The sequence below is a fragment of the Typopeltis vanoorti genome, chromosome 24 (assembly GCF_054136105.1).
Source record: "Typopeltis vanoorti isolate ZY-2024b chromosome 24, IOZ_Tvanoo_1.0, whole genome shotgun sequence".
Lineage (NCBI taxonomy): Eukaryota > Metazoa > Arthropoda > Arachnida > Uropygi > Thelyphonidae > Typopeltis > Typopeltis vanoorti.
In genome coordinates, this window is record NC_143572.1 from 44223328 (window position 1) to 44295416 (window position 72089).

The 72089-nt window shown below is 39.1% G+C and overlaps 1 protein-coding gene across 1 annotated transcript; it reads right to left on the reverse strand.

Annotated features, from left to right (window-relative positions):
• Positions 1-35142: 35142 nt before the first annotated feature.
• LOC150093141 (frizzled-1-like) lies at positions 35143-35690 on the reverse strand. The gene is made up of 2 exons (XM_090414161.1): positions 35240-35690; positions 35143-35147 (listed from the first exon to the last, which is right to left on the reverse strand). The coding sequence occupies exons 1-2, from the start codon at positions 35688-35690 to the stop codon at positions 35143-35145; spliced, it is 456 nt and encodes a 151-aa protein (XP_090270287.1).
• Between the last annotated feature and the right edge of the window lie 36399 nt (positions 35691-72089).

Below are 72089 nucleotides of genomic sequence, written 5' to 3' on the forward strand. Positions count from 1 at the left end.
CCCCTCAACCAAAAATCTAGGGCTCACAGGAATAGTAGTACCCACTAACTCAGCTGGGAAACTAACACTTTATGCAGCTTACAACCCTCCATCAAAGAATCTACTACATTCAGATCTAGATGCCGTTGTTAAATTGTGAATGAAACTATGTTGTGTAATTTAATTTTTTTCATTCACATTTAACATTGCTTATTATGTATTAATCATGATTTCTATAAAAATTATTTATTATTCCTTAATTTGGGATTACTATTTAAATATTTATTCTAAACTTAACCTACTATTAATTTATTAAGCAATAATAGGTGCAGAATTTATAATAACTAAAATATATATATGATGTAATGAAAAGTGTTATTATGATTAATTGTATACGTAATGAAAAAGCTGATTAAGTAGCTCAAATATTCTGTTTATTCTTATTTGTGAAAATTTAACTTTATGTAATCACTCATGTAGTAGTAGAGCATTGTATTACATTAGCGAAATGTTTGCGTTCATTTGTTGTCATGGAGACGCATGAAATAAACAAGCACGAGTCGAAGAGAGCGTGACCTTGGGACTGAAAGGAGAAGAAAAATAAAATAGAAGATTTTTAATTAGAGAGAGGAGAGGAAGTTTTTGCGGAGCGGGAAGGAAGGTAGGATACAAGCAAAAGAAGTGGAAGAAAATTATAAGTTCTCTAGGGCAGAAATTCATGAGAATAGTGCTTAGAAGTGAGCCAGAACATAGTGAATCATATACTTAGCTGCAAGTGAAGTCAGCTGTGTTGTAAAGGAAAATTAATGCCGTAACCGGATAAATAAAGAACTGGACATTCAATGAAAAAGTCTGATTAGTTCCAGTTAGTCTAGGATTACGTCTTAATTCTATGTTGCCCTGAGAAGAATTATATTGAGATTAACTAGTTTGAGAAAAGTAAACAAGGAGAATTATCAGTGCCTTATTGATGTGTTTTTTTTAGAGTAGTGAATCGCGATTAACAGTAGTTCACTTAAATCGTTGGAGAATTTTTATTAATGTGTTCCTCTAACGTAAATAAGTTAATTCATAAGTGTGCTCACAATTAATTGATGTATTGAAGATTGTATCTGGTAAGAGTAGTCATACTTGTTTGTTTATTCTAACATTAACATATCTTCGAAGTTCAAGGTCCGAAATAAGATTGCTTGGAATATTGTCTACCTTGATTAGTGCTTCCTGTGAATTTAAACATTAAGTACTGCTGATAGATATGTGGAGACTGATTAAATAAGAAGTTTCGTTTTATTAACTTGAGTTAAGAAAGCTTGTGATTTTGAAATTGTGAATTGTATGTGAAAGTTTAGAACATTAAATTGGCATGAGCGACTTAGCAAGATGTACTAAGTTGATTGTTTGTTTCATTTTAAAGCAGAATTCTTGTATTTGTTATATATATCATATATTAAATGTTTTATTTTGTTAATCTAAATATTGTGTTTGCCTGAATTCCTTTTTATTGCACCGTTCATAAATATTCGAATCTTGCAGGAACCCCGAGTGAAATAGAAATAATTCGGCCTAAATAAATGAGAAGACTGCTAACTTAATTAAGAATTGATCCTACTATTTTATATAGACTAATCTAAAAATAGGGTGGCGCAGTATAATTATAAATTTCCCTACTTTTGGATCGGTGATCAATTTGCAATTAGTTGTTATATTGATAAAAGTGACTTGAACCAAGATGGCGGATTTAGAACATAACATGAAAATAGAACGTCACGACACCGTCCTAGGCAATAAAGATCAAGTCATCATTGCCGGTGATCTAAACGCGAAACACCCGGCATGGAACAGTAAAGCCACAAACAGAAACGGCTACACACGCTTCAGCTACTCCAGTTCAAATTATGCAGTGGTGGCAGGCCCTGCAGAACCAACACATCATAGTACGTATGGCACAGCCGACATACCTGACATTGCTATATTACAAAATATTAAGCTACAGTATAGCCTAGACTCTTTAAACGAGCTGACATCTGATCACAACCCAATCCTGCTCCAGCTGGCAAAGCAAGAACAACTGCTGCCTCCTCCCCACTCCTTTATCTCATGGAAAAAACTAACAGAAGTACTATCGGAACACATTTGACCTGTCCATCACATCATATCCATAAAAGAAATTGAAAATGCTGTCAAAAGCCTGACTCAGCAAATCAACACAGCCATAAAGGTTATCACCTCTACCAAACCACTCTTAAGCCAAACCGACTACCCGAAGACATCATGGATTTAGTTAGGGACACAAACAAAGCAAGGAAAAGGTACCACAACACCCGTGCACCTCATGACAAAAAGATCCTCAACAAACTGAACAATGAAGTTAGAGAAGCACTTAAAGCCCACAGGAACGATGGGAAGTCAAACTAGCCTCTATATCACACGGCGAACACTCCATCTGGAACATATTAAGAAATCTCAGAAACAAAAACAAATCTCTTCCCCCACTCAAGTCAGACATGGGACTAATATATACGGACGCAGAAAAAGCTGAAGATATAGCAAAGATCCTAGAAAAAAACAGTGTAGCCTTACATACGATAACTTGGACTTCAAGCATGTCTATAAAATCCACCTCCAAACACCTCCCAGCGGAAATCTATGAAGTTCTAAAGAAGCTGAAGAATAAAAAACCCCTGGTCTATATGGCATATCAAATAGAATAATTAAACTGCTGCCCCGAAGAGCTGTCGTATATCTCACCACCATAATCAACGCCATGTTCCGATTTAACTATTTCCCCAGCTATTGGAAAATCGCAGATGTGGTCCCAGTGCATAAACCAGGTAAAGATCCACTCCTGCTGGAAAGCTATCGACCCATCAGCCTAATCTCAAACTTAGGCAAAATTGCCGAAAAATTCATTCTATCTAAACTCCAAGTCTCAGTAAACGAGTTAAATATCATTCCTATGGAACAATTTGGCTTTAGACAACATCACAGTACTACTCAACAAATTCATAGGATAATTGAGTACATCACCACCGGTTACAATTGGCACCAGCACACTTGAGCAGTCTTCCTTGACATAGCGAAAGCTTTTGACAAAATATGGCACTTGGGATTACTACACAAACTCATTTCCGCAGGCATACCATCAAGTATCGTCCACCTAATTAAATCTTACCTCCAGGACAGACACATACAAGTCAAAATAAATGGTACAGTTTCAGGTCAGCGACGGATCTCTGCGGGAGTTCCTCAAGGTTCCCTACTGGCTCCGATCTTATTCTCAATATATATGGCAGACATCCCACACAACCCAATGTCATCCATCTTAGCACTTTATGCGGATGACACAGCAGTACTTGCCAGATCTCTATGACCTCATCTTGTCACTAAAAAAACTGCAAGAAAACCTGCTACAACTAGAACATACATTGGCTCTCCAAATGGAGATTACAAGTGAATCCCCAAAAGAGTGTAGCGATACTTTTCACCAGAAGAATGGCAACTCCCATGGGGACCTTTATCTTTTCAACACCAAAATCCCCTGGCAAACAGAAACAAAATATCGTGGAGTAATTCTGGACAAAAGATTAACGTTCAACCCCCACACCAAAGCCTTATGTACGAAGGCATCTAAAACCATTGCACAACTTTACCCTCTAATAAATAGAAAAAGTAGACTGAATACCAGAATCAAAGTGCTCCTCTACCTGCTGATGATCCGCCCCATGATGACATATGCATCTCCAGCCTGGAGCCACATATCTAACACCAACATCCTCAGGCTGCACAGAGTGCAAAATAGGTGTTTACGCATGATATTGGATGCACCGTGGTTTGTAAGGAACGTGCAACTGCATAGAGATACAAACATCCCTTACATCTACTCCTTCCGACTAACTACAGCGGAAAAATTCTTCTCAAAGATCTCTACACACCCAACGATCTAATTAAATAGGCAGCAAACTATGAAGAAACTGACGTCTTCAAATACAAGAGGCCAAAAGCCATCCTAAATACTTGCAACAATGAATAATTTCCGTGCCCCCCCCCCCCCAGGGCGAGCTCTCTGCTCATAAATCTTTCCTTCAATTCATCCTCCCTATCAGACAACGGGGAATAAAAGCATCTTGCTTCACCCTTCTGGCCAATGATATTATGTTGTTAGGTTAGGTTACAGATACGAAAGAGATTCTTTCTAGAAACTCTTTCGTATATTAACAGCTCCATATTAACAGCTCTCTGTAATATTTAAAAAATTTAAACCAAATTCTCTCATGATAACAGCATGGAATGCTAATGGCTTAACAAATAAAATTCTCGAGCTGCAAGAATTCGCAAAAAGATACACCCCAGACATAATCTTGATCAGTGAATCCCACCTCAGACCATCAAACAACCCAAAACTAAGAGGTTATATTTTATATAGGACAGGCAGACTTAACTCTAGTAGAGGCGGAACAGCTATTTTTGTTAAAACTTATTTAAGCCACAACTCACTGACCAATCCTCAAACTCTAAACCTTGAGGTGACAGGTGTGGAGGTGCACACTAATAACGCAGGCAAACTCAAAATCTACGCAGCGTACAATCCTCCCAGCATTCCACTATTGACAGCAGACTTAGACTCCATCCTCGGCTCCACGGATTCCATAATTATAGCAGGAGACCTAAACTCCAAATATACGGCCTGGTTCAGTTCGTCAATCAACTCCAAAGGCCGTACCCTATTCAAATACACGTTGCTCAACTCATCAATAGTAGCTGGGCCCACAGCTCATCAGGAAGTTCTGATGTATTAGACATAGTTATCCTCAGAAACATCAAATATCAATACCAGCTGGAGACATTAGAAGAGCTTAACTCGGATCATAATCCCATCCTGCTCAGGTTAGTACTTCAAGATCAGCTCTCTCTCCCCATCATTCTTTCTTACCATGGGACAAGCTCTCTAAGGTTCTCCCAGTCCACATCGGTCCATCCCCTGTCATTCGTAAAAAAGAAGAAATAGACCAAGCCGTAAGCAATTTGACTAGGCAAATCAACACAGCAATAGCACCAGTCACTCAAACCACTGTCTCCCACGCTCCCAACTGGATTCCAGAAGAGATAATGGACCTGATTAGGGCCAAAAATAAAGCCAGAAAGCGATATCACAACACCAGAGCCCCGCAGCATAAAACAACCTTAAACAACCCGAACACACAGGTTCGAGAAGCCCTCCAGATGCACAGGAATTCCAAATGGGAATCCAACCCCCCCCCCTTATGTGCACATTACACTTTCTTCATTACACGATGGGATACCAGTAGAAAATAAGAATTTTGTTAGGGCACATTTGCTTATAAGAATTAAAAACCGAACAAAAACAGACGAAGATATTTCACGGGTACACTTTTATAACCTCGTACCGTAATGATGCAATGAAGGGAGATCGATCTTCATGTTTTCTATTAATTTATCGTCTTCTCTTTAATTTTGATTTCCTGCGTATTAGCAAAAGCAGAATCTCAAGTATTTGAGCGCTAACTTAAGTCCAGATTCCTCATATGCTTAGGAGTTTGTTAGAAAGGGAGACACATCGAAATCTTTGTGATCAATAAATATTATGAAACTCTCTCTCTCTCTCTCTCTCTCTCTCTCTCTCTCTCTCTCTCTCTCTCTCTCTCTCTCTCTAACCTCACTTTCCTTGTCTGCTTCAGCTGTGATTCAAAGCAATCCAAACAAAGCCATCTCTGGTGGTAAAAGAGCGAATCCGTGTGAGTAGCAGCAAGTGCAGCACCCTCTTAAAGATGGGCGGCCGCGTGTTTTACTCACGACATAATTCAGTTGACTTACAGTTGACACACTGCATCTTCCGTGCTAATCTCTTGTACTTTACGCTCCAATTTTTATTTTGAAAAAAAATAAATCTGAAAAAAAATAATAAAAGTGCTTCAATGAGGAAGGAGGTCATCCATCGACCAAATCGCTGTCTTCTGCGCAATATCAAGAATGTTGGAGGCGCTTTAGTTGCACAACCGGCTAACATGTCAGCGGGGTTCTCTGGTTATTGGAGCACGGAATAAAAATTAGCCTTTTAAGTTTAAAATGAATGAACGTTTTTAAATATTGCTTTCAGCGTACAAAGATAGATGTGATGCCGTCTGGAGATTTGTGTATTAACTAAGACAGTATTTCTCAATACGGTCAGCAGGCAGACTTAAATTAAATAAATAAATATATTTTTTAATTACCAAACAAATTAAAATTGAATAAGTAAAAATTATTGAAATCAAATGGAGACGTAAAAACAACAACAAATAGCTTCAGAATATTCAAAGGTGGGGGCAATAAAACGATATTGTTGTTCACTTCACCCCTCTTTTATTACTGGTCATTCTGGCACTACAATAATTTGTAGCAGCAGAGTGGCGAATAAAAAGAGGGGTGAAGTGAACAACAATACAGTTTTATAGCTTCCGCCTTCCTCTGCAGTTTTGTCAGATTTGAAGGAAACACGTGTTATCCACATTACAACCAATTGCTTATTGTTTATTGAGTTTTATTACTGAAGGTTTTCCTCCTTCAACCAAGGCTCAGTATATCTTCAGAGGTGCTAAATGATACTTGGACAAAGTGTGTCGTGAGTTAACCCCAGTATTTATATATTTTTCGGAAACGTTTTTAAATAATGGAAAAGTGGCTTAGAACTAGGACTTTGAAAAGAAGAGCAAATGAAACAGGTGATGCTAACCCTAATTGTGATACAAGTGTTGCAACGGCGAGTAAATCTGATACTATTAAAGTAGAAGAAACAAGCAGTTCAAAAGAAAAATACAGTAGGAAATATGACAGTTCATATTTGGAATTTGGGTTTACTTGGTGTGGAGATGAAAGCGAACAGAAACCTCAGTGTGTTTTGGGTTATGAAGTGTTGTCGAACGAGTGCATGAAACCTGTGAAACTCCGATATTTAGAAAAAACACTGTAATATGTAAATTAGGAAATTGGGGAAAAAAAAGCCAATTTCAGCGAAGCTTAGCGACATTAAATAACGGAAAAGATGTAGTTCCGACCATGGGTTCGATTCATAGCATGGCACGGAAGCATCTATCTCTTAAGTTTGCGAACAGCGAGGAAAACCTCATTCTATTGGGGAAAATTTACTACTTCCAGCTATAAAAGATGTAGTAAAAACTATGTTTGGCAACAAGTTACTAAAAGATTTTGATTTGATTCCTCTTTCAAATGACACTGTCGGTTGCAGAATTAATGATATGGCAGGGGACGTAGAATCTCAGTTAATCGAAAGAGTTAAGAAGAGTCCTTATTATACGTTACATATAGACGAGACTACTGATGTTACAGATGATGCGCAGTTAATATGCTACGTAAGATGTGCGCCTGATAACAACATTCACGACGATATTCTGTTTTGTAGAACTTTGTCATCCCGAACAACTGGAGAAGAAATATTTCGCACTCTCAATAATTACATAATACACAAAGGGATCCTCCAGTGGGAAAATGTATGGGCTTTTGTTCGGATGGAGCTCGCGCTTTACAGGCAGGCATAGTTGGAGGTTGTTTCTCTGATCAAGTAAGTGACTCCGGATATGAATCGGGTATATTGTTTGATATATTCTATACATATTTTTCGTTATAGATAAAAAAAACAGTTAATTGAGCTTTCAAGTGACATAGGGAAAGGCTGGCCTCCAAAGGAATGCCACCAGAATTTAAAACTGTGCTATACAACACTAAGGCTAGTTAATTTTATTAAGGCTCGACCGCTAAATAATAGGTTATTTTCAATATTCTGCGATGAAATGGACAGTGAATATATACAACTTTTGCTTCATTCTGAAATTCGCTGGATTTCCAGGGGCAAATACTAACAAGCTTATTTCAATTAAGGCACGAAGTTTTATTGTTTGTAAATGAACGTAATTCTGATTTTGCATCACCTCTTGTTGACGAAGCAAGGTTATCAACACTATCCAATCTTTCAGACATTTGTTTCGAAATGAAATGAACTAAATCTCTCCCTTCAGGGAAATTCTTCAACTGTTCTTGGTACCTACGACAAAATAAAGGCATTTGAGAGAAAAAAACAACCAGTGTTTTGCATTAGTTATGTAAAAGAGAGACAATTTGCACATTTTCCAACATTCGAATCCTTTTTAGTGGAAAATAATCTTTTTGTTGATTGAGTTTCTGGAAAGGGTTTGTGACCACCTCAAAACTCTGAAACAGAATTTTGAAACATATTTTCTGAATAACTTTTATAAGAATTTCTGTGGGTTCGAGATCTATTTCTGAGCTTATGGTCACGAGAACGACCTTTTTATGGAAAAAAGAGCAGCTAATTGAGCTTTCAAGTGAAACTGGGCTTAATATCGTATTATTTATTTGGACTACAGTTTCCGATTATTCTCGTTACTGGTTTTGGAATTAATCCATTTCCAAAATCGGACAAAATCGGGGATGAAACCAAAATTACTCAAAGTGACGTCACGGTGACGTTCAGCTCTGCTGGCGAGAAGGATAGCTGTACGTATCCCGTTTAGCGAAGTTCCATATCTCGTACGGTCGCTTGTGGGAATATGCAGCCGAGCACACCGAATCCGTCGCATGCAGACAACAACATCCGTACGGTCATGGATTGTACAACAACACACATCACAACGTAACGAATGCAAGCAGCACACAGGACAGATATAAATAAAACCACCACACGATTAATGAATCTGCCAGATTTACGATGACTGCTGTTGTGCCTCTGGATAAAACAGGACGGATATGATTAAAACCACCTTCATAACACGATTAGTACAAAACATGCGTACGGTATATACGGCATACGATCGCTGGCCGGGAAATACGTCTGACACGTGGATGGCACTTTGCGACTCACATCGTGTGTTGGACTGTTTATAGATATCGGGAAGGACCTCACATAACAGGAAGTCTTAAATTTTTTACTGGACATGGAAAACTCGTCAGGGAAATAAGGGGATTCATATCGGCCGGAAGTGTGTGGATGGGGGGGGGGAAGATTAATGGCTTTGGGATGTTCTGAGTGATTTCATTTCAAATCATTGGAATGCCAAAAGCTAATTTTTGGCGTTTTCCCTTGCTTCACTGTCGTAAATTTTCTACACGACTTGCACACTTTATTTGGAGCCCATGACTTGTCCTGATCTGCAAGTTTTACGCCAAAGCATGCAAAGTACACTTTCTTAACGAAATCAGTGATATTTTTCCTTTGACTGGGAACAGTAAAGCTGCCACAAATGTGGCAGAAGGAACCTACACTATTGACACAATTTCGAGTAGTAGTAGTGATGTATTTTCTTCACTGCCGACTAACATGCAATTAACAAGACAAAAAAAAACAGAGACTTTATTGAAACGTTATAAGCGCTCATTATACTTTCACGATCGATTAACGATTGACTGATTTCGATCGTTCTTTGTCCGCTATGACGCATATAGCATTCATTTGTTTTAGGCAGTTGTCATCGCCTACTTTTCATCACCTAAATGTATTAGGTCGGTTATCGGCCTCTCTCGCATTCAAAGCGCCAGTACGTGCCGTTGCAGGTTCTTACGCATTTATTCGTTTACTAACAAGCGAGAGCGGTGGGCGCTCCGATTCTGATCTGCGCACCGCTTTGAATAATAGGCTATATCTTCGGGAATTTTTCGAATTTCTTGATAAAAAGTTAGGAACAGATTTTTAAAAGTACATACTTTCAGAAAATAATATTAAAAAAAATCGATTTTTTTGATCCTCTAAATAGTACTGCCTCCTTAAAACTATCAAAAACTTACAAATTAGCAAAACGAAACTGCCATAGAGGAAAAACCTGACGTGATAGAGAAAAATGGGTTTGATATTTGAAATCAGCGCACCCGAATTAGTAAAAAACAAGTGTCAGTTCATAATCAGCAGGAAAAAAATTTTTTTTTTGTTGGCCAGTGTTATTATTTGATATACTTTATATCACATTGTCCATGATTGTTGCGTCATTGTTTGTGGATTATTACAGTTAAAATTTGATTACACGACACTGAATGGAGTTTAATTACTTTAAACCTTGAAGTCGAAACGCTTTTAGGCATCGGTATCTGATTGGTTAGTTTTATACGAGGTTCGAATTACAGTCGAAGTAGCTAAATAACTCGAACGTTTAACACCTCTTGGTTGGCGGATTCTTCAGGATGGTTTGCTTGCTTTCCGAATGAAAAGTCGATTTTCCAGGAAGTCGGAAAAACTGTTACTTTAGCAGGAGACCGGCTAACTCACCTTCTGTCGAAAAAGTCCACATTAAACGACTCGAACCCAGGTCTTCTGACAAAACAGCCCAAATGTCGCCCTAAAGTCCTGAACGCTAAATCCCCCCTCCCAGTAGATGCCCTTGAAAACATTTTGGAAAGTATCAATACCAGCAAACAATGATTTGCTTAAAGCATGGTGATACTTTTGTAAGAAAAATGTTTAATTCGTTTTCTTTTCTTCTGTCGTTAGCCAGTTGTGAGTTTGATATGACTTTGTCTTGATCTCGTCATACAGTATGTCAAGTGAAAATATAGAACTTAACACATTAATCCGTTGTAATTTCAAGTAGGTTTAATGTAAATGACAACATAAAAGATATCGAAAAAAAAAAGGTTGTTTTAATGCAATACTTTGTTGTTTGATTTGAAAACTGTAATCGATTATAAAGGAAATAAAAGGGATAATTTAAGTATATGAATTTAGAAGAAATTGCAGAAACTTTGCATCGGGGGGGGGATGAGAATATGTTACTTAAGGGAAAACTTTTAATTATCGGAGAAAAGTATGGATACATTTATTGGGTTTATTTTTATCTAACTCGTTCTATTAAGATGTGAAAGAAAAAAAAAAACGCAACCTCTATAATAACACCTACTAACTCGTTTCCAGGGGCGAATGTTGGTCTTAAAATTCACGCTTGCTCCTGTTATCATTCACGGAGTGAGAGGTGTGATTGAAGTCTGATTAGCGGAATAATGAATTACTGACCATTTAAAACTATATATTTAGAAATTTAATCATATAAATACAACATTTATTTTACGAATGATATTCTATCTTTTTCAATTTAGCTGACCTACTTAAAAAGTTGGTTGTAACTTAATTTTCCCAAGCAACACGCATACTTGTAAAGGCTGGCTGAAGCTCACTGGCTACAGCTACGTTGACTGCGTATGGCCTGTGTTTAAGACGTGAAGGGAGTGGAAATGGTTATGCGCGCACATGAAATCACAGTGCCGCAGCGAGGACCTGAAAACTACAACCGAGCAAGCCAAGGTAACTTTGACTAGACGAGCAAGCAATCAGCCTTCGATACACAACGCAAAGCTCAATTATTGCCGCGCAAGCTTAAGACCTCTTCTGTCTACAAAAATAAAAGCCCAAATGGAATGCTTATAAATGCATGAATTTATTAACAAATAAATATTACTTCTTTCTCAATTAATGAGCTTGCGCAGTAAGCATAGCAAACATGGAGCATTCGCCACTGCTCGTTTCACTCTACAAAAGTCAATAATGAAAGATTTTCCAACCAAGATCATTTTAACGAAATGTCACTAAGTCCTCTGAAGCACATTACAGCCATCTAGTGGACGTCTTTGAAAACAATCAAAAGAACATGCAGATAGATTATTATTATTTACACGAATGTTAGGAGTATCAGAAACAAACGGGTAGAGTTTGTTGCTTTAGTCAAAATATGTTGGGACTTCAGATTGTAGGCATTAGCCAGAACTGACTATCAGAATCAGACATACTGGTATCGAATGTAAAGGGGACAGTTTTTTTAGGAAGGTTAGACAGAATAGGGGAGAAGGGGGCGCGCTGCTAATGAAATCAGATGACTTAAATCCAGTTAGAGTTGAGACCTATGATTGTAGTAATACTACTGACAATATTTCATGTGGCAGTGAGTTTGAAGCCATCTGGCGTGAGGTGGAATCTAACAAGACAAATTACATAGTGGGGTGTTGTTACAAATTTGATGGATCGGTTGCTAGTGATGAAGAAATTCATCACCAAATAGAAAAGATGAGCATTAAAAGAGTAATCATAACGGGAGACTTTAATTATCCAAATATTGATTGGGTAGCGGTAGAATCTCATGAGAAGAATGAAATTGCATTTATTGAGTTGTTGCGGGACAACTTCCGTACGCAGCATGTGAAAGAAGGAACTCGAGGTCAAAGAGTGTTAGATTTGATTATAGTGTCAGAGGGCGTTTTAGTTAAAGACGTAACTCTTCTGCCTCCGGTTGGTGACAGTGATCATGCGGTGTTCACTTGGGAAGTGACTAAGTTTATGAATGTTCCATTCAGAAAGGGTTACATGCTGAAATACAAAGCAGGAAATTATGAACAGCTGAGGAGTATACCGAGTTCAGTGGAATGGGATTGGTTGCTGGATGGAAAGAATATCGACAGTGCATGGGAAGCATTTAAACTATACTTAAATGATGCGATATCAGAATGCGTCCCGAGAGTTGGAAGAATACATAGAGTAGGAGACAAATGGATGTGTAATCTTATTATGCAAGATATTCGTAAGAAAAGGACGATGTGGAAGGAATACCGTTTGCATAAGGATGACGTCCGTTATGAACGTTATAAGCATCAGGCCAGCCAGCAGAAACTCAGGTGTTTGAGGAGAAGGTATTGGAGCTGTTGCATAAAATGAAAAAGAATTCAGCAATACGGATTGACAGAATATCAGCACGGATGGTAAAAGAGTGTTCACCCGAACTATCTATTACTTTGATCAAACGACACAAATTGAGTCTCAGAACAGGGAAGATTCCACAGGAGTGGAAAGAATGTATTGTATTTCCCTTGCACAAGGGTGGTGCATAGACCTATCTATCCAACCATCAACCATGCAGTATCTCAGAAGTGGTGGTTAAGATTGTGAAAAAGGTGATTAGTGATCGCATTCAGAAATAGGTTGACAGAGAATATCCACTTTGCAATGAGCAAAATGGGTTTAATAAGGGACGGTCATGTTTGTAGCAACTTGCAAACATTCTATACCACTTGAATAGACAAGGAGAATGGATCCACCATGATACTTTTGAATTTTGCTAAGGCTTTTGACAGAATACAGCATGGAAGACTGTTGCATAAATTGAAGTAAATGTATTTGGGTTATAGAATATTAGCATGGATAAGAGTATGGCTGACTTAATCCAAAGCAGATTTAATAAGAACGAAATGCAATAAACTTGCCCCTGCTCAACTGGCAGAAAGCCTTCTACCCTTCCCTGTTGCCACCTCTCTTGCATCCTGATAACACAACCATAGTAACCTCACCCAAGGAAAAGCAGACCTATCGGCATCAGTATTCTCCACCAAATTCTGCCTAGACGACCTACGTAGTCCCTACTACCACAATCTGTCTATGCATTTCTCCTTTCGCAAAAGGATATTAGGAAAACCCTCATTAACCTTGATATTAATAAGGCTCTTGGTTCAAATGGTATTCCTCAGTTGTTCTCAAGAATTGTGCTCCACAACTGACATCTATCCCGTATCGCATATATAATTTATCATATTCTATTGGCATCTTCCCAACAGCATGGAAGCAAGCCCACATCCAGTCTATATCCAAAAACGGAGACAAAAGCCAACCATCTAACTATTAACTCATTCGTTCTCACCGTTGTAACTTCAAAAATAACGGAGAAGGTTATCAATAACCAGTTTCTTCATTACCTGAAGATTCATCAACTAATTAGCGATCACAATACCAATTCTTCCATTCTCGTTCTACAACTGACCTATTAGCTAATCTCACCCATCCTTGAACACAGGCCATGGAAAGATTTGTAGAAACTCATGTCATCGCTCTCGATATTTCAAAGGCATTTGGTCGTGCATGGCACTGAAGGCCTCCTTCGTCGTACGCTCTGTGTTTAGATTGTCGACTACTTCTCATCGTATTTCCTCATGAATGCTGGAGTCATTCGGGTTTCTGCGCTTTCTACACTCTTCCTCCTTTACATCAATGACCTCCTTTCTCTGACTTCACATTCTATTCACAGCTTTGTCGACCAAAGTATTCTTCATTCCTCTTCCTCATTCGATAAACCCTGCAGTACTCTAATGCTAGATACTTCCTGATCTTCCATGACTTTAATGCTGGCTTCTTCAGCATCCTGAAATGGTGCGAAGACAATTTAGTAGATTTCAATGCCATCTTTCTTATCAAGCCTGAATTATTACTCGCAAGAAAAATCCTACTCATTCCTTCTCATTTTCGATAATGTTCCAATTTCCTTTCAAGACCCACTTTCTCTTTTTAGTTTGACTGTCTCCTCCACTTTATCCTGCCAAAAATGCGTCCTTATCCTCTAAAACGCTTGGTGTTCTTTTCGATTCTAAACGTTACTTCTCTTCTTCTCCACTCCTAAGAGTCTGTAAGTCTCAGATCCATCCAACCTTGGAGTATTGTTCCCACATTTGAGGCGGAACACCAAAGACCTCTCTTAAGAATTCTTGATGATATTTAGAAGAGGTCAATCCACTTAATTGAAGACCCTTGCCTCAACTCCCTTCAATCACTTTATCATAGGCGTTCTATTTTTCACTGTTTCTATAGATACTTTCATGGGAATTACTCCTCTGAATTGGCTTTTATCATTCTTCCATTTTCTTCTAACCATGCAAGAACTAGAGCAGCCACTGGCCAGCATCCATACGCTGTCCACCCTCTGAATACACTGAACTAACTTCTCATCTGCTTCCTTTCTTCCATCCACCTCTTTGGAACTGTCGTCCCCAAACTGTTTTCCCGGTATTCAGAAAATTCACGGGAAACAATTCATTGAAAGACAATTTATCGAATAAACAATTAATCGAAAAACAGTTCATCGAACAGCAGTTAATCCAAGAAGCAATTAATCGAATGCCAATCCCTCGAAACAAAAGCAATTAATCGAATACACAATTACCGGAAAGGCATTTCATCGAGACTACAAATCATCGAATGAAACTTTCTCCGTAAAACGAATTATAAGACATGTGAAATGGATTTATCATACGTGTGTATTATTTATAGATACGTGTGTGTTGCTGGGAGACCATCTGTTTGAGGAAAGAAATCCGCGTTTGCAGGAATAAAACCCACCATCCCCATGGGAGACCGAGTAATTCGTCTTCAGCTGAAGAGCACTGAACAATTCTTCAGTTGAAGGTGAACCCGGACTTTCTTACTCAAACGCTTCGTTTATACCGACTGAACTGCGGGGGTTCCACACTCCGGTTCTAAGGGATGAATTTTACCCGATTCAGTATTTGAACCTTTCACAAAAGTTTGCGAAATTTGTCCATTTTGAAGTTCAGTTATATTCGGAGCTACGAAGGATCGACATGTCGACATTTTATATCGCAATAACTCTGACTTAGTGGAATGCGCGGAAACATCGGAATTTGTAAAACACAAGAAGTCTGTTTGGTTGAGTTTTAGTTTCAACAGGATCACCTTTAGTAGAAAATGTTGGTAAAGTTTAGAAATAATATTAATAATTCCGCTCAGGCTGGATGAAATTTTATAGTTAAGAAGATCTATATTAAAATGTGGTCATCGTTCTTGTGAAAAAAATAAGTAGAACGAACTATTTTGTCTACAGATAAATCGCTATCTGCACAACAAAGTTGCAGGTACGCTTACGGAAGGATGTTGTAAAAAACAACAAAATAATTATAATATTTCAATGGCCACCTACACCTTGGGGATATTCTTACCCAAGACTTCAAAACAGTGGTTTTCAAAAAACCCATTTTTCGATGAATTATGAAAGAATTCGTCGAAAAATTATCCGTGAATTGTTAGTTCGATCAATTGCATTTGCAACGAATTGTCCTTCGATGAATTGTTTATTTGGAGAACTGTCTTTCGATCAACAGTTGATGATCAAAAGTACAACTTCGCAGTCTTTAAGAAATATGAAGACGCTAGATTTCCTTCTTAATCACTTACTCACACGTGTCAATGTGATCCAACAGGTCTCGTGAACTATCATCATGTGTAGGCCATTATAGAAAATAACAGACTGAAAAATGAAGAACGACAATGCCATCAAAGAAAGAATGCTAATCATGCACATCGGGGATGCTGAAATGAGAATAGGTTTATATAACGGGACAGAACTTAATGATGACAGAAAAGCACAAAAGTACTTCTCTTACTTTCAATTTTCTCTAACTAGCTCTAAAAATATGTAAATCGGCAGGGGAACCAGCACACGTGATTAATGGTTCGTCAGCATTTAAACTACATATTTATTTATCAAATCGTACATGAATATTGCTTTATCGTCTGTCGATTACAATTGAAATATCGAATTGAGTTTAATTTATGACAGATTTAAAAGCCGTCTTTCAAGACGTGGCTTCAAAATCTGTTTATCCCATTAATAACTTCAATATCAGGTTCGAATTTTAGTGGAAATAACTAAATAAGACCGTGTATTGAATCCGCAGTAACTCTAAATAAAGCCGAGGTCCGACTTCTCCAGTTACCCATTTTCTTTCCACTCAATTCTCTCTCTCTCTCTTTCAACCTCTGATAAACAACCGTCTCTGTTTCTATTTTAACGTACCAATGCGATTTCCACACTACCAAAGATCTTCTAATTTTTCACAATTCAGTTACGAATATGAAGTATCTCAAGCCTTTGCTAGCGTTCGCGTTGCTCCACCCAACGACGGACGTTTTCTAGTTGGAGGTCAGGAAAATACAAATCTTGTAAAACAGTACATTTTATTTGTAGATTTTATTTCTTTCACATAAAATCCACAAAGTATTCTCTCTCAGATTAAAGTCAAATGCGTTTTCAAACTTGCAACGGTTTAATGCTCAGTATTAGGCAACCACCTTGCTGAAGGAGGCTTGAAAAGTTTCCTTAAGATAGCCACCCAACATACTAATGTATGACTAAGCTCTTACGCCGTGGGTGATCTACGCATTAAAAAAAAAAAAAAAAAAAAAAGGAAGTAAATCCGTGAAAGCGTGTGAAGCGGAAAGATTTCCATCCCGATGATTCCCCCTCGACCTCTCCACACGCAACGCAATAAATGAGATCGCATCCCAAACATGCTGCCCTTCTCCAACCCACCCGCGCAAGCACGTTCAGGCATAGTTTCGTGGAGTGTTTAGCCAACCCCACAAAACCCACACGTGACGGTTTACTCTGTCCCCGCAATGGGAATTTTCGGCTCAACACGCGTGCTTTCCGCTTCTTCTTTTCCACGTCGTACCTCCTGGAGCTGCTAAGGGCTCCAAATCACCACAAGTGGCGTTTTCTCAAAAAAAAAAAAAGTTCCAGCTGGAGTAACAGATGTAAATATTCCTGTCAAGTTTGTTTTAAATTAAAATTAACAAAAACCCATCACACAAGAGAGATCGCTGATTTCAATTGGATGACAGTTTGCTTTTGATTGATCCACTTTCAATATTTTGGATTTTTTAAATAACCGTAACCTTAGGAATAATATGCGCCAGGTCAGCTACTATATAACTCCTGATTGTAATTGTTCACAAAAAGATATATTTAAGAATAGCTTTGAAAGGCAAAATGTTGCATTTCACAGTGGAAATGTCAAATGCATTTCTTCTTCAAAACTCCGCTCACGAACGAACCTAATGATTTCAATTCGAACAAATAAAAATCCCCGAAATTATCAGCATTTAATTCAGGCCATCGTAAATGAGTAGCACTTAAAATGAAACCATCAGATCATTCTCGCAATATACTACACAGTTTATATATTTTGTACTTCTGATTCGTTATTGTGACGTCACACAGATTGTTGTTTATGGAACAACACAGATATCGAAGAGTTCAACAATGGCTATTGTCCCAAATCTCGGTATCCGCTTTTAATTAATTACGGTATTTCAGGTCACACCTGAAATACCGTAATGCTGTCATGCAGTGCTGCTATGACAGCACTGCATGATTCAGTTTACCTCATTATTAATCTCCTATCCACAGTTTTCCTTCAAATTAGTCTTGTGGGATGATATTTGTATTATTCACCTGAGTTTGTGCTCCTCCATGTGGGGCACGTGTTCGTGGTGGAGGGGACCTCCCAGTGATGGAACTGGCCCTTTTCATTCTTCCTCTTTTTCTTGGCTTTTCTTCCCGTATTCTTCGCTCTACTTCTCCTCAGTCTTTTTCACTATCCTTCTTTTTCACTGCTTGGGCATAGACGGGCGGTCCTGGACATGGCCCAGGCAGGAACAATCGGCTAGTGGGCTTGCCTGCAAGGGTCAACGGTGTTGCAGTAAGTCTCTCATCCCTTGGTCAGGGGTCGGGAACCTAGGCTTGCTGGAGTGCCTGTAAAGAGTCCGAGGTAGTGATGAGCTTCCACTCCTGAGCGCAGTTAATGTTTGCCAGGAAGTGGGCGTCCACGTGTGGCTTCATGGTGGGTGGGGAGCTCTGGCGCCGAACCAAAAACTTTTTGAACGTGAATCCTTCATCATCAAATGTTTCACGGACCCTAACAACTCCTCAACCAAGTACTGATAATAGAGACACAGCATATGGAAACAAAAGTAAGAATAAAAGATATCGGATATTAACATAAATGTACCTTTTTATTCATTCATGCAACAGGTGAAAAACCAATTGGGAGAATGTCACCCTTCTTTACCCAAAAAGGTTTAGAAGGACTGTCAGGACCTTCCAAAACTGTCAAAAATTGCGATCTGGTGATTTCCTTGTGGAAACATTGTCAGCAACATTCTGAGAAACTACTGAGAGCAACAACAATCGGTGGAATCGAAATTACAGTAACACCTCATAAAACACTTAACTCCTGTAGAGGAGTGATATTACAATGTGAGGAGCATCCTGATACGAGGGATAGTGGCCTAGTTGTAACCAAGAACATCATCCTTACTTTTGATACACCTAAGCCTCCAACATTTGTAAAAGCAGAGTATCTCAGCAAATAAGTTATCATGCTCTTTACTGCTGTGCAAAAAAAGCTAAATGTGTCAACTGTCCAAGAGATCATCCAGCTTTCTCTCTTCTATTAGGAGATATTTTAAGAAAGACGAAAAAGAAATACAAAGAATGAAAACAAAGCAAAACATAACATACCAGGGTGCAAAAAAAGAAAGCTAGCCACCATCACAAATGCTCTGAGATCCTCTTATGCTAAGAGGGTAACAATTAAGAAAGTGACAGTAGCAACTCAAACTTGTATGTCTGTTCCATCATCTGATAATTTCACATTACCTACACCTTATTATCACACGTACTTCTCTGCTGAGCGAATCAATCACGTGACCTATTGCCTTACTCCAGAAACAACACCAAAAATGACTCCACTCGGTGAAAACTCATTTGTGAAAAACGTTATGGCAAAGATATCACTTAACGATAAACCACCAGACACTCCCACAGAAGAAATGGATACTTCAGTACCCAGTGAAAGTAAACTAAACTTACCAACTGACCCTAACACACGAGTCGTATTGAATACTCTACCAGAGGAAGAGATAGACACTGGTCGTCCATACTTCCCTAAAACAACTGATAAAATATAAATATGATAAAGGTAAGCCCTCAAACTCACGAAAACCAGACAAGTCTATAAAACCAAAACAACAGGAAACTTTGTACAATGGAACTGTCGTGGATTTCGCGAGAGTATCGATGATATGAAGATATTGTTGTAGAAACACAAACCCTTCTGTTTCGGTCTACAGGAAACGTACTTAAGACCCAATGAGGGTCTTAAGTACGTTTGCATACAACACTGAAATACCTTTATGAATTTCACTGTTGTACGGAAGGATAGAAGTGGAGGAGATCCTGCTCAGGGATGAGTAGCTATCCTAGTGGGCAGTCATACTCCTTTCCATCAGGTCCAACTTAATACTTCTCTGGAAGCAGCCCCAATTTGCTTCTCCTTGGGATTTCTTATTACAGTATGTTCAATTTATTTACCACCGAGTGCTGAGTTAAACGGAATTGATCTTGATAACCTTCTCTCGCAAGTGCCTGAATCGATACTTTTGATGGGTGAATTTAATGGCCACAATATTTTATGGGGTAGTGACAACACTAATAGACGCGGTCGAGTCATTGAAAAGAATCCCCAAAACGTCATCCTGGTTTCCACTGTATCCAAAGCCTTAGGTGAACCCAGAATGTCAAACAGCCAAAAAGATCAACACAGAGCATGGGATATATTTCGTAGATATCCCACCACATCAAGCCTTATAGCGTTCAAGCGTGCTCAAGCCAAAGCACGCTATGTGATGTGTCAGAGTCAAACACAATCATGGATCTAATTTACTACATGAATTAATCAGTCCAAAAATTGTATGGGATAAATTACGGAAAATGAAAGGCAGATATGTGTGAAGAACACATTGTTTGTCTGCCTTAGACCATAATAGAAGTGTTATCGTTAATCCCAATTTCATTGCACGCGCCCTGGGAGAACATTTTGCCAGAATCTTAGCAACAGAGGCTTCATATCCTCCTGAATGTTTAATTTTGAAAGAACAGCAAGAGAAATAAATGCTAAATGTTTTCTACCAATGTTCTTAAGCCATACAGTCAGCTGTTTGTTAAGGAAGAACTAAACAGAGCTCTCCTAGTATCTCACCCTAGTGCACTAGGGCCCGATGACATCCATTATGAAATGATAAAACATCTACCATCATCTTCTATGGATCTTCTCTTATTATACAATAGAATACTTGTAGAGGAAGAGTTTCCAAATTCTTGGCATAAGTCAATTTTCATTGCTATCCTAAAACCTGGAAAAGATCCAACACAAGTAAATAATCATCGACCCATTGCTCTGACCAGCTGTCTTTATAAGATACTAGAGAAAATGGTTAATGCCAGACTTATCTGGTATTTAGAAAGCAACAGTCTTCTCTCCAATACACAATGTCGGTCCGTAGACATCGATCAACTTTAGGCCATTTAGTTCAGTTCAGTTTCAGTTAGAAACTTATATAAGAGATGCATTTCTGAAGCGAGAACATCTTGTCTCAGTTTTTTTTTGACATCGAAAAAGCCTATGACACAGCCTGGAGATATGGCATATTAAAAGACTTGTGTAACCTAGGTCTCAAAGGACACCTCCCTATATTTATTAAAAACTTTCTGTCCACGCGAACTTTCTAAGTCGAACTTTCTCTATTTCGACCATATCATCAAGAACAAGGTGTTCCCCAAGGCTCTGTCTTAAGTGTAACCCTTTTTGCTATGAAAATTAACTCAATTATTGAACAGCTTCCTTCCACTGTAGACAATGCTCTATATGTTGATCACTTTATAATTTACTGTCACTCATGTAACATGAAGGTAATTGAAAGACAACTTCAGCAAGCAATTGATCATGTCTCTCTGTGGGCTCTTAATAATGGGTTTAGGTTTTCAACAGAAAAAAGTGTCTGTGTACACTTCTGTCGAAAACGCACTCATCACCCAGATCCTGAACTAAGAATGGGACCTACTGTTATTCCAGTAACTACAGAAACCAAGTTCTTGGGACTCATCTTTGACAGAAAACTGACGTTTCTAGCACACATTCGTCAACTAAGGGAAAAATGCAAAAGAACTTTGAACCTGCTTCGCACTCTATCCTCTATTGGGTGATGTGCTGATCGAGCTTCATTGCTCCATCTTTATCGTGCACTTATATGTTCAAAGCTGGATTATGGGTCTCAAGTCTACTGTATGGTTCTCCAATACCAAGTAACCTGCGATGGTTGGATTCCGTCCATCATCAGGGTATACGGATAGCAACTGGTGTCTTCCGCACATCACCCACAGAGTCTTTATGTCGAAAGAAATGAATCAGCTCTATCACTTCGACGGAAACATTTGTCTCTTAATTATGCCCTAAAGATAAAGTCTCTTCTAGATCATCCTATATGACTAGTCTATTTTCTCTGCAGTGGGAAGCACTGGGTAAATTCAGGATTTTCATTTTATGAAACAGGTGTAACACCTCATGTAACTCTCCAGACTGTAATTACTGCAGTCTGGTGGGATCTGATTTGATTTCAGATAATAATGTCAGGAAACACAGCAGCACAGTCCACAGAGGTGTTAGGTCTTGAACCATCAGTATAGATAAGCAAGAAATCACGGTGTGCTGCTCTGTGTGCATTAAACAATTCGAGGTAGACAGATGAGGGAGTATGAGATTTCTGTAGCTGACAAAGTGAGAGGTTGGAGGATGTGTGCAATCCTGCCATGGAGGGATGCCGTTGTGGTTATTATCGGCAATGTTGTCAACACTCATACCAAGAGCTTGCATAGTCTCTTTAATACGCATACCAAAATTACGTATGACAGTTTGCAGTGTGTGTGGTAATGAGCTTCCCAGTGCAGAGAAAAGAGATTGATCAGAGCAATGGGTCGATGATTATTTACTTGTGTTGGATCTTTTCCTGGTTTTAGGATAGCAATGAAAATTGACTTATGCCAAGAATTTGGAAACTCTTCCTCTGCAAGTATTCTATTGCATGGTAAGAGAAGGAGATCCATAGAAGATGATGGTAGATGTTTTATCATTTCATAATGGATGTCATCAGGTCCTAATGCACAAGGGCGAGATGCTAGGAGAACTCTTTTTAATTCTTCCTTAACAAATGGCTGACTGTATGGCTGAAGAACATTGGTAGAAAAAATTTAGCATTTATTTCTCTTGCTGTTCTTTCAAGATTAAAAATTCAGGAGGATATGAAGCCTCTGTTGCTGAGATTCTGGGAAATGTTTCTCCCAGGGTGCCTGCAATGGCTTTGGAATCAGCAAGAACACTTCCATTATGGCCTAAGGCAGACAAACAATGTGTTCTTCACACATTTCTGCCTTTCATTTTCCGGAATTTATCCCATACAATTTTTGGACTGATTAATTCATGTGATAAATTAGATCCATGATTGATTTTGAGTCTGACGCCTCACATTGCGTGTTTTGGCTCGAGCACGCTTGAACGCTATATGGTTTGATGTGGTGGGATATCTTACGAAATATATCCTATGCTCTGTGTTGATCTTTTGTGGCTGTTTGACATTCTTGACATAGTGGGTTTTCACCCAAGGCTTTGGATACAGTGGAAACCGGGATGACGTTTTGGGGATGGAGGCTGTTTCTGCCTGATAATGCACTCTGTTATATATTTTACCGCATCATTGATAGGCGTTTGACTGATGGCATCAGCATTAAATTTTACAAGATGAGAGAATGCGTTCCAGTCAGCCTAATCCATTTTCCATATAGGTATTCGTGTGGGTGAACATGGCCCTGTGAAGACATTGTGCAGAGAACAGGAAAGTGATCACTTCCATATATGTTCTCTTCAACGTCCCACGCGAGCAGTGGAAGAATGGAAGGGGAAAAAATTGTAAGATCAATTGCAGAATATGAGCGGGTAGGCATATGGAAGAAAGTATTTAGTTTATTATTTAGAAGGGAAAGGTTATTATTATTATCAAAAATTCTTTCAATGATTCGACCTCGTCTATCAGTGTCGGCACTACCCCATAGAGTATTTTGACCACTAAAGTCACCCATCAAAAGTATGTGTTCAGGCACTTGCGAGATAAGGTTATCAAGATCAATTTGGTTTAACTCAGCACTTGGTGGTAAATAAATTGAACATACTGTAATAAGAAATCCCACAGAGAAGCGATTCGGGATTGCGTCCAGGAAAGTATTATGTTGAACCTGATGGAAAGGAATATGACTGCCCTCTAGGATAGATACTCATCCCTGAGCAGGATCGCCTCCAATTCTATCCTTGCGTACAACAGTGAAATTCCTAAAGGTAGGGTCCTCATTGGCATTGGGTCTTAAGTACGTTTCCTGTAGGCAGAAACAGAAAGGTTTGTGTTTCTCAACAAAATCTTGATATCATCGACATTCTGGCGAAATCGACGACACTTTCATTGTACAAATTTTCCTATTGTTTTGGTTTTATAGACCTGTCTCGTTTTCGGGAGATTGAGGGCTTACGTTTATCATATTTATATTTATCAGTTGTTTTGGGGAAGTATGGACGACCAGTGTCTATCTCTTCCTCTGGTAGAGTATTCAATACGACTCATGTGTTAGGGTCAGTTGGTAAGTTTAGTTTACTTTCACTGGTTACTGAAATATTCATTTCTTCTGTGGGAGTATCTGGTGGTTTATCTTTATGTGTTTTCGTTTTCATAATTTTTTGATAAGTGGGTTTTCACCGAGTGGAATCATATTTGGAGTTGTCTCTGGAGTGAGGCCATAGGTCATGGGATTGATGCGCTCAACAGAGAAGTACTTGTGATAATAAGGTGCAGCTATGGTGAAATTATCAGATGATGGAACAGACATACAAGTTTGAGTTGCTACTGTCACTTTGTTAATTCTTACCTTCTTAGCATAAGAGGATCTCAGAATAGGTGTGATTGGCTAGCTTTCTTTTTGCATTCTGGTATGTAATGTTTTGCTCTCATTTCATTCTTTGTATTTCTTTTTCATCTTTACATTTCTGACATGCACGGGAGTAAGCTGGATGACATCCTGACAGTTGACACATTTAGCTTTTTTTGCACAGAAAGATTTGTTATCATGTTCTTTACTATCACATCGAGCACAGGTAGTAGAACCATGACAAGCAGTTTGATATGTCCATATCTCTGAAATTTAAAGCATCTCGGCGGATTAGGGATGTACATTCTATCAAGACAGCTGAGATACTCTGCTTTTGCAAATGTTGAAGGCTTAGGTGTATCCAAAGTAAGGATGATGTTCTTGGTTGGAACTAGGCGACTATCCCTACCTATCAGAATGCGCCTCACACCTGTCACTCGTTGATCTTTAAGTTCTGAACATATCCCCTCATCAGGAACATCAAGTTCTGGTATCATTCCTTTACAGGAGTTAAGTGTTTTATGGGGTGTTACCGTAATTTCTATTCCACCGATTGTTGTTGCTCTCAGTAGTTTCTCAGAATGTTGCTGACAATGTTTCCACAAGGAAATCACCAGATCGCATTTTTGACCGTTTTGGGAGGTCCTGACAGTCCTTCTAAACCTTTATGGGTAAAGAAGGGTGACATTCTCCCAATTGGTTTTTCACCTGTTGCATGAATGATTAAAAAGGTAGGTACATTTATGTTAGTATCCGATATCTTTTATTCTTACTTTTGTTTCCATATGCTGTGTCTCTATTATCAGTACTTGGTTGAGGAGTTGTTAGGGTCCATGAAACATTTGATGATGAAGGATTCACGTTCAAGAAATTTTGGTTCGGCGTCAGAGCTCCCCACCCACCATGAAGCCACACGTGGACGCCCACTGCCTGGCAAACATTAACTGCGCTCAGGAGTGGAAGCTCATCACTACCACGGACACTTTACCGGCACTCCAGCAAGCCTAGGATCCCGAACCCGGACAAGGGGATGAGAGACTTACTGCAACACCGTTGATCCTTGCATGCAAGCCCACTAGCCGATTGTTCGTGCCTGGGCCATCCAGCACTACCCGTCTAAGCTTAACCACGAATCAATGTAGTGCAAGACTACCAGGATGCCCCCCCCCACACCCATTTACGATGTCCGCGGGTCGCAACGCACGCTGGATCCTAGCGCGATCTCAGGGCGTTTGGAAAAAAGGATAGTGAAAAAGACTCAGGAGAAGTAGAGCGAAGAATACTGGAAGAAAACCAGAGAAAAAGAGGAAGAATGAAAAGGGCCAGTTCCATCACTGGGAGGTCCCCTCCACCACGAACACGTGCCCCACATGGAGGAGCACAAACTCAGGTGAATAATACAAATATCATCCCACAAGACTAATTTGAAGGAAAACTGTGGATAGGAGATTAATAATGAGGTAAACTGAATCATTCAGTGCTGTCATAGCAGCATGAGTACCCTTCATATCAGACAATTGATGACAGAGTGTGGTGATGATTATTATGTCGTCATTAAAATTATTTTTCCTGCACTCGGAATATCTGAATTAGGGTGATAGGAGAACGATAGATATGAGGCATGCAATTCTACGGCGCAAATTACATTTTTTATTGTCCAAGGTGTGACCTGAAATACCGCAATTGATTAAAAGCGGATACCCAGATTTGGGACAATAGCATTGTTGAACTCTTCGATATCTGTGTTGTTCCAAAAACAACAATCTGTGTGACGTCACAATAACGAATCATAAGTACACAATATATAAACTGTGTAGTTTATTGCGAGAATGATCTGATGGTTTCATTTTAAGTGCTGCTCATTTACGATGGCCTGAATTAAATGCTGATAATTTCGAGGATTTTTATTTGTTTGAATTGAAATCATTAGGTTCGTTCGTGAGCGGAGTTTTGAAGAAATGCATTTGACATTTCCACTGTGAAATGCAACATTTTGCCTTTGAAAGCTATCCTTAAATATATCTTTTTGTGAACAATTACAATTAGGAGTTATATAGTAGGGGACCTGGCGGCATATTATTCCTAAGGTTACGGTTATTTATTTAAAAAATCCAAAATGGATCACTCAAAAGCAAACTGTCATCCAATTGAAATCAGCGATCTTTCTTGTGTGATGGGTTTTTGTTAATTTTAATTTAAAACAAACTTGACAGGAATATTTACATCTGTTACTCCAGCTGGAAATTTTTTTTTTTTTTTTTGAGAAAACGCCACTTGTGGTGATTTGGAGCCCTTAGCAGCTCCAGGAGGTACGACGTGGAAAAGAAGAAGCGGAAAGCACGCGTGTTGAGCCGAAAATTCCCATTGCGGGGACAGAGTAAACCGTCACGTGTGGGTTTGGTGGGGTTGGCTAAGCACTCCACGAAACTATGCCTGAACGTGCTTGCGCGGGTGGGTTGGAGAAGGGCAGCATGTTTGGGATGCGATCTCATTTATTGCGTTGCGTGTGGAGAGGTCGAGGGGGAATCATCGGGATGGAAATCTTTCCGCTTCACACGCTTTCACGGATTTACTTCCTTTTTTTTTTTTTTTTTAATGCGTAGCTCACCCACGTAAGACCTAGGCGATCATACATTAGTATGTTGGGTGGGCTATCTTAACGAACCTTTTCAAGCCTCCTCCAGCAGGGTGGTTGCCTAATACTGAGCATTAAACCGTTGCAAGTTTGAAAAACGCGTTTGACTTTAATCTGAGAGAGAATACTTTGTAGATTTTATGTGAAAGAAATAAAACAAAATAAAATGTAACTCGGAACAGCAGTGAGCGTTCAGTTATTTCAGTTCGTTAGGAACGGCGGTTGACCTTTAAGGAAACTAAAAGTGATGCACCGCACTGAAGCCGTGAAGAGTGATGAGTCCGTAATTTAGTGGATCCAGTGAAATGCACTCTTTTACTAGATTTGTATTTTCCTGACCTCCAACTAGAAAAAGTCCGTCGTTGGGTGGAGCAACTCGAACGCTAGCAAAGGCTTGAGATACTTCATATTCGTAACTGAATTGTGAAAAATGAGAAGATCTTTGGTAGTGTGACAATCGCATTGGTACGTTAAAAAAGAAACAGAGACGGTTGTTTATCAGAGGTTGAAAGAGAAAGAGAGAGAGAGAGAGAGAGAGATGGAGAGAGAGAATTGAGTGGAAAGAAAATGGGTAACTGGAGAGGTCGGATCTCGGCTATATTTAGTGTTACTGCGGATTGAATACACGGTCTTATTTAGTTATTTCCACTGAAATTCGAACCTGATATTGAAGTTATTAATGGGATAAACAGATTTTGAAACCACGTCTTGAAAGATGGCTTTTAAATCTGTCATAAATTAAACTCAATTTGATATTTCAATTGTAATCAACAGATGTTGATGAACCATTAATCACGTGTGCTGGTTCCCCTGCCAATTTACATATTTTAGAGCTAGTTAGAGAAAATTGAAAGTAAGAGAAGTACTTTTCTGTAGTCATTAATTTTGTTCGGATTATATAAACCTATTCTCATTTTCAGCATCCCCGATGTGCATGATTAGCATCCTTTATTTGATGGCATGTTTTCAAAACCTCATTTTTCGATGAATTATGCCCCACCCCCCCCCCCCCCCACCCCCCCCCCCCCCCACCCCCCCCCCCCCCCACCCCCCCCCCCCCCCACCCCCCCCCCCCCCCACCCCCCCCCCCCCCCACCCCCCCCCCCCCCCACCCCCCCCCCCCCCCACCCCCCCCCCCCCCCACCCCCCCCCCCCCCCACCCCCCCCCCCCCCCACCCCCCCCCCCCCCCACCCCCCCCCCCCCCCACCCCCCCCCCCCCCCACCCCCCCCCCCCCCCACCCCCCCCCCCCCCCACCCCCCCCCCCCCCCACCCCCCCCCCCCCCCACCCCCCCCCCCCCCCACCCCCCCCCCCCCCCACCCCCCCCCCCCCCCACCCCCCCCCCCCCCCACCCCCCCCCCCCCCCACCCCCCCCCCCCCCCACCCCCCCCCCCCCCCACCCCCCCCCCCCCCCACCCCCCCCCCCCCCCACCCCCCCCCCCCCCCACCCCCCCCCCCCCCCACCCCCCCCCCCCCCCACCCCCCCCCCCCCCCATCGAAAGCACGTGTGATTGGTGATAATAAAAACGTTTTGAACTTTACAAAGTCGATAACTGAATAAATAAAATCCGAAAAGAATAAATGAAATAATCGCAACAATCTGTAAAAAAGGAGTGTTTAAAATTTAGATTTATATTTCTTTGTTTGCTGCTTCCAATGATATCAAATCCGTGTTTGCAGACGTCTGTTCGTTTTGGCTTCTGCAAAAATAAAAGATGGCGAGTGACTTTGTTTTAGGCTTCTTCTTCTCTTAGATTTCTCTTGTAAGCAGCCTTACAAACTACCACATCTGAACTTACGCAAGCAATAAAATATAAGTCCGTAGTTCCAAGGGGGACTTTCGCCTGAACATGGTCTCTTGGCTCTGTTTAATATTTTCGTGTTTTACGCATGCGGGAATATTTTTCAACCACCTCACTCACAAGAAAGTACTTTAAAATGGCTGGAAATACAACAAAGAAACCGATGTATTGTAAAGCGAAAACTCTACTAAAGCAACTGTTGCCGATATGCAGAAGGAAAAAGGAATTAGAATTGATATTCGTTGCTCGTTACGGAAAGATTGAATCTAAAAAATAGTTCGTTGCAAGTTCAGTTCTTTCAATTAGGTGGGAAAAGCTTTCACAATCCCTACTACAATTCCTCAGTATTCCCCGATCAAAGGGAAAAATGCATTCCTCGTTCATTCAAAAATGGTGGCCAGAATGTTTATGGCTTTACTACAAATGTACAAGAAGGCCAACGGCAGTACCAATGCATCCACAGAGATACTTGCCGTCATACCTCTTGAATTTGTTCACACCATCTACACTCACAACATCCAAAGGCAGTCCTTTTCAATCACGCATCATTCCACGAGCGAAAAGTATAGCGTTCACCCTTCTTCGCTGCATCAGCATCTATAGATGCAGTTTCGTTCTCTCCCCACCATCCACGTAATGAAATATTCCAACTACTTTTAATATCCTGCTTGACTCTTTCAGAACGTCCTAGATCTCTATCATATCACTCCTCTTTCTCTTGTTTCTTAGTATCTGCAGTGCAAATATTCTCAATCCTTTCTCATAATCGGTATTACACAATCCTAATATTACCTGCATTACCTCGGACACCAGGAGACTTGACCTGAGCTCAGTAGTCCAAATGAGGTCGTATCGAGGACTTGTAATGAGGCAAATGGACGTCCTTATCTTTACATTTCAATGCTTATTTCAACATTGCAGTTATCCTTTGAGTCGTATTTCAATCTTTGCTATATGGACATCGAACTTCAGTTTCCTATCTACTAAACTTCAAGATCCCTAGCCTCATTAGTTTCATCTCATCTTCCTTATCCCTCTTTTACCTTGCGGTTTCGAGGGTTCATTAATCATCCGACCTCAAACCGTTCACAATAAGGTGATCAGCTCTACGCCCCCGTGTATCCTACGTCCGTTGTGTTGAGTTCTCAAGGCCGGTTTGTCTGCTTTGCTGTCCACGCCTAACAAGGGCTAACTTGGCTATGTGTGAGGAAAATTCTTCAGCTCCTCACGTCACCGACAGGAATCGAACGTAGGACACTCCTTCCCCAGGCATGTTGTTGCAAAGCGCACAGCCACTGGGCTAACCGCGCGGACCCACATCACTTTCTTCTCACATAATCGTGGCAATACAGCAGCACCTTGCATAGCGCGATTTTGAATATCCCTGGTGTCGCTGTAGCTCGGTTTATAATTTTTAATAAAAGAGTTAACAGTAGTATGGTACTGTTAATATACTGCATTAGCGAAATTCTTGCACGCAGGAATATTGATGGGTTCGCATCTTCCATGAGGCGTCAGTATACTCTAGCTTTCAGAAATGGGAAAGTTCACTACTCGGCCACTTGATGGCGTCTCACCTTAAAGTATAATATATTTTTCTATTAGAAAATCAGGTTCAAAAATTGTAACATCACTTGTTATTAAAAAGAATTCAAAAGAAACCGTATCACAAATGATACGATAAACTTAACACTTATTAAGGATACAATACCAAACACACTGCGGTATTTTCGTATAATGAAATCAATATTAAAGTGAATGTAATTCATTACTATTTGTAATAATAATACCTTTGAATGTTTTCTTCTTTCCAACAATCTTCATTTCTGCTCCGTGGGATGGTTCCTGCAGGAGTTGTTTGTTGTTTAATCCGATGCACAACACTTTTCCCCCTTCTTCAGGAAGATTGTCACAAGCGAGTCTACTTGGCCAATTGAAACCGAATCGGTTCATTATACGTTCACAGCCCTCTTTGGCAGATAAACACAATGAAAGACAAGGAGGAATGGAGTGTTGTGTGATTGAACAAAAGGGAGCTTACAGAGCACATAAGAAAAGCTGTAAATGTTTACTACACTGTATCTTAATTAAAGGAAAGAATTGGTGAACTTCTAAGCCTGCTACTTCTTGTGTGCGATGGTTAAAAAGGTTAGGCATCTTTGTTTTATTATAAGGAAGATCCTTGCACAGAGGAATGGTGATGGGCTCACATCGTCCTTTGATTTCATCGTCTGCGTAGGTCAAGTTAAAAAAGCACAATATTAAAATACAATTATAATCTGATTACAAAATACAATATTATTTCACATAATATATAAAGTATATTTAATATACTTTCAAAGTTCAAACAACGTGTTTCTTAATCGTATATCGTGCCTGTATATGTTACTTCTTACTGGATTCCTATTCAAGGTTCTGACTGCTATATTACTATCATTCTATTTTTGTTTCAATTTCCTTTGATTGGAAATGTTGGCCAAATCTCAAGCTTGTTTGGATTTATTTTTTGCTTAAAAGTTTTCAATTTTACGAAGAACTGAAATTGGACATGCATTTATTCGAAACCATATCCTAAATGATTACAGAAGTGACCCATCCACTGGTCTAGAACATCCCGTTTATTCAGTGCACCCTGATGCATCTCAGAACAGTCCTAAGTTCTACACATGGCAACCTTCATGAAATGTCAGTATTTTTCCTCGTGTTGAAAGACCGCATTTAAATAAAACACACCCAAACATGTAAGACCCTTTTCTGTTAATTCCTCTTGTTATTATTATTATAATTAAAAAACAACCCAACCTGAATGCTATTGAATATCTTTTATTCAACTACAGAAAGAGATTTGTGTGCTTAACCATGGTTAGTGTTGCAAATCTCTCTCTCTCTCTCTCTCTCTATCCGCTCAAAACAATACAGACATTTCACGTCGTTATAAATTCATTAATTTGGACCAAATAAACTGGAAATTCCATTTCCTATCGAAAGCACGTGTGATAGGTGATAATAAAAACCTTTTGAACTTTACAAAGTCGATAACTGAATAAATAAAATCCGAAAAGAATAAATGACATAATCGCAACAATCTGTAAAAAAGGAGTGTTTAAAATTTAGATTTATATATTGTTTTTTTGTTTGCTGCTTCGAATGATATCATATCCGTGTTTGCAGACGTCTGTTCGTTTTGGCTTCTGCAAAAATAAAAGATGGCGAGTGACTTTGTTTTAGGCTTCTTCTTCTCTTAGATTTCTCTTGTAAGCAGCCTTACAAACTACCACATTTGAACTTACGCAAGTAATAAAATATTAGTCCGTATACTTAAGTATAAAGAGCTAATAAGCTTCATTTCGGCAATGAAAACATTACTTAAATTATCATTGCGGTTTTCATTGCCGAAATGAAGCTTATTAGCTCTTTATACTTAAGTAACTTAATGGTTGCACCTGTTTGGGAAACTCGTTCGCAAAGTACATAAGTTCTCTTCGCTATACACTTTGGTATAAGGTCCAGCTGCTCACTGATGAAGCCTCAAAAAAGGCTGAAACCGGTCTGGGTAGTGACCTCCCTCCATAATGTAATAACAGCATACATTTCCTAGGAAATGTGTTTTTACATTATGGAAAATACCTAAGAATAGCGATCTGAACTTCCCCCACCTTTGCAACGAGCTGCCCAGTATTGTACTATGTACTAGGATCACTTGCATTTGGCTAACGCTAGTGTTCGCCGATCATTTATAGTTCACTATATTCGGCAAGTAACTCTCTGATTCTTATCTTTGAGTTTCTTATTCGGTTTTAAAACTATGTGGGATTTAATATCCCCTTAATTTAAGTATTAGTCCGTAGTTTAAAGGGGGACCTTCGCCTGAACACGGTCTCTTAGCTCTATTTAATATTTTCGTGTTTTACGCATGCGGGAATATTTTTCAACCACCTCACTCACAAGAAAGTACTTTAAAATGGCTGGAAATACAACAAAGAAACCGATGTATTGTAAAGCGAAGACTCTACTAAAGCAACTGTAGCCGATGTGCAGAAGGAGAAAGGAATTAGAATTGCCATTCGTTGCTCGTTACGGAAAGATTGAATCTAAAAAATAGTTCGTTGCAAGTTCAGTTCTTCCAATTAGGTGGGAAAAGCTTTCACAATCCCTTCTACAATTCCTCAGTATTCCCCGATCAAAGGGAAAAATGCATTCCTCGTTCATTCCAAAATGGTGGCCAGAATTTTTATGGCTTTACTACAAACGTACAAGAAGGCCAACGGCAGTACCAATGCATCCACAGAGATACTTGCCGTCATACCTCTTGAATTTGTTCACACCATCTACACTCACAACATCCAAAGGCAGTCCTTTCCAATCACGCATCACTCCATGAGAGAAAAATATAGTGTTCACCCTTCTTCGCTGCATCAGCATCTATAGATGCAGTTTCGTTCTCTCCCCACCATCCACGTAATGAAATATTCCAACTACTTTTATTATCCTGCTTGACTCTTTCAGAACGTTCTAGATCTCTATCATATCACTCCTCTTTCTCTTGTTTCTTAGTATCTGCAGTGCACAAATTCTCAATCCCTTCTTATAATCGGTATTACACAGTCCTAATATTACCTGCATTACCTTGGAATCCAGGAGACCTGATCATGAGCTTAGTAGTCAAAACGAGGTCGTATCGAGGACTTGTAATGAGGCAAATTGACGTCCTTATCTTTACATTTCAATGTCTGTTTCAACATTACAGTACCCTTTGAGTCGCATTTCAATCATTGCTATATGGACATTGAACTTCAGCTTCCTATCTACTAAACTCCAAGATCCATAGCCTCATCAGTTTCATCTCATCTTCCTTATCCATCTTTTACCTTGCGGTTTCGAGGGTTCATTAATCACCGGATCTCAAACCGTTCACAATATAGTGATCAGCTCGCCCCTGTGTATCCTACGTCCGTTGTGTTGAGTTCTCAAGGCCAGTTTGTCTGCTTTGCTGTCCACGATTAACAAGGGCTAACTTGGCTATGTGGGAGGAAAATTCTTCAGCCCCTCACGTCACCGACGGGAATCGAACCTAGGACACTCCTTCCCCAGGCATGTGGTTGCGAAGCGCACAGCCACTGGGCTAGCCGCGCGGACCCACATAACTTTCTTCTCACATAATCGTGACAATACAGCAGCACTTTGCCTAACGCGAATTGAAATATGCCTGGTTTTGCTGTAGCACGGTTTATAATTTTTAACAAAAGAGTTAACAGTAGTATGGTACTATTAATATACATTAGCGAAATTCCGACTGCACTAAAAGAGTATCGTAGCGATTTAACATGCAGTGCATCAATGCGAGCTTTAGTAAGGCAGCAAAGGCGTGGTGGCCCTAAAAAATATATTATTTTATTACAAACGAGTACTCTTTTATACGCAGTTATGAGTGGGAAGGGCTAAAACAGCACGTGATGAAGAAGAAAGATCAAATTAAAAACTATGCAATAATCACAGCATCTTACATCACAAAGGTAATCTTTAATCAGAACTCCTGTGGGATTCGTTGGTGAATCAGGACCTGAAATAATTGCTTGCAGTATGAGAGATGAGTGGCGATGTTTCACCCCACTGTGAGAATATTGTCGTTAGTTTTGATTCGCAAAATAAAACTATTTCTAACGACATTTTGCAGTTCAAATAACCTACGTGATGAATTTAAAACGGAAATGGATCAACAGCGTTATATGAAGAATAAGAAGAAAATTAACCGAACTGTTGCTTTAGTGTATACAATAGAATTCTCATTAAACGAGCTTTCGGCTTTTATTTTAAAAATAGACGATGCTTCTGGTTTTCATATGGACGCCGATCGTAACATTGAACGAAGCATTAAAGTTTAGCACGAGCTGAAATGCCATTCGATATTAGAGAGAGATTCAACTGCCTCGAAAATGAAGAAAAAAAACCTGTCCAGAATCATTACTTAAATAATATTTTTTCTAAATAAAAACTGGTGCTGAAATACGAACAATAAAAACCTTTACTATTTTCTCGTTTTATTTCTATCCTGTTAAGTTTTAAGTTTTAAAAACTAAGTTTTAATTTTTCTGTCTGATAATGATGCATAATTATTTTTTACCCCATTTTTTTTACTTGTATGGTTTTACTTTTACTTCATTATATAAATATGAAATGCACTTCGTAGAAACATCCCACTGTGGTACGAGACAATCACACAGGACCGATATGACATTTATATATAATACATTCTCTTCTCTCTTTCTCTCTCTCGCTCTGTTAAACCGCTTTAGAATTGCTATCCTAAAAACATAAAACCAGTATTTAAAAATATTTAAAGCTACCCGTCTAGTACGATTAAAGTTCAAAGCTGAAATCGGTGCAGCTTTGATTACCTTTATTCTTACTGGCAACTGTTGGCAGTGCATCTGGAAGCGGATGTTGCGCAGCTTCAGTGTCATTTGGATTAAGAACACATAATGCGACGCTACCATCTTCAGGGAACTTATCACAATCCAGCGATGTTGGCCATTGAAAATCAAATGTTTTCATTAGCTGTTCACAACCCCCTCTAGCTGATAAGCACAGCGACTTACACGGAGCAATCGCCCGTTCTAATGTAGTACAAACAGGAGCATACATAGCACACAAGAAAAATCGTAAATCCCGACTACACCGTGCCTTGATCAAAGGGAGGAACTGCTGAATTTCTAAACCTGCTTCTTCTTGTGTCTGATGGTTAAGTAGATTTGGCATGATTGTCTCGTTATAAGGAATATCCTTGCACACATGAATGGTGATGGGTTGACAATTTCCGTAATGAGTATCCACGGTTTCCAAAATCATAATAAATGTACAAATAAACAACAATATTCGTATCAAGTTTCGAGACATTTTGCAATCGAAATAACTCTACCCTTCGGTTGCTGACATACGACTGTAAATTCTCTCTGCTAACATTCTCACTGGCTAGCAGCCAATATAACTTTCTTCACCGGATGTGACGTAATTGGTTGTTTGTCGGCATGCATCGTTTTGCTGTAGGGGTTGTCAGAAACCAAACGGATGCTTTTTTATGCAATAGAAATATTCCGTGTCATACTGATTTGGAAGTTTGTTCATAACGTAGGAAGGACAATTGGGCTACGATACGTTTCATTAAAATAATTTATCACAAATTAAATATATATTTATAATATATAGTAAATTCATTTATTTGTTTTTATTGATCTCAGAAATATTTACAATAATCATCTCGAGTGACATTCGAACCTGTTGTTTTACAACTTACAGAAACCACGTGCTGCAGATTATAGGGTTCATTTTCTACTTTAGATTTCCATAAACTAAAGCGAAAAACGATTCATCAGTTTTATTATTAAAATTATGATTATATATTATGCGTGTACAACACGTATTGTTCTGTTTTCTAACAATGAAATTCACACAATTTTTCTTTTTCTTTCTTTTTTTGTATATTGCATTAATAAAAGTTATTACTTTAGTTGGTAATTTATAGTTGCGGTTGAATAAGCTTACGTTTTTGCAGTAACTATAGAATAACAATAAATTATATACATTTACAACTTTTCTTTGATGCATTTAAGTGTGTTATTGTAATAAGTGGATTTTTTTTTTCTTTCTGTTGATCTCGGTTGAGATGGAATATCTCAGCTTGCATCCCCGAAGCTTTTTAGTAAACGTATCTGAGCATGGCACCAGCTATTAATTTTTTATTGGTTTGATTGCTTTGTTGAAGGTGGACTGATGTTTGATAGGTCTGATATCCACTACAGCCATAGGATGAGAAATTCATTCACAATCACACGCACGGATGCGCACACACACACACACACAGACGCGCGCGCGATAAGTTGAAATGTAATGACGTGCCACTGAACTAGAAACCCTGAACGAATATATTGTTTCATTAAGTATGTAATCTGTGTAGGGTGCGTATTTGTTGTATATAGTATGTCCTTAAGGCTCTTTTCAGGCTATTGTAGTTTGTAAGGTTCCTGTGTTCAAAAGGTAGTTTATTTAGAATTCTGTGATGTAAAAGCTTAGGGTGACTTTCCGTACTGATTATTATATTTATATGTGATATCGTTAGTTGTCTGGGGTCTCGTTACACGGTATATATTTCTGGTTATCCTGTAGTTGGCATCGAAATAATATATTAGCGCAGCTGCATAGTGACATAAGTGTTTTGCTGTCAGTATTTTGTGTTCTGACATTGCGGTGTATATTAAAGCCCGTATCGTCTCTTTGCTCCCAAAAGATCAGTTTTATCATTTTGTACTGTAATGGCATTCATCTATTTAGTTTTTAGTGTGCAGAGAACGTGTATGTTCTTATAGCGTATCTTAGTATATTTTGGCATAGTGCTTTGTATATTAGTGTTTTTAAGCGTATGGGAAGTATGTCTTTTAACCTGTAGAGTTTGCTACTTATTGTTCGGATTTTGTTGTGTAGATGGTTTATGTGGCTATTCCAGTTCATATCTGCATCGAAGTAAATTCCAAGGTATTGTATTGTTTCAACCTGAGTGATTGTAGTGGTTTTGCTGTTCTGTGTGTTTTTTATGTTCGAGAGTGGATGCTGATGGTTAATAATAATTAATTATTATTATTGTTATTATTTACTTGTTATCATTATTTATTATTGTTTACTTATTAATTAATTATAAATAATTAAATAATAATAAGTAAATAATAATAATAATAATAAATCCGCTAACGACTTTTATTTCCCTATAGGAAGTAGACGAGGCCGTTTTAGCCCTAACTTTTGGGACTGAGGGGCAGTTCAATTTCCACTGTTAGCTAATCAGACATAGTGGGCCCAAGAATATTATTAATAATAAACGGCATCTAATGCAGAAACGGTTGACAAATGTCCCCATCTCGTGGTCATATCCTAACATATATTTATTGTCTAAAATAGTGTGGGTTCGACCTTCGATTTTCTTCAGTTTACGGGATGAAAAACTGCTGCCCAATTCCAGAGATTAACTTGAGAAGCGGTTGAAGAAAGACTTAGAAAACATTCCTGTAGTTGACAACTAGAATTAAACTTGGGTCCTTCTTCGGATAACTTAGCGATGATGATGGTGGAAGCAGAACTTCCACCAGGACACACAGGACTGTAATATAACATCCGCTTGAGTTAGTTAGTCCGTTCCTCTAACCACTTCACTTTAAGATGTGAATGTTGACAACGGCTAGAAATTGTTCGGGGATTAAGCCTCTTGCTCGGTGTTGTATGAGCAACAACCAAACCATTAGTTAAAAAGAAATATAACAAATCAGCTGTTTCTAAGTATTAGCGAATCTTTTACCGTCTGAGTATCTCACTTTTTAGCATACGAGATGTTTTATGAGTGACTGAATAGTTTCATATATTCACTACCATTTACATAAATCCCCAACCGCCCTCCTGTTTCTTTCACAACCTCCACTGGGTCCTCATCAGCTGCTCTACTTAGCTACCTGAAGTACACTTTGCACGAATTGTAGTTGCTGTAGTTGAGGATGGTCTAATATACTTATTTACACACTACACTCAAAACCAGGGGCGGCTCGTGCATAGGCACTGCGGAACTGCTATCCCCGATTTTTCTCGTTATATAAATATATTTATTAATTTATTTATATTTGCTGGTAATATTTAATTTTATCATCAACAATCCTATACAATTCTCTTATTTTGTATAAAAAAAATAAAATAAAAATCCATCTTGTAGCACTTAGGAGGGCGAAGGACGCTAGCAGCACTGTGTTTACCACAGTGTCATATTGCTACGCGCGCAAGCATATGCACGGAAAGAATCATGGGAAAATATGGTTTCGGAAAAAGAAATGAACGAAGTGAAAAATTGTTAGACTTTGCTGTGGACCACGAGATGATGATCTGTAACAAGATTCCAACAAAAGGAGTGTAGAAAATGGACGTGGCGATCAAATGATGGGAAAACCAAAAACATGATTGGTATGATTATGATTAAAAGAAGATGGATAACATCAGTACAGCAATGTCGAACTTTTCAAGGAGCGGATATAGACTCGGACCATAGTTTAGTGATTGCAAACATCAAGTTGAAATTACAAAAGAAATATAAACCCCAACATCAGAATAGAAGAGATACAGCACGAATAAGTGAAGCAGAAATAGGAAGAAGGTACAGAACAGTGTTAGAAGAGAAACTTAAAAGTGTGTTGAGAATGAAAAAAACTCGAATTTAAGAGTGAAAAGAGCAATGAAGACGATAGAAGATGCAGTTGAAGAAACTGTACCAGAAGAAGAAAAGATCAAGAAGAAATTGATTACACAAGAAACACTGCAGTTAGTACAGGAGAAAAGAATGTTGAAGATTAGAAGGGATACATCAGAACAAATAGAAGAACAATATAGAAGAAAGTGTAATGAGGTGAAAAAGGCAGTCAGAATGGATAAGATGAAATAGTTATAAGCCCAAAGCAACAATATAGAACAGAACTATGGAGAGCATAAAACAAGGGAGGTATACAACATGATCAGAACCATTAATAGAACCAAAACAGACCACAGTTAAAGACGAAAAAGGCAAAGGATTGATGAATAAAGAAAAAAATGTACAACGGTGGACAAGATACTGTAGTGAGTTATATGAAGAAAAACTAGATTCAGATAGCGTTGGGAAACTGACTCAAGAATTGAAGCAGATATCACCACCAGGTAATGAGCATGATGTGGACATTTTAAGAGGAGAGGTAGAAAAAGCAATAGGACAGCTAAAACACAACAAGAGTCCTGGTAACGATAACATTACTGGAGAATTGATTAAATATGGTGGTGAAAGTATGGTTACAGAAATGCACCAACTATGTAATATGGTATGGAAAGAAGAGAAAGTGCCAGAGGAGTGGGTGAAATCAATATTAGTGACATTATACAAGAAAGAAAATAAGCCAGAATGTAAAAATTATATAACAATTATCATGATAAGTCACCTTGGTAAAGTGATGATGATCATATTATCAGAAAGATTGAGAACACAATTGGAAGCATACCTTGCAGACGAGCAAGCAGGATTTAGGAAGGATAGAACTACAATTCAACAGATTTTGACGATGAGGTTAATAGCAGAGAAAGCTAGGAGAAAAAACAAAAGCATATATACTTGTTTTGTTGACTTTCAGAAAGTATTTGACAGTATTGACCAGAAAGTGACATTAGCAGTTCTGAAATCCTATGGAATTGATAAAAAACTAATGGCTATATTAAAAGATGTTTACTAGAATGCAGTTGCAGTTAGAACAGGTGATGATTTGGGGAAATGGTTTAAAACAAGCAGAGGTACTAGACAGGGAGACCCAATATCACCAAGCATTTTCATCGCACATTTAGAAAGAGCAATGGATAAAATGAAAGAAGGTGCCAAAGGAATTTGCAGATGCCATTGTTATTATTGAAGAAGACGAAAGAGAACTACAAAAAACACTGAAACTGTTAAATGAGGAAGGGAAGAGATTTGGACTTGTTATGAACTTTGAAAAAACAAAGACAATGGTATTTGGTGAGAAGAACATAAAACAAAAGATACAAGTGGATGGAACTGATATAGAAAATGTAGAACAATTCACATATTTGGGAAGTAAACTGACATATGACTTGGACTGTAAAAAAGAAATAAAGATCAGGATTGCAAAGGGAATAACAAATCTGAAGGCCATGGATAACATCTGGAAAAGTAAAGTGATCAGCCTGCAAACAAAACTAAGAGTACTGGAAACATGCATCTTCAGCGGTGTACTGTATGGATCTGAAACGTGGGTAATAAATAAGGAATCAAGAAAACGAATTTTGTCATTTGAAAGAACTTGTTACAAGAAGATTCTAAGAATAGGATGGGTACAGAAAATCACCAATGAAGAGCTCTATCAGAAGATACAACCAAAACAGAATCTAATGCAGAAGATTATAAAACGGAAGCTGCAATTATTTGGACACATCTGCAGAATGAGCGAGGACCATACAGAGAATGGACAGACGATACAAAAGATTGGTGTGGAATGGGTGTACAAAAACTGCGACACTGTGCACTGGACAAAAAAAGGTGGAAGATAGTGAAGCAGGCATCGGAAATCACGGGCAGTAAGCCCATGGTTCGTGATGATGATGATGATGAAGCATATGCACGTCATAATGAGATGCGAGCTATTAGCGTAATGCGATACTGTCCGTCGCGCAGTTCCACTGTTGTTTATATGCAGTTTGCGCCAGTAGTAGAGTGTTCGTAGTGCTTATCGTGTTTACTTCGTCTCTTTAAATATTTGGACGTTACAATTAAAGACATAACATTTGTTATAGTTTTTATTTTAGAACATCATTGGGATTATGATAATGGATTTTATTTTTTAAATAATTTTGAATTATACCAAAGTGTATAATTTTATCGATAACAAAAAATATTGTTTCATGTTTACTTTTTTTTTTAATTTTTAGCATAATTTTGATATTTTATCCAAACACGTATATCCTGTACTTACAGTGTGTATGTATATTTCGAAAGTTGCAGCACCCCCACGATTTCAAGCCACGAGCCGCCACTGCTTAACTCGCTTCGTATCAGTTGATGAATTAACACTGAAGCGAAGTATAACAGTGACAGAAAGGCAATACATGCGATCTGATTATTCATGTCAAAAAACTCCAAATCTGTAATTCCCATTTATTATCTGCAGTAGCTGAGAATTTCCTTGTCCTATTCATCTGGATTCTTGTTTTCTTTACCGCTCTCCAGATTGTGATAATACTTTGAACCATTCACACAATGAGATTACCTTCTTTGGAGATTTTAATGTTCATAAATTAAAGCGGCTTCAGTTTCCGAATCTACCATCTTTTGCTAGAACGATGACGTCATTTCCCACTCCGAAAAACATTTATGGTCATTTAGTCAACTGTAATCCATCCATTGAGCGATCCTGTCAATTCAATTCTTCTCTCTCCGGCATTCAACAGTTACTGACAGCCTAACGCAGAATGTTCATTTTCGGCTTCTTGCATTTGAAATATCACTTCCCCTTCGAAGTCGGTATTTGCAACGTGTCGTTAGTCACATATTTAGTAAACAACCTGAAAAATTAAAGATAACTATCGCAGGCGACATTTTTAGTTATTTAAGCTACAACTCATCAGCATTTTATGACCGAAAGAAAAGTAATTAATTGAACAACATCGAAAGAAGAATCAGACGAGCCAGCAACATGTGGACCGTGCTGTCCAATAACTAAGAAGAAATAACTGGTCAATTTAAAACAGGGACAAGAAAGGTTCAGGCAGATATTCTTGTATAGTTCAAAAGCAGATACAACCGAGAATCTACTTATCTTCAAGAGGTAATTAATTCTTATTTCCCACTCCCAAAACCTAGTAAAACATGAGCACTGTCAATTTTAAGACGACCTTACAGGCTTCACAATATATCTTTAAATTCAGACTTTTATTGGAACTGGAAATTGCTTTTTCAAGAAACATAAAATAAATGTGCTAACGCAAAGAGATTAAGCGAGACCGTTTAGCCGTAAGTTTATGAAGACTGGTAGACAGCCGAACTCCACCGTCAGCCGTCATTTACAGGTAGCCCAAGGCTTAATGAAAAAGTTATAGCGTAACGAAATTACACGTTAGGAAAACAAATTATTTAATATTTGTACAGTTTTCGAGTAGGTTTTGTTTATATATATATATATATATATATATATATATATATATATATATATATATATATATATATATATATATTGTATTAATATATTGTATGATATATTATATATTCAGATATATAACATTATATCTGAAATAATTTTAGTTTCACTGATATTTATTTGTTTGTTTTCAGTTGATGGGTTTAGTCAGCTTAAAAAAAACAAAACAAAATAAAAAACAACTAAAGTCATCCCCTTCCAGTAACGAATTAAATAATTGAGGACTCCATTGTATGTGAACATACAGTGTGTCTTCATAAGCACACAGTTTACTTAGTAGCGGGATAGATTTTGACTTCGGATTTCAACTAAAATAGAAATCCACCGATCTGTCTAGTGAGTTCGTACAGCATGCATGCAGACAGAAGAAAACAGAGTGCGGTGATAACACAAATACGGAGATTCTCCTACACTCCATTTTAAGGCTTCCTATCCGCCTTAAATTGTGCTTCGTTGGTTACTGGTTTCCGTTCCTGTTATTCCACTCGGGTTTGTCCTGTATCTGAATGAGTGATGACAGTGGCAAGGTAAGGTTAGCACGCGCTTTTGAACATATTATCGGAACAATAATACATTTCCTTCGAAAGAAAGGTTTATACACTCCCGTCTTGTTGCATTAATATAACTCAATGGTATCGATGACATAAATGCCTTTTATGCTTGAAATTTCGGCATCCTCTTTCAAAATACTTTTCAAGGGTTAGTGGATCAATATTCTACTTTCAAGATTTTGTTTTCATAAAAAAATCATCTCACGCCTTTTATTCCCGTATAGGGAGTCAGCGCGACCCGTTTGGCCTTATCTAACTATTGGAGACTGAGTGGACAGTTAAATCTCCACTGGGAGCCAATCAGAGAAAGCTGCCCAAGATTATCACTCACTATGTACGAAATCCGGTGAAGAGAGGCGACTGACAAGTTCCGCCGTCTTGTGGTCCCTAATCCTAACACTATGTTTTCTGTCTGAAAATGGTGTGGGTTCTACGGTCGATTTTCTTGAGTTTGCAGGACGAAAATCCTGCTTGCCCGTGCAAGAGATCAACTAACTCGGGAACTTGTCGAAAAAAGGTGTAGTAAAAGTACTTGTAGTCGGTGACTAGAATTGAACATACGACGCTCTCTCTTCAGGCGATGGAGCGCCGTGGGAGTTACGTGCCTCTTCCAATAAGCTACGCAGGCGTCACGATTTTGTTTTCATTCCCTCAAATTGTTTTAGTTTAAATTTCAATCGACAGATGCGTGTATCCCGGTACACATTACTGACGTATCATCCTATTTAATTTATTTATATAATTCCCGTTGTTCATGATTTTTCCGTCATTGTTTGGGGATTGACGGTTAAAATTTGATTACACGACACCGAATGGAGTTTAATTACCGAATGGAGTTTAAAACCTTGAAGTCGAAACGCTTTCAGGCGTCGCTCTCTGATAGGTAAGTTCTATACGAGGTTCGAACTACCGTCAACGGAGCTAAATAGCCCCACGTTTAACACCTCTTGGTTGGTGAATTCTTCACGATGGTTTGCTTGCTTTAGGAAAGAAAAATCGATTTTCTAGGAAGGAGGAAAAACTGTTAGTTTAGCGGTCAGTTAGTTGAGTGGGGAGTTAACCACGCTACCGGTTAACTCGCCTCCAGGTCGAAAAAGTCCACATTAAACGACTCGGACGACTGACCCTTTGAGCCCAAATGTCGCCGAAAGTCCTGAACGCTCAATCCCCCCCCTCCCCCTTCTAGAAGTCCTTGATACTTTTGTAAGAAAAATGTTTATGTCTTAAATTTGACGCAGAGGGTCAAATTCTTAGCGTTCTAGTGGTTGAAAACCACCCAGAAAACGAGGAAAAGTGTGCGCTGAGACAATAGCACCTCCAGGCTGCGATTGGTTGTTGTGTCAACAAATCCAATTGAACGCTGTCATTTGTCATGAGTTTGATGTTTTTATTTTCTGACGTTGATCTGTTTTGCGTACATAAAATGTGAACTGCCGTTTTTAGAACACCGATAGAGAGAGACAAGTGATTTGCTATAAATAATTTATAACTTTTTTTGAGAAACAGTGTCGACGATCTACTCAATGCCCCGTTTTCAGTCAGAGCTTTCTGGGATTGAATGATTAAGTCGAAGTAGGTTGGACTTTTGCGTAATAAGTGTTATTTCAGCCTTTCTTTGGTTCAATCGAGAAAAATTATAATTTCCCAAGCGATTACTTTTTCCGATTTCTGTGCGTATTACATGATTGGATTTAAAAATCGTATCAAAATTCAAATTATCCGTGTCTCACTCTAATATTTGCCGATGATAATCTGCGCGCGTGGAGCACAGCTGTTGACTTCCATTGACTTTTAGGCTTTCCATATTATATTTATATTAATCATAAATTAAAGCGTTCAATGTTATCCTGCAATTAATTGCATTGGATCAATTAAGATGAGTGCTGATGCGCGAAGCACTTTAAAAACTTTCATACATCATCAATAAAATGCAATCATACGTTCAAATTGACGTGAAATTTGTAGTCCGGGGTGCATAAGCCACGGCAGGTACACCCCACCTAAATGGGTACGCGAAGCGGTTGGTTTCAACATTAATGTGAATTTAGAAGTACAAAAACTGTTATTTCTTTTCAAATATATAAATAAATGTTTTCATAACTTACTGTTGATTTTAGAGTGAGTCGATTTAATTCATTTTTGAAAGGTAATTTTGCCGTTTCCTTAGATCTCGATGCATAATGTGTATACGCGCAACCTTTCTTACGTGATATTTACATTAAAAACAACTTTGTAACATTTTGTTGCTCACTGGGTATAGCGATTGACCCGCGTAATACCTCAAAATCGGATTTTGCAAAGTCGCCTTTATAAGGGAGAGCAGCGAAACCCTGATGAGTCGTGGCTCTCTTTTGGTGGACCTTGTTGACCTTTATACTAGATCCGTCTATTGATTTTCGGTCGTCATATTTAACTTACAGATATAATTAAACTAAGCCAAAGTTTCGAATTACGTTTTATTTTGTTATTTAATTAAGAAATGTGCAACGAAATCGATTTAATTTAAAATTCGATGGATTCTTCCAACGTGCAACAGTCTAATGTTCAGTCTGAGACCAACCCTCTGAGACAGACCCCATACCACAGTATAATAAGTTACCTTTTGTAAGTGGGCATTGAAAAAAAAAAAAAAAAAAAAAAAAAAAAACGGAAGTAAATCCGTGAAAGGGTGTGAAGCGAAAAGATTTCCATCCCGATGATTCCCCCTCGACCTCTCCACACGCAACGCAATAAATGAGATCGCATCCCAAACATGCTGCCCTTCTCCAACCCACCCGCGCAAGCACGTTCAGGCATAGTTTCGTGGAGTGCTTAGCCAACCCCACCAAACCCACACGTGACGGTTTACTCTGTCCCCGCAATGGGAATTTTCGGCCCAACACGCGTGCTTTCCGCTTCTTCTTTTCCACGGTGTACCTCCTGGAGCTGCTAAGGGCTCCAAATCACCACAAGTGGCGTTTTCTCAAAAAAAAAAAAAAATCATCTGTAGCCGTGGAAGGTAGACACATCGTTCCCTTGTAGATCGTAGTTTAGTAGAGAATACTAAACTACGATCTACATAAATTAAAAAACATTCAATGTAGAATATTTCAAGCGAATAACACTTAAGATGAAACTCATTGTTTTCGCTATGCTCTGAACGCCTTATGTATCGAGTACTTATAAAGTTTTATTGTGACGTCATTGCGACTGTGGGTATTGTCGCAAATCCCCATGTGTAATTTAAAGAATGTAGGTGTGTGACGTCACACTTTGTACAACAAGAAATTCACTTCGTTCGCACCAAATAATTACCACCCGATTTTGTGTATTCTGTGTGGTGCAAAAATGAGATTCTACCACAAAAAAGATGATACGTCATCATCAGTTATTGATGACGTCAATATTAGTTACTGATATTGATGATAGGTCTTCATCAATATCAGTTTCCGGACATTTACCATCAACAGGTATTACGACAGCACGACATGATTACGTTTACGTTATTTTTTAACGTCCTATCAACATTTTTTAAAAATTATTATTAGATGAGAAGACCTTGGTCTTCGTTTACCGTTTCGCGCGCTTCCTTCTTCGTTCTACTAGTTAGATGGAATATTAATTACACACTCCCATGTTCAAACATTCCCACGCACTCGATTTAAATACTTCGCATCCACGTTAAATGGATGCCAACAAAAATTCAAGGTGTTCACTCGTTTCCATTGCTCTCATTACCCTTCCATTTTGTAGTGTATTTGAATGAATGACAGTGTGAAGAGAAGATTAGCACGCGCTCTTGAAAAATAGCACTTGCCCTTCAAGCGAAAACATTCTCCAATCTTGTTCGGTGAATATGACTCGGTGATATTGAATAAATAAATACCGTATTGACTTAAAGTTTCTGCACGCGATTTCAAATTAATTCTCAACTGTTAGTGCGTCAATATTTTCTTTTCACGGTATTCATTTACATGAAATTGTTTAGCCTACATTTCAAACAACAGATGGCAGTACTGTCGTTAGCCAGCTGTGCAGTTGTGAGAGTGATACCATTTTGCCTTGAACTTGTCATACAGTATATCAAGTGAAAATATAGAACTTAACACATTAATCCGTTGTAATTTCAAGTAACTTTAATGTAATTGACAAGCTTAAGTAAATGACAACATAACAGATATCAAAAAAAAAGTTGTAATTTGATTTGAAAGCTGTAATCGATTATAAAGGAAATAAAAGCAGATACATTTAAATATATAAATTTTACGAAAATGCAAATAAATGCAAAAAAAAAAAAAAAAACGCGACCTCTGTAATAACACCGACAAACTCTTTTCACTCTACAAAAGCCCATAATAAACGTTAGAAACCGATATCATTTTAACGAAATGTCACCAAGTCCTCTAAAGCACATTACAGCATCATATTTTGCCAAAGACTGGACGACTTTGAAAACAATCAAAAGAAAGTGCGGGTAGATTATTATTTACACGAATGTTAGGAGTATCAGAAACAAAGGGGTAGAGTTTGTTGCCTTAATCAAAATATGTTGGGACTTCAGATTGTAGGCATTAGCGAGATCTAATGCCTACAGAATAGGGGAGAAGGGCTGCTAATGATATCCGATGACTTAAATCCAGTTAGAGTTGAGAACAATGAGTGTAGTACTACTAACAATATTTCATGTGCCAGTGAGTTTGAAGCCATCTGGTGTGAGGTGGAATCTAACAAGATCAATTACATAGTGGGGGTGTTGTTACATACCTGGTGGATCAGTTACTAGTGACGGAGAAATGCATCACCAAATAGAAAAGATGAGAGTGAAAAGAATAATCATAATGGGAGACTTTAATTATCCAAATATTGATTGGGTAGCAGCAGAATATCATGAGAAGAATGAAATTGCATTTATTGAGCTGTTGCGGGACAACTTCCTCACCCAGCATGTGACAAAAGGAACCGGAGGTCAAAGAGTGTTAGATTTGATTATAGTGTCAGAGGGCGTTTTAGTTAAAGACGTAACTCTTCTGCCTCCGGTTGGTGACAGTGATCTTGCGGTACTCACTTGGGAAGTGACTAAGTTTATGAATGTTCCATTCAGAAATTACATGCTGAACTAAAAAGCAGGAAATTATGACCAACTGAGGAGTATACTGAGTTCAGTGGAATGGGATCGGTTGATGGATGGGAAGAATATCGACAGTGCATGGGAAGCATTTAAACAGCACCTTGAATGATGTGATATCAGAATGTGTCTCGAGAGTTCGAAGAATAAATAAAGTAGGAGTTAAATGGATGTATAATCTTATTAAGCAAGAGATTCGTAAGAAAAGGATGATGTGCAAGGAATACGGTGTGCATAAAGTGATGTCAGTTATGAACGTTATACGTAGCAGACCAGAAGAGCCACAAGTCTTCTACGGAAAACAAAGTTTGAGTATGAAAAGAATCTGGCTCTGCAATTTAACCATCAAGCCAAAGAATTGTATCGTTATGCTCTAAGTAAAAGAAAGAATGAATAGGGACTGACAGGATATCAGCACGGATGCTAAAAGAGTGTTCACCCGAACTATCTATTCCTTTCACCAAACGATACAATTTGAGTCTCCGAACAGGGTAGATTCCACAAGAGTGGAAAGAATGTATTGTATTCCCCTTGCACAAGGGTGGTGCATAGACCAATCTATCCAACTATCACCCATACAGTATCTCAGGAGTGGTGGTGAAGATTGTGAAAAAGTTGATTAGTGATCTCATTCAGAAATGGGTTGAGAGAGAATATCCACTTTCCAATAAACTACATGGGTTTACTAAGGGAAGGTCGTGTTTGTAGCAACTGGCAAACATTCTATACCACTTGAATAGACAAGGGAAACGGATCCACCATGATACTTTTGAATTTTGCTAAGGCTTTTGACAGAATACAGCATGGAAGACTGCTGCATAAATTGGAGAAAATGAGTTTGGGTTAAACAATATTAGCATGGATACTGACTGATAGATATCAAAAAGTGGTATATGGGGATGTGAGTCTGCAAGATTTCTCCTGCTCCGGACCTGATGGCTTTCCTGCGTCTAGGCTTCGGAAGGTGCCGTTGAAGATTCTTCAAGACTTAGTGGACATTCTCCTTTCCACTAAAGTAATACCACCATACTTACGTGCTTCAAGAACTATCTTCATTCCGAAGAAAGAAACTTCAAGCTGTGCATCACACTTTAGACCTGTTACCATCTCCCCCGTGTTACTTGGACTGTATCATAAAATCTTAGTTAAACGACTTACAGCATGATTATAGACAGAGACCTTTTGTTCCTTCGGACGGCTGTGCCGAGAATATCTATCTTCTTTCTTCTCTTCTCTTCTCTCTGATTCCCGACGCCATCTTAAGCCTCTATACATGGCGTCGCTGGACCTCCAAAAGGTCTTTGATAGCGTCTCCCCTTCCTGCTCTCCTTCGAGCGCTGTCAATTGCTGGATGTCCAGAAGCTTTTCTTTCCTATGTTATGGAGCTATGCTTGGGTAGCTCCATCACTATTACTACAGGGTCCCGTGCAACTTCGAGAATAAAATCGTCCTTTGCGGACGATTTTATTCTCGTAGCCTCTACTAAAGTAAGCTTGCAGGAACTCCTTGACCGGGCAGTTGACTTTTTCTCTATTCTATTAATGTAGAGAAGTCTTGCTCTTTAGCTCTTGTCCCCTCTGGTCGTGATAATAGAATTTTCCCTGCACGGGAGGCCGTTGCATGCTTTGACCATCCTGGAAGAGTGGAGATACCTCGGTATTATGTTCACCCGAAAGGGAAGGTCTTATGTCCCTTCTATCCGAGAAGCTGAAATCGCTTCTTTGAGGAAAGCTCCTCTCATGCCCCAGCACTGACTGTTTCTCCTTTCCTATTATCTCCTACTTTTACCACAAGTTGGTACTTGGTAGGACATATATCTCGGTACTGTCCCGAATGGACAGGGCTATCCGTTCAGCAGTGAGATCATGGCTCCGACTGCCGCCTGACACTCCTACTGCATATTTCCATGCGAGGGGGAAGGATGGTAGGCTTGGGGTTCCATCACTTAGATGGCTGATCCCTTGCCTGCGGCTGTCCAGAATCGCGCAGTTAGAACTATCTTCTTCCCCCATCTGCAGAGAAGCTTTCTATAGCCCATTACTACAAGAAGACTTTAGGCGGGCTAAAGGCTGGTCCCATTATCAAGGTACTTTAATCGAGTCAGCACCCGCAGAACACAAGAGATGGGCATCTCTGTTGCACTATTCTGTAGTTGGTGCGCCTTTAATAGAGTCATATCTGGTGCCTCCCCAGAATGTTAGGTAAGGGATGGCACGAGACTCCTCCCTGAGTTCGAGTATATTGACATTATCAGGACGAAGATCAATGCCCTGCCTACTCGAACCCGCATGACGCGGTGGTCTCCACTCTGAACAACCGCTTTGAGAACAAAGGTTGGGAGACCGAGGTGGGACCAAATTATAGGACCTCCGCGGGTTTGCGTAAGCCAGACTTGGTGATTAAAAGAGATGGCGATGTTTGGGTAGTTGATGCCCAGGTGGTGGGAACAGGGCACCTACTAGCCTCTAGCCATAATAATAAGGTAAACTATTATAAGAATAACCAAGATCTAGTTAGTAAGATAAGGGAGGAGCATGGGGCAACTCCGAGGTTTATCAGCGCCACCATCTCTTTATATTGCGTATGGAGTGCAGATATGGATAATGACTAAAATAGCTTGGGCTTACGCAGAAGGATGTGAAAGTTCTTTCCTTGAGGGGCCCTACAGGGCACACTGGTAGGATGGCGATGCCGCCAGAGAATGACTACAATGATAACTCGAACAGGCATAGGGTAAAACACTTGCAAAGGTTTAGGCCTATGTCAAGTCTCTGGACTAGATATCTGTAGGTGATGTAAGGGTGGTACTGCCCATAACCAGTACAAAGATTAATAAAAAAATAAATAAATAAATAAAATAAAAAATAACCACTGGTGTACCACAATGATCAGTGCTTAGTTCACTGTTATTCAATCTGTACATTAATGATATTGGGAATGATTAGACAAGAGACATGCAGCTATTTGCTGATGATGCAAAGGTAGGTAAGGTAATCATGAATGCTGCTGATATGCAGTCTTTTCAGAGTGATTTGAATAAGCTGGAATTGTGGGCATGGGAAAATGGGTGTCAGTTCAATGTCAGTAAATTTAAAGTCATTCACTTCGGCGTGATTAGATATCGAATGTCGTATTATATTGGTGGGATTATGGTAGAAGAATCTGATGAAGCTTGGGATCTTGGAGTGTTAATAGATAGGAAGTTGAAGTTCAGGGGTCATGTGGCAAAGATTGCAAACACAACTCAAAAGATAATTGCAATGCTGAAACGAACGTTCACGTATAAAGATAAGGATGTTATTTTGCCTCTTTACAAGGCCTTGATAAGACCTCACTTGGACTATTGTGCACAGGTCTGGTCTCCTGGTTTCCGTTGTGATTCTGATGCAGTGGAGAAAGTGCAAAGGAGAGTCTTAAAAATGATATCAGGATTGTGGAATATTGATTATGAACTCTTCTCATGGCTTGTCTCCACGTGGACGTCGTGACGATGGAACATGGTGTTAGTAATATCCAGACCATATCTTGAGAAATCCAGCAAGTACAGGGTGATCAAGATTGAGGTTTTTTAGGCCTCGTGGAGGGCCGCCCAGTGATCTAAATGTTGCAAAACTTTACAGGAATACATTGTGCGATATACGGAAGAGGTATTCTGAGAAAAAAAAAGTTGTTCTAAAATTCACGACCAGGGGACGCTGTATGATTATACCGAATATAGATGTAATTTTTCTGTGTGTAAGGAGAAGAAAAGCGACAAAAGCATAAATAACACATTTTTATTCACCTCCTAATGCATTCACAGGCTTTACTGTTCAATGTATGACTGAAACTGCATCCTTTGCACAGTGCGTTCAACGGCAGAACGCTGTCGGTTGGGACCGATGTCCCACACTGTCTTTCATCGTTGGCAAGTTATCAGTATGACCAATAAATCCGGCCTTTGAGAAATCCTCAGGACAGAAATCACAGGGGGGGGGGGTAAGATAGGTGAACGGGGTGGCACTGCAGTGGGAAGCTAAGGCTCATCATTTTAGCTTCCGTGAAATGTTCTCAAAGAACCTCCTGTAAAGATCGACCGATCTGTGCCAGAGTAAATCTTCAACTAAGCTCCCACGCCAAATTTCTGCATCCATCTGTCATTATAGCCACAGTATGTGTTTCAAAATTATTCCAAATTCTTGCATCGTAAGCCCACAATATTTGGAATCGGATTCTGCTGATATTTGCGCTTTATTTTTATGTTCCCAGATCTCCAAATGAAGATATCTGACTGGGTCTTTGGTAGTTTTAAATGGATTTGCACATTAAAGAACTACTGGCAACCGTTCGAAGTGAGATTTCATCTTCAGCGACTAATCCAGATATAATCTCATTTACTTGTCTTGTTTTACAAAAGTTTAAAATTGAATGATCAGCCTTAATTTTTTGGGCTACTTGAAGATTCCGAATTTTGCTCAGCCCTTGATTTAAAATGTGAATCATACATACCTTCTACATGACTTATCTGCCCCCTAGTGGTCATTTCTTATAAGAAGTCTTCTTGAACAACAACAACGGCACTTGTGTGCTTTTCGTTTTTTATAATTTTTTTAAGTGTTTCCCAATTTCGGATCGATTTATTTCTATTTTGAAGCTACAAGTGAAAATATTAAAATTATAATTGCAGACTTATAAAGCGGAAAGCTTCAATTTGGCGTAACATGATGTAAAAATGGAGAATATAATGGATCCATCCATATTTTATAACCAAATAAAAAAGCAGAGGCTAATGAAAACAAAGACTTCGAGACTGGATCTGCCTTAGTTTACACTACTTAAAATACACGAGGTACACTAAGGAACGCACGTGTTTGCATTTTAATTTTATTCGAGCCTAAATTAGCTTTCATTGGCCTGACCGCTGTTTCAAGCTGTTGCTTCTGAAGGACTACGCAAAGACAGACAGACAGACAGACAGACAGAGAGAGAGAGAGAGAGAGAGAGAGAGAGAGAGAGAGAGAGAGAGAGAGCAAAATTCCTCTTAATGCAGTAGCGATCGTATGTCAGAAAGTTAAACTGAAAAATTAAATTAACTTATCATGCACCTACCGAGTGTTCGTCGTAATCCAGCGTGCGTTTGTCCTGCATCTGAATGAGTGACAGGGTCAAGGCAAGGTGAGTACCCGCTCTTTAGAAATTCTAAGAACAATAGATGTGTCCTTCAGGCAAAAAACGACTGTTCTTACGTATGACTCCTTGTTATCGATAAATGCCTCATTAACTCGAAGTTTCCACGTGACATTCTAAAATACAACTGAAATGTCAGTGGTTTAAAATTCTCTTTTCAAGATTGTACTTTCATTTATCTCAAATACTTTAGTTTAAATTTCAAACGACAGAGGGCACCTCTATCGTTAGCCAGTCACGACTATTCTCATCACTTTGAGAGAGCTAAAACAGCCACGCTTAATCCCCATAAGGGAGTAAAAGGCGTTAGCGGATGATTGGAATGCTGTCAAGGAACTTAAAAGTAAATAAAAAATCAGATAATTTTAAATAAACAATTTTTAAATAATAACTTAAATATTTTTATTCTTTATATAACAGCTTATATTCTGTTACGTGCCAGATAGTGCGTGGAACAGAACCCAAGGTAACGCATCTGTTGGAGGTTTTTCGATCAGTTGGCGAAAAATCCTGCTGCCGTTTACCCTGCCAGGTCGTGCTTGGAAAGAGACCGGATGATAGTGTGCAGGGGACGCTTCCCGAGTCCCCACTTGAACTGGAGCATGGGCACCACCCCCTTCGTGTGAGAAATGTACACGAGTCCCATCAACCCAGTTGCCTGCCTCTTCTCTTTGTTTCCTGAATCAACGACACTGCACATCAAAGTCCATCAAAGAATATTAACGTTTTAACTAAAAATACAAAAAAAAACATAATAAGAAAAAAATAGCGGACCTATTACCAAATTGTGAGATTATTCCCTTTGAAGACTTCAATGTCCATAATGCAAACTGGCGCCCCTACTCCACCGTCACAGTTCGTACTGCAAAGGAAGATGAATCATTTGCCATCAGTCACGATCTAACACAAATAGTCAATCTACCACCCAGAATACCACACAATCCTAATATTTTCTACCAATATTCTTAGCCCTTTCTTAAGTAGCTCCCTCCAAATACATTTCGGATGTCTGCTTCCCCCTTGGCAATTCTGACCGCAGTCTTATTCAAGTCTCCATCTCTAAAGTTTGTTCTCTTCCAAGCCAATTTCAGTTTCGTATCTTGCTTTCCTGTTTTCCGATCCAAACACCTGCACTGAATTAATAATGGAAAATAATAATAATAATCCTCACAGGATTGAGAGCCTTCATTCTCCACTCCACTGCAAAATCCCGTCCTGTATTCAATCCCAGATTCTCCAAAAAAAAACAAAAAGAAGGCTTCTGCAATTCATGATGAAAATGCAGCTTATGTTCAATGGGTTAAGCAAAAAACTCCAACTTCTCATTCAACTTACACAACAGCCAGAAACATGTAAAAAATCAACAATTCCAAAGCAGACTTAATAAAAATGAAATGCAATAAACTTGCCCCCGCTCAACTGGCAGAAAGCCTTCTACCCTTCCCTGTTGCCACCTCTCTTGCATCCTGATCACACAACCATAGTAACCTCACCCAAGGAAAAGCAGACCTATCGGCATCAGTATTCTCCCACAGATTCTGCCTAGATGACCAAAGTAGTCCCATACTACCACAATATGTCTATGCATTTCTCCTTTCGCAAAAGGATATTAGGAAAACCGTCATTAACCTTGATATTAATAAGGCTCTTGGTTCAAATGGTATTCCTCAGTTGTTCTCAAGACTTGTGCTCCACAACTGACATCCATCCCGTATCGCGTATATAATTTATCATATTCTATTGGCATCTTCCCAACAGCATGGAAGCAAGCCCACATCCAGTCTATATCCAAAAAGGGAGACCAAAGCCAACCATCTAACTATTAACTCATTCGTTCTCACCGCAGTAACTTCAAAAGTAAAGGAGAAGGTTACCAACAACCAGTTTCTTCATTGCCTGGAGATTCACAATTAATTAGTGATCACAATACCAATTTTTCCATTCTCGTTCTACAACTGACCTATTAGCTAATCTCACCCATCTTTGGACACAGGCTTTGGAAAGATTTGGAGAAACTTAGGTCATCGCTCTCGATATTTCAAAGGCATTTGGTCGTGTCTGGCACCTAAGGCCTCCTTCGTCCTACGCTCTGTGTTTAGATTGTCGACTACTTCTCATCATATTTCCTCATGAATGCTGGAGTCATTCGGGTTTCTGCGCTTTCTACACTCTTCCTCCTTTACATCAATGACCTCCTTTCTCTGACTTCACATCCTATTCACAACTTTGTCGACCAAAGTATTCTTCATTCCTCTTCCTCATTCGATAAACCCTGCAGTACTCTAATGCTAGATACTTCCTGAACTTCCATGACTTTAATGCTTGCTTCTTCAGCATCCTGAAATGGTGCGAAGACAATTTAGTAGATTTCAATGCCACCTTTCCTATCAAGCCTGCATTATTACTCGCAAGAAAAATCCTACTCATTCCTTCTCATTTTCGATAATGTTCCAATTTCCTTTCAAGACCAACTTTCTCTTTTTAGTTTGACTGTCTCCTCCACTTTATCCTGCCAAAAATGCGTGCTTATCCTCTAAAACGCTTGGTGTTCATTTCGATTCTAAACGTTACTTCTCTTCTTCTCTACTCCTAACACTTTGTAAGTCTGAGATCGTCCAACCTTGGAGTACTGTTCCCACATTTGAGGTGGAGCACCAAAGACCTCTCTTAAGAATTCTTGATGATATTTAGAAGAGGTCAATCCACTTAATTGAAGACCCTTGCCTCAACTCCCTTCAATCACTTTATCACAGGCGTTCTATTTTTCACTGTTTCTATAGATACGTTCATGGGAATTACTCCTCTGAATTGGCTTTTATCATTCTTCCATTTTCTTCTAACCATGCAAGAACTAGAGCAGCCACTGGCCAGCATCCATACGCTGTCCACCCTCTGAATACACTGAACTAACTTCTCATCTGCTTCCTTTCTTCCATCCACCTCTTTGGAACTGTCGTCCCCAAACTGTTTTCCCGGTATTCAGAAAATTCACGGGAAACAATTCATTGAAAGACAATTTATCGAACAAACAATTAATCGAAAAACAGTTCATCGAACAGCAGTTAATCCAAGAAGCAATTAATCGAATGGCAATCCCTAGAAACAAAAGCAATTAATCGAATACACAATTACCGGAAAGGCATTTCATCGAGACTACAAATCATCGAATGAAACGTTCTCCGAAAAACGAATTATAAGACATGTGAAGTGGATTTATGAAGAAGAACTGTTATTTTTAATGGATTAACGTGTGATGCAATTGAAGCTTAGCATGATATTCCCTTTATATATGTATGTAGAAGTGTGCGGTCATTTTGTTTTATTATTTTTTTTATGGATAATCCTTTTGGTCAGTATATGCCTTTCGTGTGTTTTACACAATCTGGAAAAGATTATGTAAAAATGTCTTAATTATTATAATAATTATTATTCCTGTTTATCACCCCCCTCTCTCTCTCTCCAAAACCGAATGGTTGACGGGGTAGCAATGCTAATTTACGAAGGAATGATTAGCGAACAAGATGGTTTCCCATTGTCTTCTTCATCCGGTGTTTATATCCGTAGAAACGTGTGTGTTGCTGGGAAACCATCTGTTTGAGGAAAGAAATCCGCGTTTCCGGGAATAAAACCCACCATCCCCATGGGAGACCGAGTAATTCGTCTTCAGCTGAAGAGCACTGAACAATTCTTCAGTTGAAAGTGAACCCGGACTTTCTTACTCAAACGCTTCGTTTATACCGACTGAACTAAGGGGGTTCCACACTCCGGTTCTAAGGGATGAATTTTACTCAATTCAGTATTTGAACCTTTCACAAAAGTTTGCTGAAATTTGTCCATTTTGAAGGTCAGTTATATTCGGAGCTACGAGGGATCGACATGTCGACATTTTATATCGCAATAACTCTGACTTAGTGGAATGCGCGCAAACATCGGAATTTGTAAAACGCGCAAGAAGTCTTCTTGGTTGAGTTTTAGTTTCAATAGGATCACTTTTAGTAGAAAATTTTGGTAAAGTTTAGAAATAATATTAATAATTCCGCTCAGGCTGGATGAAATTTAATGAAATTTTATAGTTAAGAAGATCTATATTAAAATGTGGTCATCGTTCTTGTGAAAAAAATAGGTAGAACGAACTATTTTGTCTACAGATAAATCGCTATCTGCACAACAAAGTTGCAGGTACGCTCCCCCCACCCCCCCCCCCCCCCACCCCCCCCCCCCCCCACCCCCCCCCCCCCCCACCCCCCCCCCCCCCCACCCCCCCCCCCCCCCACCCCCCCCCCCCCCCACCCCCCCCCCCCCCCACCCCCCCCCCCCCCCACCCCCCCCCCCCCCCACCCCCCCCCCCCCCCACCCCCCCCCCCCCCCACCCCCCCCCCCCCCCACCCCCCCCCCCCCCCACCCCCCCCCCCCCCCACCCCCCCCCCCCCCCACCCCCCCCCCCCCCCACCCCCCCCCCCCCCCACCCCCCCCCCCCCCCACCCCCCCCCCCCCCCACCCCCCCCCCCCCCCACCCCCCCCCCCCCCCACCCCCCCCCCCCCCCACCCCCCCCCCCCCCCACCCCCCCCCCCCCCCACCCCCCCCCCCCCCCACCCCCCCCCCCCCCCACCCCCCCCCCCCCCCACCCCCCCCCCCCCCCACCCCCCCCCCCCCCCACCCCCCCCCCCCCCCACCCCCCCCCCCCATCGTGTCGGGTGAAAACCCTTATGAGCTTACTTTCCTGCAGATAAAAAAGAAAGCAATCTGATCAAATTGCTCAGCCTTATTATGTGAACAGGAAGGGTGCACTATGAAACAGCCTTCTTTCTTAACACCATCTCTACCAATAAGGATACAATAACCTCCTTCACTTCCTTCCATGTTGTTTCGGACAATCTAAACTTGTAGAGGTTATTCGTGGTTGCGTGCAGCGGTTTCCTTCTTCTTAATGTTTTTTTTTCCCTAGGTTTTTTTTTTCTGGCTTCTACTTGAATGAATTGATATAATTTTGAATCAATGTTGGCTTTTTCATTGCATATTCCCGAAATATTTCATATTTTGGACAAAATTATTGAGGTTTTAAAGACATCAGTAGGTTAGACCAGCAATATGAGATAATCTGCTGGAAAAGATATTGTCTGATTATTAGGTTTTTTTGTATCTTTTTTTTTTAAACCATGGACGTTATGACCACCTCCATAAACATGAACCCTTGAATTTTGTGCTGTTAAATATTACTGTTGTCTCACACGAGTTCATTTAGACGCGATCGTTAACATCCCAAAGGCTATGACTGTTTATGCCACCGTTCAGTGTTGAACATTTATTTGAAGACATCGAGATAAGAAATGATCTTTGACTACATTCCTTATTGTTTTCCATTGTGTTGTATTTTTAGTCGGTAGTAATTCATAACTTAAAGTTTTTAAATTATGAAATAAAATATTTTTTTAAAAAAAACGTGGTTTGTTGTAGCATATTTTCTATCTTTAAAATTATTAAATCACTTATAGTTTGCAAAATAAATAAAACGAAATTTGACTAGAAATAAGCTAATCTCGCTGACACGCTTTTTTCAAAAAAAAGTCTATTTGCTTTGTGTGTTTCGAATTACAGCTAATACTGATATGACTATGAGAGCAAGAATGAGAAATAAAAATAAACTACTGAAAAAGAGAGCCAAAAGAGAAAGCCACTTCGGCGATGCAAAATTATTCAAATTAAGTAATTTGAATAATTTTGAATAATTGAATCCAACATTATTTCATAGCAGAATAGAGAAACTACAAGAGTTTCATGCCGAATATAGATAGAAACTATAAACGTTTCGGCCGATCCTAGCGTCAGCAAACCTTTCATTTCAGGGGCAACTCGTAGTAAAGGTGGCGTAAGCTCTGATCACTATCCTTAGTATTTGTCATAATGTAAAACACATCTCCTAGCGGACATGTATGATGTTATATATTATGGGAAGGGTCACTACCCAGACCGGTTTCGACCTTTATTGAATGTTCAAGTACAGGTCAAACTCCAAAATCTCGGCCTTCTTTCCCTCAGTAACAGGATCACCCTGCCACTTAGAAGAACTCTCAGCGTTGGCTCTACCCGTGGCAGGCTCACCCCACCACCGAGCAGAGCTGCTCATATGTCATCTGAGGGATAACGGCAACAGCCGTGCCTCATTTAACTTCATTGGCTACAACATTGCCATTCGTTACCCCCCAGGTCCTGGGTGACAGCAACAGCCAAACCTCACTTAAAACGTCATGGGCTACAGCATTGCCATTCATCACCCAAGCTTCCAACCGGTTTCGATCTTTATTGAATGTTCAAGTACAGGTCAAACTCCAAAAACTCAGCGTTGTTCCCCTCAGTAACAGGCTCACCCTGCCGCTGAGAAGAACTCTCAGAACCGGTTGGCTCTACACCGTGGCAGGCTCACCCTACCACCGAGCAGAGCTGCTCATTTGCTCATATCTTATTTGAGTGGTAACAGCAACAGCCATGCCTCGGTTAACTTCATAGGTTACAGCATTGACATTCATTACCCCGCCCCAACACACACACCCAGGACCTGGGACAGCAGCAGCCGAGCCTCAGTTAAAACTTCATGGTCTACAGCATTGCCATTCATCACCCAAGCTTCCAACCGGTTTCGACCTTTATTGAAGTCTCGTCAGTGGGAACAAGACCCAGATGTAAATACTCAGGTTTAAGTGATGCAGAAGTTATATTTTACCATACGAGTTGATAAAAAAAGGTGTCACATCTCAAAAGGCACCAAGAATTACTGAAAAAGAGAGCCAAAAGGCTTCACTTCGGCGATTCAAAATTATTCAAATTAAGTGAATATTGAATCCAACATTATTTCAAAGCCGAATAGAGAAATTTCAAGAGTTTCAGAGAAACTACAACAGTTTTGTGCCGAATATAGAAACTATAAAAGTTTTGGCGGATCCAAGCGTGAGCAAACCGTTCATGACAGTGGCAACTCGTAGTAAAGATGGAGTAAGCTCTGATCACTATCCTTAGTATTTCCCATAATGTAAAACACATCTCCTAGCGGACATGTATAATTATTATGTTATATGTTATGGGGGGGGGGTCACTACCCAGACCGGATTCGACCTTTGTATAGGTGAAGCGGGCTCTAAAAATTAGACGATCCCTAAAGATCGCCCAACTCAGCGTTGTTCCACTCAGTGACAGGCTCACCCCGTCACCGAGAAGAACTTCTCAGCATTGGCTCTACCCAGTGGCAGACTCACCTCCACCACCAAGCAGAGCCATAATCTCAGCAGTGGCACCGCTCAGAGACTAGCAAAAACCTACCCCCAAGCAGAGCCAGACCCAAACTGGTTTCGACCTTTGTTGAATGTTCAAGTACAGGTCGAACTCCAAAAACTCAGCGTTGCTACCCTCAGTAAGGGGCTCACCCTGCCACAGAGAACTCCTCTCAGAACCGGTTGGCTTTACACTGTGGCAAGCTCACCCTGCCACAGAAGAGCACTGCTCATTTGCACATATCTCATCTGAGGGGTAACAGCAAACGCCGTGCCTCAGTTAACTTCATGGGCTAGAGCATTGCCATTCATTACCCCCCAGGTCCTGGGTGACAGCAACAGCCGAGCCTCAGTTAAAACTTCATGGGCTACAGCATTGCCATTCATCACCCAAGCTTCCAACCGGTTTCGACCTTTCTTGAGGTCTCGTCAGTGGGAGCCACACCCTCAGTGGGAGCAACACCCTCAGTGGGAGCAATACCCAGATGTAAATACTCAGGTTTAAGTGATGCAGAAATTATACTTTACCGTACGAGTTGCTAAAAAAGGTGTCGCATCACAAAAGGCACCAAGGATTACTGAAAAAGAGAGCCAAAAGGCTTCACTTCGGCGATGCAAAATTATTCAAATTAAGTGGATATTGAATCCAACATTATTTCAAAGCCGAATAGAGAAACCACAAGAGTTTCATATAAATAAACGATTAAAATAAAAAATATTCATAAGATTCATAAAAATAAACGATTTTCTGAGAATAAAAACCTTCCCACCTCTCAATGATTTCAAATGTTGCCTGCACTAAAGTTAAATTAAATGCTTAAAATTATACCATTTCTTTCTTCCTTCTTTCAGGCAAAAGAAATTATACTTATTAAGTGGCATTTTAATCAGCTATTTTTAACAAGTAGAAGTTCTGGAAACAGCTTAAACGATAGTTAATTGCAGGTCTTGTTCGCAAAGTTGCTGACAATAATAATGAGTTCAAGGTTGCGATACAAATAACACAAACGCATCAAGGCGCTCTCGCGCCATCTACCGTTAAAATATCAAACTACATTTCAATGAAATAACATTCCTAAGTAAATATACATGACAGGTTTTTTGCTTACGATAACATACAAAATTAGATCTTTTAAAATAAGAAATATGCTATTTGAATTGGATTTTTACAGATATCTTCAACTATATTATATTTATCTCTGAACTAATTGATGAACAAAACTGTGTGGGTATTCAGATAAAGTGGGTATTCATTACAGTTCAATAATAGCTGCATAATAATAATAACCCGGTCAAGACCAAGTGAGACTCTCCCCAATCGCAATACTAAATACTGTATTACGGATGAAGCAACTAAGGCTATAGGGCTATAGGGCTATTGTAACACAGAGCTGTGACAAATTTTGAAGAAATATTTGGATCTGATGTACCATACATTGGTGGTTCCTCAGGATTAAGAGGCGGCAAATTCGTTTCACCTTTGCGTGGATAGCGAAATGCATGTGTCCAAGTTGATGTTTAGTGAAGTAGTAACTCTTCGTATGTCTTGCTAGGGCTACAAGCACAACTATCGCGTTTCGGTCTTACAGAAACCCAAACTTCCTTTGTGCTGGAGCCCGACTCTCCGACGGAGAATGTATTCTGTGTCGAAAGTATATGGACTGTTCTCTGCCAAGGCCTTCCATTACAAAGACCATCGAATCGGATATGCTGAACTGACTGTGGCCACAACTTCATTCGCAGTTGTGGCCACAGCTTTCTTGTTGGAATTTCAGTCCTCAAAGACTGAAATTCCAACAAGATTGAGTCTTTTCCCGAATACTCTCACGAAGGGGTAATAATTCCTGGATGACGAGTCATTGGATATCGGGTAGAAATAGTAGGACCAATTTTTTAAGCTGATCTCACTTGACTTCATTTTTATGGGCTTGTTTGGTGTTGGTGAGGGATGGGAGAAGAAAGTATTTATAAAGCCATTGCACCAGTGAATGGATTCATCGGAATTTGAATTCCGACTGTATATTTGTTCTGATACTTGGCTGCTAAGCATTCGTAGAGGTTTTCGAGAAGGTCGGATCTTTCTAAAATTCCTGTATGTACAGTATCGATGGGAAAATGGGGTTAACCAGTGCTTATTTACGAAATATTTCATAAAAATAAATAAGAACATGATTGTTTTAACTTGCATGCTTTTTCCATCCTACAGAATAGGAAGCCATATTTCGTTGTTTCCAATGTATATATTTTTATACATTTTTCCGCTTAACTGCGAAAGAGTTTTTACTTCATTTCAACATCTTAAAATATTGTTGAATTACAAAATACAATGAAAAGTAGGGTAAAGAAACTTTAAAGTTGATAGAATTTTCTTTTTGTTATTAATTTTTTTTTTTTTTTAAATCTCTGATAACTGTGAGTCATACTGGCATAAAAGTTCTACAGACTCCTTAGCGGGTAGCTGACATCCTTTGCACGATGACTCATTCAAACACAGGACAAACCTTTGTCAATAATAATGGAATGATAGAAGGAATTAATGTTGGAATTTTCAACCTTTTAGAATTGAGGAGACGCCTTCAGTGGGTGTGGGATTTGAGGCGGATACGTTTAGAGGTATTTAGCCACACACTACAACTACAGAATTTTGACAGAATACTGAAGAAATGATTATTAAAACAAAACACTGAATGACTTAACTTCTAGAAACGTCTCTAGTTTTTCACAGAATATTTGTGTTTGGTTTTTAGCATGATTATCACACTCAAGAATTTCTCTACATTGTTATTTATCTCATTATGAGCTTCCGTTGGTTTCGACGAAGCACTTTGTCCGAAAAGTACTGGATTAGAATCCAGCCTGGAACAGAAAAAACTTTTAACACTCTCATAAGGAGAATTAACAGTAACAGGGAAATATACATATTGGGTTCGAGGCTACATCGCGAGTGGTCATTGTCTTTAATTCTCTTGTATAATTGGTGATTTGTATCTTATTTAATGTATTTTTCCCTTAGAAAATTTATATTTATATATTTTTATAGTATATTAATATAGATATTCGTGTTTTCCGAGTATCTAGTGTTTTATAACACATTTTATTATTATATTGCGATATTAAATGTACTTTAAAATGACGCCAAAAACGCACAAGAAACGTAACCTTAAGAAGAACAGCGAAGTCCAGAACAAGAAAGCCTGCCCCGCTGAGGAGGTTATTGAAAATGATTTAGCCTCCAAAATTGTGAAATTAAAGCAGATTATTAGATATATATATATGGCTCTGGAGTTACAGAAAGCAAAGCGGTGTTAAATCAACATAGGGAGGTAAAGAAAATTAAACAGCAAATTAAGAAACAACAAAGTACGGAATCAAGTAAATCAGCAAGCAACGTTGATTGTAAAAAGAAGGATGTTATTTGGTTTGGCGACTCCATCATAAAACACGCCATTGATGAGCGGGTTTATAACGTCAGGTTTTCCTGGTGCAAAATTTAAAAATATAGCGCATGCAATTCAAAAACGGAAAAGAAAAGTTCAACGAGATGATAATTGTAGTAGGCACTAACGACTTAACTAGCGATAAGTTCAATATGAGAGAGGACATCAAAGGGTTGGTGGAAGCTGCGAGAGTGACGAGTGAGAAGGTTGATTATCATGGAAATGATTATGAAGAGAGGATGATTTGGATTATCCGATTCGAACCATCAAGCATGCGTAAAGATGCCTGCATGAATAAGATATTAGATAAGAACAGAGATCTGCAAGTTGCCCAACTGTGTCATACAGACAAGAGAAAGCAGATAGCTCATAACGTATGAATACAAAAAATAGGAGCATCAGAAATAAAGGGATAAAGTTTGTTGCCTTGGTCAATATATTGGTATCTCAGTATGTAGACGTTAGTGAGACGTGGCTATTAGAATTAGACATACTAACTGGTATCGAGTGTTATTTTTAGGATAGATAAGGGAGAGAGAGAGAGAGAGATGGGAGGGGGTGCTAATGATATCAAATATCTTGAATCCAGGTAGAGTTGAGAGCTACGACTGCAATATTAGTAACAGGTTTTCATGTGGCAGCGAATTTGAAGCCATCTGCTGGGAGGTGGAAACTATCAAGACCAATTACGTAGTAATTGATCTTGTTAGTTGTTACAGACCCAGTGAATCTGTTGCTAGTGATGAAGAACGGCATCACCAAATAGAAAAGTTGAGCGCGAAAAGATTAATCATAATGGGAGACTTTAATTATACAAATATTGATTGAATAGCAGTAGAATCTCATGAGAAGAATGAAAATGCATTTATTGAGCTGTTGCGGAAAAATTTCCTCAAGCAGCATGTGGTAGTAGGAACTCGAGGTCAAACAGTGTTAGATTTGATTATAGTGTCAGAGGATGTTTCAGTTAAAGACGTAACTGTTCTGCCACCGGTTGGTGACAGCGATCGCTTGGGAAGTGACTAAGTTTATGAATGTTCCATTCAGAAAAGGTTACATGCTGAACTACAAAGCAGGAATTTATGACCAACCAAGGAGTATACAGAGTTCAGTGGAATGGGATCGGTTGCCTAATGGGAAGAATATCAACAGTGCATTAGGAGTGTTTAAATATACTTAAATGATGAAATATCAGAATATGACCCGAGAGTTTGAAGAATAAATAGGCTAGGAGTCAAATGGATGTGTAATCTTATTAAGCAAGAGATTCATAAGAAAAGGATGATGTGGAAGGAATACTGTGTGCATTACGAAAATTATAAGCAGCAGACCAGAAGAGTCTCAAAATGTCCATTTTGCTAAAAGCTATCAAGCCGGTGTTTGCAACATTACGCTCACTGCTACCTCTTCACTGGATTTATAAAGTCAGGTGTGTGAGGAGGACGTATTGGAGCTGTTTCACAAACTGAATAAGAATTCAGTAATAGGGATTGACAGGATATCAGCACGGATGCTAGAAGAGTGTTCATCCGAACTATCTATTCCTTTCACCAAACGATACAATTTGAGTCTCAGAACAAGGAAGATTTCACATTAGTGAAAGAATGTATAATAATCCCTTTGCACACGGGTGGTGCAAAAACCGATGTATCCAACTATCAACAATATTATATCTCAGGAGTGATAGTAAAGCCTGTGAAAAGTTGGTTAAGTTTTGTATTCAGAAATGAGTTGACAGAGAATCTCTACTTTACAATGGACAACATGGGTTTACTAAAGGAATGTCATCTTTCAGGAACTTGCTCACATTCTATAACAATTTGAACTAGACAAAGGGAATGGATACACCATGACACTTTCGGATTTTGCTAAGGCTTTTGACAGAATACAGCACGGAAGGCAGTTGCATAAATTGGAGAATATGGGAGAATTTGCATAAGGATGAAGTCCCTTATGAACGTTATATGCAGCGGGCTAGAATAGTCACAACTGTTGCATGGTAAGCAAAGTGTGAACATGAAAAGAAACTGGCTCTTTTTGCTAAAGACAACCCACAAGAATTCTATATGCAGAATGAATATGAATGAATAACTTATAAATCCGGATGGCATGAAGGTTACAGATGCAGAAGAGGTTGTTCAGTTAATGAGTGACCATTGTTAAAAGCTATCAACCTGGAGAATGCAACATTGAGCTCACGGTTACCTCTTCATTAGATGAAGAAACGCAGTATGTGAGGCCGATGTATTAGAGGTGTTGCACAAATTGAATAAGAATTAAGTAATAGGGACTGATGGAATATTAGCACATGTGCTAAAAGAGTGTTCAGCTGAACTGGCAATTCCTTTGACCAGGCCGTTTAATATGAGTCTGAGAATAAGGATGATTCTGTAGGAATGTATGGTATTTCCATTGCACAAGAGTGGTGCAAAGACCGATGTATCCAACTACAGACCAATTATTATCTCAGGAGTGATGGTGAATTGTAAAAATTGGTTATGGCTCGCATTCAGGAATCGGTTGACAGTGAATCTCTACTTTGCAATGAACAACATGGGTTTACTAAGGGAAGGTCATGTTTTAGCAACTTGCTCACATTCTATAACAATAACAATGTTACCATTGAACTAGACAAGGAAAATGGATACACAATGATACTTTTGGATTTTGCTAAGGCTTTTTGACAGAATATAGCATGGTAGACTGTTGCATAAATTGGAGAAAATGGATTATACAATATTAGCAGGTATAAGAGGATGGCTGATTGACAGATATCAAAAAGTGGTATATGGGGATGTGAGTCTGCAAGATTTAAGGTAACCAGTGATGTACCACAAGGATCAGTGCTTGGTCCACTGTTATTCAATCTGTACATTAATGATATTGGAAAGGATTTGACAGGTGACATATAACTATTTCCTGATGCTGCAAAGATAGGCAGGGTAATCAGGAATGCTGCTGATTCTTGCAGAATGATGTGAATAGGCTGGAATTTTGGCATTGGAAAATGGCTGTCATTCCAATGTCAGTAAATGTAAACTTATGCACTTTGGTGTGATGATATATTTAATGTCATATTAAATAATATTGGTGGAATTATGCTAGAAATAACTGATCAAGTTGGGGATCTTGGAGTTTTAGTAGATAGGAAGTTGAAGTTCAAAGGCCATGAGGCAAAGATTACAAATACAACTTAAAAGGATAATTGCAATTTTGAAACGAACTTTTACATAAAGAAAAGGAAGTAATTTTGCCTCTTTATAAGTACTTGATAAGACCTCACTTGAAGTTTTGTGCACAGGTCTGGTCTGTCCTTGCTTTCGCGGTTATTCTGATACAGTGGAGAGAATGTGCAATAATAATAATAATAATTATGAAGCTTCGTCGATAAGAAGAAAATAATATATGGTATAAATGAAAATAAAACAATTTGAAGTAAATGAAAATAAAATAATGAAAACAGAATATTGATCCATAACACTTAAGAAGTACATTGGAATGGCGGGCAGAAACTTTAAGCTAATAAGGTATTTATTCTGAGTAGAACAAGGGGGAATTGTACAAACTTTTTGCTTGAAGGATACATGTTGCTATTCCTATAGTTTCTCAAAAGCGTGTGCTAACCTTGTATTGTCGCTGATGAAAGAACTGATTGGCTTGGTAGGCAAAAACGATTTGAGGGAGAAAAGTATTGTATGAAGGAGGATGTAAAGAAGTCTTTAGAAGAAGTAAAACTGAAGAGCGAAAAGGGGAAGATTGTAAGTCTCCTGCCACGCTGTGATAGAGATGAAGTGAGGAGAAGATCGTTCATAGCTAATGAATCAATGCATAGGTTGTGCAGAAGGAATGATGTAGAATTTGTGGATTTGTGGTCTGTGTTTGATGAAAAGGATTTATATAATGCTGATGGACTGCATCTAAATGGTTTGGATGTTAGGTAGGTAGAGAGCTTTGTTCATCGAGCATGCTGAAGCGCAAATTCAGGAAAGCTTAAGCAATTAGCGTGGAAACAAGTGATTGCGTGTGAAGGCACCCTTGAGGCGAGTGTCAAAATGACCAAGTGAGAAATCTAGTCTCTCAAGAAAATTTGATTACGCCATTGAATACAGGAGTCAATCCCGAGTTAGTCGATCTCTGGCATGGAGAAACTTTTTTTTTTTTCAGAAACTCGATTTTTCGTCCCGTAAACTCAAAAAAATCGACCGTAGAACCAACTTTATTTCAGACAAAAAGCATATCCTGTTAGAGTTAGGGACCATAAGATGGCCGTCCTCTTCATCGGTGGCTGCCTATAATTAGTGATAGACATGGGCCAGCTATCTCTGATTAGCTACCAGTGGAGATTAAACTGCTCACTCAGCCTCTAACAAAAGCTAGATAGAGTTAATAGGCCCCCTCTCATACTCCCTATAATGAAATAAAAGGCGCGAGTTCATTTTTTATTTATATCTAGCAACCAAATTATAATGTGTGCATGTACGAAAAAAGAAGCTGGATGACTATATATATATATATATATAGAGAGAGAGAGAGAGAGAGATTTCTGTGAGCTTTTTTTTTTAGCTGTGTTATTGTCGCTCTCTGCTACAAGAAAGTCCGTATTTTTATTTCCGGGAACTCGGGTGTTATTCCCATTAACTTAAAAAATCGACCACAGAAGTAAGAGTACTTCAGACATCGTGCTATATCTCAGAATACATAGTGTTATATACTATTAAGTTTAGGGAGGGCTGCAGTTGTCTGTTGCAATCTTCTCTCCAGATAATTATGAAGGTCACTGATACCTTTGTGTCAGCTGTCAATAACAGGTGAAGATGGAGACTGGCTGCCTACCGGTTTTCAAAACGTTAGTTAGGCTTTCAGTCTCGCTTACTCCATATTGAGAATTAAAGCTTTACCAAATTTATTTTATTTTACTCGAAAGAACATTTTACACTCCAGAAAAAGTCTGACACTGAAGATATACTGTCAAGTTTGCGAGAGCGTATTAAAATGTGACATCGCTCATGACTTTTTATGCTTTCAGGCGAGTGAAATAACACATCTCTGCATTCTGAAGTTAAATGGATTGATGGTTCTATTCATTGTTTATCTTCTTTTGCAGTTTGCAAGTATACCTGCCTGTACTTAGATACAACTGTGCACACATACTCAACGACTAGGTCAACAATCAATGATACCATACAAAGAAGTAAGCGCAGGGAGTCCACTCTCACCAAACGTGACCGTAGGACGCTACGAAGGATAAATATGTAAGAAACGCCATTCGTCTGCCAACATGTCGAATGCGGCGTTACAGACATCGACTGTAACACGAATCTTCACAAAAGCATTCAGAACCGATTCTCACAACATCGGTTACCATATTAGAACCGCATACATGCAAGCTCTTCACATTACTCGAACCAACATGCAACGTCGTCTTCAGTGATGCAAAGAACGTGACAGTAGGACGTGGAAGCTTGGAAAACTGCGTTATAGAGCGACAAAAACTACACCCTATACCGAGCAGGTGGATGGGTGCAGGTTGAAATTCGGAGGTAGGGATGGTATGGTCCACTGTTTTTCCTGATTTGGCCTCCGACCTCTTGATGCCACGAACATTGAATTCCGAGAGGATCTGAAAATTCTGGACAAAGCAATTCTTGCAACTTTGTGATCTTTCTATGGGTCATTGTCCATCATCTCTTTCAGCAAGACAATGCACTGTTTCATAAGATTGCTGTTGTACCTGCGTGGTTTGTGCACATGAAGGCCGCCATACTTGATTGGCCTTCACAAAGCGCTGATTTCAATTCTATTGAACATCTGTGGGATGAACTGGCACATGGGGTGAGGTCAAGGTACATCTGGCCCACAATAGTCCAGGACCTCATGCCATGCGTACAGGAAGAATGGTCCAAAATTCCCATCGATCGTCATCATACGCTTGTGGAAAGAACCCCCGTAGGATTGCTGCAGTCATTGCAGCGAAAGGAGGTTCTTACATCTTATTAAGATGAGTGCCATGGCTGTTTGTTCCTCATACTATGGTGTCCGTTGTATATATAGCAAATATCTCTCAGTTTGGTAGTAGTACTAGTAACTGAGACGCCACTTTAGTTTGTGAACGTTAATATTCCAAAGGAAAATTGCCTCATTCTGGAGTAATTAGATTGCAGAAAATTAGATTTCAGAGGTAAGTAATTGATTCAGATTATTGTTAGAATCTGGAGAGCGAAAAAGAAAGTCACGTGGTTGCGAATAAATAGGAAAAGCAAAAGGGTATTTTAGCTAGAGCAGTTCAGGTAGTTGAGTTATACTGCAGTTATACTGCTGTTGTTGAGCCGTCAGCAGAGATTCTGCGTCAAACAGTAGGTCTGGTTTGGATTGAAGTAAGGATTGCAAGTCTTGCCACATCGTGGGGAGACTTACAATCTTCCCCTTTTCGCTCTTCAGTTTTACTTCTTGTAATGACTTCTTTACATCCTCCCTCATAGAATACTTCTCGCCCTCAAGGAAAAAGAATTCAATAGAATAATTATTAGTGCAAGTATATTACGCTGCCATGAACAACTCCCAGCCTTGTCGATGGAATCGATGCCTTCTCCAACCAACAGCTTGTAAGATGGAATCCGACTACTGGATGGACGTTTTGTGAAAGCTTCAACTTCCCTACTTATCGGAGGCCGAAAGTAGCTTAAAGTTTCGCGTTTGGTCTCTAGATTAGAGGATCTCCTCTTTCCCATGGTGCATTGATTTGTGCATTGGTAAAACTTAAAACAGAATCATTAAATTCGGCTTTATAAGGGAGTGTGGCCGATGCTCAGCACCGAATCCTCGAAGTATCACGAGGTTCTATTTTAGTTGATCTTCCGGTGTTTATTTTACTAGATCTATATATTCTTGATCTCAGTTTATACAACGTCGGTCGTCGTTCCCAACCTATTAAAATAATTGAGACATGGTTACTTTTCCCGAATTACACTTTACTTTACATACAAAATCGCACAAATTATTCTGTCCAAGATTAAAGTCAAATGGTTTCTTCAAACGTGCAACAATTTAATACTCAATACGAGACAACCACTCTGCGTCAGGTGGCTTAAAAGGTTTGGTCTCTAAAGCAGGTTTTTCGATCGCCTAACCTTACTTTGTCCTACTCTGTAGTCTAACTTTAGCTAATACATGATAATAATGTATGATAAGTTGATCATACGTGGGTGGCATTTAAACAAAAAAAAAAAAAAAGAAGGAAAAAAAAAAGGTTACAGTTGAAGCAACAGATAAATATTCCTCTAAAACGTTTTTCATAATTAAATAAATTCATAAACAATTAAATAATATCATAAACAAAAGATGACTGGTTTAAAGTACTAGATAGTTTTTTGTTTAACATTCCTTTCCTCTCTGTGTGTGCACTCTCCTAACCAGCCATCTTCTTTTTTTTTTTTTTCCTGCCATTCTTCACCAAGTTTGATAACGGGATATCTATAGAAGAACAATAATAATAATAATAATAATAATAATAATAAAAATAAAAATCCAATGTTGAGGTTTGGGTTCCACTTTCGATGTTTTATTTTTGGATTTTTTTTTATTTGCTGAATAACCGCAAACTTGGGAAATAAATGCTGCTAAATTAGCTATTGCAAGTCATTATTGTAAATCTACGTAATGATCTATTTAATGAATAGCTTTCGATGGCATCAATTGTACTTTAAATTGGAAATATTAAATTTAGCTAAGTATTGCTTCACTATTACTCTGCCTACGAACCAGCATAACGATTTCAATTTAAAGAAATAAATAAATACAAATCCTCATGTGTATGCTCACATGTTAAAAAAGTATCATCTTCAAAGATGACACCGAATTGAAATTACACTTAATCCAAAACGCTCCTTTTTATTCTAGAATAGCCTCTTTAATTAATACAGAATATTCTAAATAGCATTTTATTCTCCAGTGTACTTCAAATATAATTTTTTAAA

Excerpts from the sequence above, each read along its gene's own strand:
- LOC150093141 (XM_090414161.1), bottom strand. The coding sequence starts at position 35,690 with ATGATTTTGGAAACCGTGGATACTCATTACGGAAATTGTCAACCCATC.